We start from the raw sequence: 72089 nt of genomic DNA, 5'->3' as shown, positions 1-72089 counted from the left end.
TATGGTAAGTTTGGTCAGTGTAAAACAATTTCAGCAAACAATCTGCCTGTTTTCACATTTGACTAATATGTTTATTCATTGCTATACTCCTGAAAAGTCATGCCTGGTGTTTACGTCCCTTTAACTGTGATTGTGAACAGTTTTCATTGCACTGTATAGTAAATTAGTTTTATTACTACACTTATATACTTATTTGGTGTGTTATGATGTCTGGAGTGTTGAGTACACATAAACCATAATTAATTGTGAATACCCACAGAAATCAATAGAAGTTGCGCTAACATTGAATTTCTACATGATGCCAGCAAAAAAACCTGGCACTTGCTTCCTGTCAATTTTTATCTAATGTGTTGAAAAATCATTAGCAACCAGAAGGAAATTGTTAAGAACTCAGAAATGTTATTCCTTGTATGTGTGTATATGTATACAGTATATATATATATATATATATATATGACATTTTAGAAAGTTAAAATATGATACATTTGCATCTTCAACCAACTTATTTCTTCTATAATTCTGTACTTAAAGGGACAGTCTAGTATTAATTAAACTTTCATTATTCAGATAGGACTTTTAATTTTAATCAACTTTCCAATTTACTTTTATAATAAAATGTGCTTTTTACTCTTGGTATTCTTAGTTTAAACTAAATATAGGTAGGCTCATATGCTAATTTCTAAGCCTTTGAGGGCTGCTTCTTATCACATGCTTTTTAAATCTCTTTTCAAAACAAAGAGACAAAAAGTACACGTGGGTCATATAGATAACACTGTGTTCAGGCACAGGGGGTTATTTCAGATTTAGCACAAAACAATGCTAAATTTAAGACAATAGATAATAAACAGTCACAGTCATGTGATCAGGGGGCTTGAAGAAGGTTCTTAGATACAAGGTAATCACAGAGGTAAAAAGTGTATTAATATAACTGTTGGTTATGCAAAACTGGGGAATGGGTAATAAAGGGATTATCTATCTTTTAAAACAATAACAATTCTATGGTAGATTGTCCCTTTAATGTGAGTAAGAGAATATTTGTTTCTTTGTCAGTTGGATTGATTTTGTCAATTTTACTTATTACATTGTCTGTGGCACCCAGGGCTGTGCATTTTGCGTGGTCATAGGATGGGTACCAGGTCCATTCTGAGAATGCAGTCTACTTCCGTGTTTTTTACATTATCTGAGGCACCATATCTGAAGTGTATCTTTTGAAATTTAAAACTATTAATTGTTGATTTTTATATTCATGCCTTGATTCTTTATTTACAAGTATTACCTTTTTTTCTAACAGGAAATATGAATCATTACAGTTTCCAGTGCCATTAAATACTGATTATTAACGCTGATCAATAAGATTTAATAGTTTTAACATTATCATCTCTATTAACATATCCAATTAAAGTAACTCTGATATTATTAAAGAAAATGATGTCCCCCCAAAGTAGCCATCAGTCTTTATTGCCATCAAGTCTGAGGAAACTGCGTTGATTTCCGAGAAACGCTTCACTGTTTTTATATTGTTTTAAAGTATTAAACTTTGTATGCACCCGCTGTGAGCTGTTGGGCTTCAAACAAGAGGCTGTGTGGAGTGTATGAATCAGAACCCACGTCCATTGTCCTGTTAGGAGATCTGGATGTGGAGTCAACCAAGCGGCTCAGAAGTCTCGGTCCGCCTCATTTGCACTATTGTGTGCTTCAACAAATGTGTGTGTACATTTGACCATATCTCTTCCCATTTATCCTGATGATATTGCACTTAGAGGCGCCTCTGTATGTTTTCCTTTTATCTATCTACTTCTGATGAATCTCCCAGAGAGTAGCCAGAGATGTTGTTCATCTTCTTAAAGGGACATTCATTGGGACTTCGTATTACTTTTAATAACGTGGACTTATTTATTTTGTTGTGTATTCACATCGAGATAGATATATAGCGGTTGTTATTATTGTAGCGCCCCCTATTAGAGTGACAGGTTGTTAATCCTCTTACACTTTTTTATTTAATTGCCTTCAATGCTGTCCCCATGTGGGCTTTCACCTAAGAATAAATGGCTCCTCCCTGACCTTGCTTGATTCATGGGAGATGATTTAACATGCTGCAAATGCAGCTGTTTCCATGCAAGTTTTCATTTGCTCCTTAACTCATCTGCCACCTCTGAGGTGGCGGACAGCAATCATCCCGATCAGATAGGATCGAGATGATTGACACTCCCTGCTAGCGGCCGATTGGCCGCGAATGTGCAGGGGACGGCATTGCACAAGCATTTCAATAGAAATGCTTGTGCAATGTTAAATTCTGACATTTGCTGTCAGCATTCAGCGATGTCGGGCGGACATTTGTTAAATCGGCCCCATGGTCTTCATCTCAGTCTTAATAGACAATCAAGATAATCTGATTAAACAATTTAGTCCCAGGGACTTCTGGTGGGAGGGCGCTCTGAACAGTCGCAGCAAAATGGAGCTCCACTTGATTGCAGAGAAAAGAGACATCTCTCTACAAGCCTGAATACATCCAACCATTGGCAGGATACCTTTCTAATCCTGTTGGGACAGTATTAGAGGCAGGAGCAACCATCCAGCACCCCCACCGGACAGCAAACAAACGGATACCACCGGAGGGTGGATATTGAGGATAAAGTGACCCAGAAAATCGGCAAGGGTCAAGGGGCCCACATAGATCATACTGTGAGTACCGGTGGAACTTATATCCCCGCAATAAGCGGAGGGGAACAAAGCTGAAGTCACAAGCAACAACGGTAGTGAATTCGTGAGAAAAGCCACCATCTTAAACACTAACCCCCGCGCATTTACAGACACAACAGCCCTCTAAAATACAGAGAGGAGTCCGCTCCTTTATCATTACAGAAGCCAATATCACAGCCGTCAGCGAAAACTTTAGACTGGCTTATAGGAAACCGCTACCCTTATTTATAGTGAATTAGTGAATCAAACATAAGTCACTTGAGGGGAGAAGGGAACACATAGTATCACCAGAGCTCGAGAGGGGAGTTATAAGGAAACATCTTTACAGACACGAAACTAGGTACCAAAGTTAACCCTAATTCTCCAGGAGAGAGACAACTTTTTGCACATCATCTACCTTTTACAGGCAGGAGTATTTAAGATAAGAAAGATCACTTATACCTCATGCAGAGCAGCTTATTGATAAGGGTGACTCAGCTTTACCTCTTCAGTCTAACGTTTAAAAGACCTGCTAAATTCTCCTAAGATTGTGAAAGGCTCTGAATAAGTACCCATCTGCTGCACCTCAAGTCTCAATTCTTCAGACTAGATAAAAGCCTGAGTACCCCCCCTCTGCCCATCGAAGACCCTTCATAAATATACTGAGAGAGCATTCACACTGACCTACTCTCTACTTAAATCTAGTACCCTACTGAGACTACCCACCTTACTCAACTGATAAGAGTGTTCTTTGTGTCAGACCTGTCTGTATGCAAAAATATTTGGATGTAGCCTGAGCGCCTCAACTAGAAGTGGGCTAGGATGTGAATAGGTAGTACACGTGTATTTATTAATGACAATAAATGTTGACAGTTAAAACAATTAAAACAATAAATAATATGCAATATGCAAAGGTACCTATGTGGAATATTCAAATAGTACATTAACATGGATCCATGTTTATCAACATACAAAAAGAAAAGACTGGTAAGATGTGACAGTAGACAATCTTGATAATAATATGCGAATAAAAGCTATATATACACATATATATATATATGGAAAAAGTACCACTAAAGAAAGTACCACTAAAGCAGTGCTACACCACCTTGGTACACAAATGGGGCACTAAGCGCCCAGCGGAGTCTTGGCCGTGGTGTAGTGAGAAGTCACAAATTGTTCCTATCAGTTGAGTGTAATTTGTAATCCCAGGTTCAGTGAAAATATGATGTAGAATTTCCAAGTGTATACTTAAGTAGAGTCCAATATAGTTATGTTGTAGATGATCCCTAGTTAGTGATGGTGTAGGAGAAAAAAGGGGATGTGACTGAAAGTTCAAAAAATAGTGCAAAATAGTGAAACAAAAAAAAAAGGATAATCCTTCAACTAAGGATAAAAATACAAAAATGTGAAAAAAAAGTGATTTTTTTTTTTAGCAGAAATTGCCAAAAGATGCCATTGATGAAAAAAGATGAAAAAATGTGTTGAAGTTAGGATAACGAAATTTGTAGGTGCAATATAAGTCTAAGTGATGAAAGTTAGTGAATGAAAAATTATTCTCAAGGTTCAGTTGGGTGTTGCGAGATTAGTGCAGCTGGGTGCTGCAGGGTTAGTGCTGCGACCACAGGTGGAAATCCAGAGATTTTAGTGGATGTTCTGCTCCTAGCTGGATTTATCAGTGAAAGATAATCAATATAGTGTAGTATGCTCAAAGTAGATATAGATGTAGAAATAAGGCTTACCAAATGCTTGGTCAACGCGTTTCGGCCTCTCAAAGGCCTTTTTCAAGACTGTTTTTTTGTATGTGCTGGTGGCCTTTTATACCGGTTTCATAATTGTTTGCTTTGTGGTCACAAGTTGCTAAAAACACGTGACTTTTTTTTTTTGTGTGAATCTTTATTAACATATCAGTGTACACAGAGTAATAATGTTATATCAAAAAGTATATACTCAAATCGTTTTTATATCTTTATGATCTTTTGGTCTGTTTGTTTATTTATGATCACCATTTAAGTGCTGATGTCACATCCAGTATTTGTCTTCAAATCTTCTTTCTCAAATCGTTTTTTATATACACACACATATTCATTTTTATTTGTTCTTTTTTTCTATGTTTTATAGACTTTTATGTCTATCCAAATTCAGTGTAAAAGTTTACTTTGTTTACTGCTGCCGAAATTCGGCTCTCTTTTCATTGGCTGTGACATCATCACCATGTTATTCTAGTGGTGGGTAGTCCTAGCCAGTTTTCTATTGGGTATTGTGTTTCCATATTTGTGATTGGGGATGGATAGCTTTTCCTATCCTACCTTCCTGTACCTATCGATAATATTTTGAAAATATAAAAAATATACTTTTAAAGGCACATATAATGCAGGACAGCAGTGTTTTTTGCAGCAATAGATTTCGCCATTGCGATAATCCTATTTGGTCTTATTTAGTGATGCCGATATTCAATTTTTTTTCACATCTTAAATTTTTGTATTTTTATCCTTTGTTGAAGGATTATCCTTTTTTTTTTTTTTTCACTATTTTGCACTATTTTTTGAGCTTTCAGTCACATCCCCTTTTTTATCCTTGTCACAGTACTGTCTCTTTAAGGAGTGGATCCTGCTTTAGCCTCATTTTCGTTTTTACTACCTTTATAAGCAATGAAGCCTAAAGCTTCATTGCTTGGTATTAGCTGGTTACTCCTGTTATACTCAGCCTCTCTCTTACTTTTGACACTCCTGAACAAGTTTCAGATATCTTGCTACTTGCTGCTGCCTGTTACTGTATCCTGTGCCTCTCCGTATTTACCCTCTGCTCAGCAGCTGTTACGCTACTTCGTACCTCTGAATCCTGGCATGTCTCCAACAGCTGCTGCATCGGAACTTCCTCTGACGTCACGGGCGGCCGCTCCAACACTCTCTTTGCCTCCACGCTGACGCCGAGTTCGTTCAGCTTGCAGTACCGGATCGTTCAGCTCCAATACTTCTGTGAGCATACTTCCATCAAACCTTGCTTCTCTCACAGTATTTCAGCACACCGGAACCTGATCTATTACTGGCACTCGGTGAGCTTAAAGATCCTTATTAACTTTCATTTATTTGTTTGCTTGTTTAGACTCATGTTTCTGCCATACTCTCTTAGGCCTAGATTTGGAGTTTGGCGTTAGCCGTGAAAACCAGCGTTAGAGGCTCCTAACGCTGGTTTTAGGCTACCGCCGGTATTTGGAGTCACTCAAAATAGGGTCTAACGCTCACTTTTCAGCCGCGACTTTTCCATACCGCAGATCCCCTTACGTCAATTGCGTATCCTATCTTTTCAATGGGATCTTTCTAACTCCGGTATTTAGAGTCGTTTCTGAAGTGAGCGTTAGACATCTAACGACAAAACTCCAGCCGCAGGAAAAAAGTCAGTAGTTAAGAGCTTTCTGGGCTAACGCCGGTTTATAAAGCTCTTAACTACTGTACTCTAAAGTACACTAACACCCATAAACTACCTATGTACCCCTAAACCGAGGTCCCCCCACATCGCTGACACTCAAATAAAATTTTTTAACCCCTAATCTGCCGACCGCCACCTACGTTATACTTATGTACCCCTAATCTGCTGCCCCTAACACCGCCGACCCCTGTATTATATTTATTAACCCCTAACCTGCCCCCCACAACGTCGCCTCCACCTAACTACACTTATTAACCCCTAATCTGCCGACCGCAAAGCGCCGCCACCTACGTTATCCTTATGTACCCCTAATCTGCTGCCCCTAACACCGCCGACCCCTATAGTATATTTATTAACCCCTAATCTGCCCCCCACAACGTCGCAGCCAGCTACCTACAATAATTAACCCCTAATCTGCCGACCGCAATGCGCCGCCACCTACGTTATCCTTATGTACCCCTAATCTGCTGCCCCTAACACCGCCGACCCCTATATTATATTTATTAACCCTTAATCTGCCCCCCTCAACGTCGCTTCCACCTGCCTACACTTATTAACCCCTAATCTGCCGACTGGAGCTCACCGCTATTCTAATAAATGTATTAACCCCTAAAGCTAAGTCTAACACTAACACCCCCCTAAGTTAAATATAATTTACATCTAATTAACTCTTATTAAATAAATTATTCCTATTTAAAGATAAATACTTACCTGTAAAATAAATCCTAATATAGCTACAATATAAATTATAATTATATTATAGATATTTTAGGATTTATATTTATTTTACAGGTAACTTTGTATTTATTTTAACCAGGTACAATAGCTATTAAATAGGTAAGAACTATTTAATAGCTAAAATAGTTAAAATAATTACAAAATTACCTGTAAAATAAATCCTAACCTAAGTTACAATTAAACCTAACACTACACTATCAATAAATTTATTAAATACAATTCCTACAAATAAATACAATTAAATAAACTAGCTAAAGTACAAAAAATAAAAAAGAACTAAGTTACAAAGGCTAACACTAAGCATATGTTATCCTTTACTCTGTCTTATGAAATTAAACTCCTTATTATCATTGCCATTGTTTCTCAGATAAATAATGGTTGTGAATTAAAGGGACAAACACCATTTTTTCATATTAAGAATTATTCAAGCATATTATGTGAAAAAGATACTTGTACATATTGCAATTCCAGAATAATTATTTGGGTTATTACAGAAATACCAAGCCAAAAGAAAAAGACCATAGTGATGGATCCTATGGAACTCTCAAATTATGTTGCAACATTAGATCAAAAAGTAGATCAGTTAAATGTTGGTCTTAGGGAGTTGCAGGTTGAGAATCAGACACTTAGAAAAATCATACAAGATAGTTTAAAACCCATACAACCCCAAACAGAAACTATTAATGAACCACCTGTAAGTCCTCCAGAAAACTTTTCTGGAGACCGAAAACTTTTCAGGCAGTTCTTGAATTCATGTATACTTTTTATCACTATGAAGCCTAAAACTTTCTCCAACATAGGTGTGTCCGGTCCACGGCGTCATCCTTACTTGTGGGATATTCTCTTCCCCAACAGGAAATGGCAAAGAGCCCAGCAAAGCTGGTCACATGATCCCTCCTAGGCTCCGCCTACCCCAGTCATTCTCTTTGCCGTTGTACAGGCAACATCTCCACGGAGATGGCTTAGAGTTTTTTAGTGTTTAACTGTAGTTTTTCATTATTCAATCAAGAGTTTGTTATTTTCAAATAGTGCTGGTACGTACTATTTACTCAGAAACAGAAAAGAGATGAAGAATTCTGTTTGTATGAGGAAAATGATTTTAGCAACCGTAACTAAAATCCATGGCTGTTCCACACAGGACTGTTGAGAGCAATTAACTTCAGTTGGGGGAACAGTTTGCAGTCCCTTGCTGCTTGAGGTATGACACATTCTAACAAGACGATGTAATGCTGGAAGCTGTCATTTTCCCTATGGGATCCGGTAAGCCATGTTTATTACGATTGTAAATAAGGGCTTCACAAGGGCTTATTTAAACTGTAGACTTTTTCTGGGCTAAATCGATTGATTATTAACACATATTTAGCCTTGAGGAATCATTTTATCTGGGTATTTTGATATAATAATATCGGCAGGCACTGTTTTAGACACCTTATTCTTTAGGGGCTTTCCCAAAGCATAGGCAGAGTCTCATTTTCGCGCCGGTGTTGCGCACTTGTTTTTGAGAGGCATGGCATGCAGTCGCATGTGAGAGGAGCTCTGATACTTATAAAGGACTTCTGAAGGCGTCATTTGGTATCGTATTCCCCTTTGGGTTTGGTTGGGTCTCAGCAAAGCAGATACCAGGGACTGTAAAGGGGTTTAAAGCTTAAAACGGCTCCGGTTCCGTTATTTTAAGGGTTAAAGCTTCCAAAATTGGTGTGCAATATTTTCAAGGCTTTAAGACGCTGTGGTGAAAATTTGGTGAATTTTGTACAATTCCTTCATGTTTTTTCGCAATTGCAGTAATAAAGTGTGTTCAGTTTAAAATTTAAAGTGACAGTAACGGTTTTATTTTAAAACGTTTTTTGTACTTTCTGATCAAGTTTATGCCTGTTTAACATGTCTGAACTACCAGATAGACTGTGTTCTGAATGTGGGGAAGCCAGAATTCCTATTCATTTAAATAAATGTGATTTATGTGATAATGACAATGATGCCCAAGATGATTCCTCAAGTGAGGGGAGTAAGCATGGTACTGCATCATTCCCTCCTTCGTCTACACGAGTCTTGCCCACTCAGGAGGCCCCTAGTACATCTAGCGCGCCAATACTCCTTACTATGCAACAATTGACGGCTGTAATGGATAATTCTGTCAAAAACATTTTAGCCAAAATTAACCCTTGTCAGCGTAAGCGTGGCTGCTCTGTTTTAGTTACTGAAGAGCATGACGACGCTGATATTAATATCTCTGAAGGGCCCCTAACCCAATCTGAGGGGGCCAGGGAGGTTTTGTCTGAGGGAGAAATTACTGATTTAGGGAACATTTCTCAGCAGGCTGAATCTGATGTGATTACATTTAAATTTAAATTGGAACATCTCCGCATTTTGCTTAAGGAGGTATTATCCACTCTGGATGATTGTGAAAATTTAGTCATCCCAGAGAAACTATGTAAAATGGACAAGTTCCTAGAGGTGCCGGGGCTCCCAGAAGCTTTTCCTATACCCAAGCGGGTGGCGGACATTGTTAATAAAGAATGGGAAAGGCCCGGTATTCCTTTCGTCCCTCCCCCCATATTTAAAAAATTGTTTCCTATGGTCGACCCCAGAAAGGACTTATGGCAGTCAGTCCCCAAGGTCGAGGGAGCGGTTTCTACTTTAAACAAACGCACCACTATTCCCATAGAGGATAGTTGTGCTTTCAAAGATCCTATGGATAAAAAATTAGAAGGTTTGCTTAAAAAGATGTTTGTTCAGCAGGGTTACCTTCTACAACCCATTTCATGCATTGTCCCTGTCACTACTGCCGCATATTTCTGGTTTGATGAACTGCTTAAGGTGCTCGATAGTGACTCTCCTCCTTATGAGGAGATTATGGACAGAATCAATGCTCTCAAATTGGCTAATTCTTTCACTCTAGACGCCTCTTTGCAATTGGCTAAGTTAGCGGCTAAGAACTCTGGGTTTGCTATTGTGGCGCGCAGAGCGCTTTGGTTGAAATCTTGGTCGGCTGATGCGTCTTCCAAGAACAAGCTACTAAACATTCCTTTCAAGGGGAAAACGCTGTTTGGTCCTGACTTGAAAGAGATTATCTCTGATATCACTGGGGGTAAGGGCCACGCCCTTCCTCAGGATCGGCCCTTCAAGGCAAAAAATAGACCTAATTTTCGTCCCTTTCGTAAAAACGGACCAGCCCAAGGTGCTACGTCCTCTAAGCAAGAGGGTAATACTTCTCAGGCCAAGCCAGCTTGGAGACCAATGCAAGGCTGGAACAAGGGAAAGCAGGCCAAGAAACCTGCCACTGCTACCAAGACAGCATGAAATATTGGCCCCCGATCCGGGACCGGATCTGGTGGGGGGCAGACTCTCTCTCTTCGCTCAGGCTTGGGCAAGAGATGTTCTGGATCCTTGGGCGCTAGAAATAGTCTCCCAGGGTTATCTTCTGGAATTCAAGGGACTTCCCCCAAGGGGGAGGTTCCACAGGTCGCAGTTGTCTTCAGACCACATAAAAAGACAGGCGTTCTTACATTGTGTAGAAGACCTGTTAAAAATGGGAGTGATTCATCCTGTTCCATTAAGAGAACAAGGGATGGGGTTCTACTCCAATCTGTTCATAGTTCCCAAAAAAGAGGGAACGTTCAGACCAATCCTAGATCTCAAGATCTTAAACAAATTTCTCAAGGTCCCATCGTTCAAGATGGAAACCATTCGAACTATCCTTCCTTCCATCCAGGAAGGTCAATTCATGACCACGGTGGATTTAAAGGATGCGTATCTACATATTCCTATCCACAAGGAACATCATCGGTTCCTAAGGTTTGCATTCCTGGACAAACATTACCAGTTCGTGGCGCTTCCTTTCGGATTAGCCACTGCTCCAAGGATTTTCACAAAGGTACTAGGGTCCCTTCTAGCGGTGCTAAGACCAAGGGGCATTGCAGTAGTACCTTACCTGGACGACATTCTGATTCAAGCGTCGTCCCTTCCTCAAGCAAAGGCTCACACGGACATTGTCCTGGCCTTTCTCAGATCTCACGGCTGGAAAGTGAACGTGGAAAAGAGTTCTCTATCCCCGTCAACAAGGGTTCCCTTCTTGGGAACAATTATAGACTCCTTAGAAATGAGGATCTTTCTAACAGAGGCCAGAAAAACAAAGCTTCTGGACTCTTGTCGGATACTTCATTCCGTTCCTCTTCCTTCCATAGCTCACTGCATGGAAGTGATCGGGTTGATGGTGGCGGCGATGGACATAGTTCCTTTTGCGCGCATTCATCTAAGACCATTACAACTGTGCATGCTCAGTCAGTGGAATGGGGACTATACAGACTTGTCTCCGAAGATACAAGTAAATCAGAGAACCAGAGACTCACTCCGTTGGTGGCTGTCCCTGGACAATCTGTCTCAAGGGATGATGTTCCACAGACCAGAGTGGGTCATTGTCACGACCGACGCCAGTCTGATAGGCTGGGGCGCGGTCTGGGGATCCCTGAAAGCTCAGGGTCTTTGGTCTCGGGAAGAATCTCTTCTACCGATAAATATTCTGGAACTGAGAGCGATATTCAATGCTCTCCAGGCCTGGCCCCAGCTTGCGAGGACCAGGTTCATACGGTTTCAATCAGACAACATGACGACTGTTGCGTACATCAACCATCAGGGGGGAACAAGGAGTTCCCTAGCGATGGAAGAAGTAACCAAAATTATTCTTTGGGCGGAGTCTCACTCCTGCCACCTGTCTGCTATCCACATCCCAGGAGTGGAAAATTGGGAAGCGGATTTTCTGAGTCGGCAGACATTGCATCCGGGGGAGTGGGAACTCCATCCGGAAATCTTTGCCCAAGTCACTCACCTGTGGGGCATTCCAGACATGGATCTGATGGCCTCTCGTCAGAACTTCAAAGTTCCTTGCTACGGGGCCAGATCCAGGGATCCCAAGGCGGCTCTAGTGGATGCACTAGTAGCACCTTGGACCTTCAAACTAGCTTATGTGTTCCCGCCATTTCCTCTCATCCCCAGGCTGATAGCCAGGATCAAGCAGGAGAGGGCGTCGGTGATCTTGATAGCTCCTGCGTGGCCACGCAGGACTTGGTATGCAGATCTGGTGAATATGTCATCGGCTCCACCTTGGAAGCTACCTTTGAGACGAGACCTTCTTGTTCAGGGTCCGTTCGAACATCCGAATCTGGTTTCACTCCAGCTGACTGCTTGGAGATTGAACGCTTGATTTTATCGAAGCGAGGATTCTCAGATTCTGTTATCGATACTCTTGTTCAGGCCAGAAAGCCTGTGACTAGAAAGATTTACCATAAAATTTGGAAAAAATATATCTGTTGGTGTGAATCTAAAGGATTCCCTTGGGACAAGGTTAAGATTCCTAGGATTCTATCCTTCCTTCAAGAAGGATTGGAAAAAGGATTATCTGCAAGTTCCCTGAAGGGACAGATTTCTGCCTTGTCGGTATTACTTCACAAAAAGCTGGCAGCTGTGCCAGATGTTCAAGCCTTTGTTCAGGCTCTGGTTAGAATCAAGCCTGTTTACAAACCTTTGACTCCTCCTTGGAGTCTCAATTTAGTTCTTTCAGTTCTTCAGGGGGTTCCGTTTGAACCCTTACATTCCGTTGATATTAAGTTATTATCTTGGAAAGTTTTGTTTTTAGTTGCGATTTCTTCTGCTAGAAGAGTCTCAGAATTATCTGCTCTGCAGTGTTCTCCTCCTTATCTGGTGTTCCATGCAGATAAGGTGGTTTTACGTACTAAACCTGGTTTTCTTCCAAAAGTTGTTTCTAACAAAAACATTAACCAGGAGATTATCGTACCTTCTCTGTGTCCAAAACCAGTTTCAAAGAAGGAACGTTTGTTGCACAATTTGGATGTTGTTCGCGCTCTAAAATTCTATTTAGATGCTACAAAGGATTTTAGACAAACATCTTCCTTGTTTGTTGTTTATTCAGGTAAAAGGAGAGGTCAAAAAGCAACTTCTACCTCTCTCTCTTTTTGGATTAAAAGCATCATCAGATTGGCTTACGAGACTGCCGGACGGCAGCCTCCCGAAAGAATCACAGCTCATTCCACTAGGGCTGTGGCTTCCACATGGGCCTTCAAGAACGAGGCTTCTGTTGATCAGATATGTAGGGCAGCGACTTGGTCTTCACTGCACACTTTTACCAAATTTTACAAGTTTGATACTTTTGCTTCTTCTGAGGCTATTTTTGGGAGAAAGGTTTTGCAAGCCGTGGTGCCTTCCATTTAGGTGACCTGATTTGCTCCCTCCCTTCATCCGTGTCCTAAAGCTTTGGTATTGGTTCCCACAAGTAAGGATGACGCCGTGGACCGGACACACCTATGTTGGAGAAAACAGAATTTATGTTTACCTGAAAAATTTCTTTCTCCAACGGTGTGTCCGGTCCACGGCCCGCCCTGGTTTTTTTAATCAGGTCTGATATTTTATTTTCTTTAACTACAGTCACCACGGTACCATATGGTTTCTCCTATGCAAATATTCCTCCTTAACGTCGGTCGAATGACTGGGGTAGGCGGAGCCTAGGAGGGATCATGTGACCAGCTTTGCTGGGCTCTTTGCCATTTCCTGTTGGGGAAGAGAATATCCCACAAGTAAGGATGACGCCGTGGACCGGACACACCGTTGGAGAAAGAAATTTATCAGGTAAACATAAATTCTGTTTTTAGTACTGACAAAATAAAGGTATTAACTGTCATGTCCTACCTCAGAGGAGAGCCTAGGGCATGGGCGGATAGCTTATTTGAACGGAATGATCCTATACTGAACTCCATTGATGAATTTTTTAAAAACAGCTGATAACAAATTAAGGTCTCTCAGACAGCAAAAAAGGGCAGTGGAGGATTACATTTCGGAGTTTAAAATTTGTATTTAAGTTACAGGATGGAGCGAGTGCACCTTAAAAATATTTGGATAATAGTGAGCTAAATAATATTTGAGTGATAAGGAATATGCTCTACACCCTTCTGAGAGATAGCAATTCCTCCAAATTGTTATCGATGTGAAATAGAAAATGAACAAGTGAAGGGGAGCCGTATATCAATTAATAAAAAAATTTTTGGTTTTAAAAATTAGAGAATTGAAAAAAATATATATATATTAAAAAAGTGCTTTTAATCGTATTACAACGTGATAGCTAAACTGATATTGAAAATACAGAATTTGTATATGTTAACTGGTGAGTGTGGTGGTAAGATAATAGAATTGTGGAGGTTAATATATGTAATAAAAAGAGTTTAAAATTTGGCAGCAAGATTCAGGTTGGAATCAGATTTCCCTTAGAAATCAATTTAGGATTGGCCTCTCAGAGGCAATTAAAGATGAGTTTGCGAGAATAGATCTGCCAGAAGATCTTGAGCAATTAATGCAGCTCTCAATTAAGATTGACCACAGGCTCAGGGAAAGAAAGTTAGAAAAATCTACCTATGACTCACATACAAAATTGACAGAAAATAGATTAACATCACACACACCACGTTCAACTGATGAACCTATGGACATCGGAGTAATCCGAGGACCCCTGTCTCCAGAAGAAAAATTAAGACGTAGGACAAATCATCTATGTCTCTATTGTGGCTCTAAAGATCATGAGGTTACAGCTTGCCCATCCCTCAAGAAACAAAAAAAGGGTAAGCCTGAACTTCCAAATTCTGCAATTTTGTCTCTAACCACAGAAATGACTAACTGTTTACTTCCTGTCTCGTTACAGTGGGATCACCGACTCTTCCACTCTAAAGCAGTCATAGATTCTGGAGCTTTTTCCTGTTACATTGACACTAATTATGTAAAATTGAATAAAATTCCCCTTATCGCAAAAAACAAACCTGTAATGGTGCGTCTTATTGATGGTAAACAGTTAGAAACAGGACCAATAACACATCAAACCATTCCCATCCTGGTAACCACTCACACATCCCACAGGGAATACATTACATTTGATGTGATACAATCTCCAATTTTCCATATAGTGTTAGGGTTACAATGGTTACAAACACATCAACCCACAATTTACTGGTCCACTAGTACTATTGATTTCAGCTCAGAATATTGCAAGACAACATGCAATCCACAGATACCTATATTAGCACTAACTGAGTCAAATCTCCCTTTAGAGTATCATGATCTAAAACAGGTTTTCAGTAAAATAGAGGCAGAAAATCTACCCCCCCCCCCATCGTCCTTATGACTGTCCAATAGATTTAATCCCAGGATCTGACATACCATACGGACATATATTTCCACTTTCAGAACCAGAACTAAAGAATTTAAAAACTTATATTAATGAAAACTTAAGAAAAGGGTTCATAAGACCCTCAACATCTCCCGAATAAGACCAGGAGATGAGTGGCTAACCGCGTTCAGAACAAGGTATGGACTGTATGAATATACAGTCATGCCTTTTGGGCTGTGTAACGCCCCAGCCACATTTCAGCGATTTATAAATTATATTTTCAGGGATTTATTAGACACATCCATGGTAATATATCTAGATGACATTCTCATATATTCATCCAATTATCAGGACCACGTTAAACATGTCCGTGCAGTTTTACACAGATTGAAAGCACACAGTCTTTATGCTAAGCTTGAAAAATGTATATTTCATACACAAAACATTACATTCCTGGGATATAACACCAAGTGGCATATCAATGGAACCCAATACAATTCAAGTTATCCTTGATTGGCCCACACCAAGGAATAAACGTGACATCCAAAAGTTCCTTGGGTTTTCAAATTTCTACCGCAAATTCATTAAAAACTTTGCTGGTATAACAAAACCCCTAACAAATCTCACCAAATCAGACAGACCTTTCAACTGGACACCTGAGACTGAACAAGTCTTCCAGTTCCTAAAGACAAGTTTTACTACAGCACCAATTCTTAAATATCCAGATCCCAATCTCCAGTATATACTGGAAGTTGATGCTTCTCACTATGCAATTGGTGCTATCCTATCTCAACGAAATTCACCACAAGAACGTATGCATCCAATAGCTTTCTACTCATGGGTTTTAACTACTTCAGAACTAAATTATCATGTCGGTGAGAAGGAGTTACTCGCAATGAAAGCAGCATTAGAGCACTGGAGGCACCTCCTTGAGGGTACAAAAATTCCTATCCAGATCTATACTGATCATAGGAATTTACAATGCCTAAAAACCCACAAAACTCTCACCTCTAGACAAGTTAGATGGAGTCTGTTTTTCACTAGGTTTTCTTATATCATTACATACAGACCTGCATCTAAAAATTCTAAAGCAGATATCTTATCAAGATTACCTGAGAAACCCACCAACTCAAAGTATCATGGCACTGTAATTCCTGATAACTGTATACAGATATAACCTTGGACTCCTTTTTGAACAAGATGGGAACCTCCAACAGGAACAACTCCTGGATAGCACTTTTCCAAAGGAAAAGCTTGAAAAATGTAATGATGGATTATTTTATTACTCCAACAGACTATACGTACCACCATCTTGGAGAAATTCCCTACTAAAAAGCCTGCATGATAGCAAACTCAGTGGACACCCTGGAATTCATAGAACCATAGAATTGATTAAAAGATCATACTGGTGGCCAGAGTTGCAAGAGGATATAAGAACTTACATACAATGTTGTGAGACTTGCACTACCTCCAAAATAGACAAACAAAAACCAATCGGATATTTACTCTCTCTACCCGCTCCAGACAAACCATGGACTCACATAGCCACTGATTTTATTGTAGAATTACCAAACTCAGATGGTAATAAAACGATTATGGTGGTAGTAGACCTATTCACCAAGATGTCTCATTTTATTCCTTTCCATAAATTGCCAACATCTTTAGAATCTGCTAACTTACTAATTCAACATGTTGTAAAGTTACATGGAATACCCCAATCCATAACAACAGACAGGGGAACGCAATTTACATCTTGGTTATGGAAGGAATTGTGTAAGGCATTACAAATCGAAAGACGCTTAAGTACTGCCTATCACCCCCAGACTAATGGGCAATGTGAGAGAACCAATCAATGGATGGAAGAGTATTTAAGGTGTTATGTAACACAACATCAGGATAATTGGACCTCTCTACTCCCTCTGGCAGAATTCGCTCACAACAACTCCTACCACACCTCCATACAAACTACTCCTTTTTTTGCTAACTATGGTTTTCACCCCACATTCCATCTCAACACTCAAATAGACAGTGCCTGTCCGGTTGTGACAGATACTACCAACACAATTGCTGAAACATTCTCTATTCTATCGGACAACATTAGGTCTGCTCAGAAGAGACAACAGAATTATTATAATCTACGAAGAAGGCCATCACCTAACTACTCACCTGGAGACTTAGTATGGTTATCCACAAAACATTTACGTTTAACAACTCCTACTAGGAAATTGAACAAATTCTTCATTGGACCCTTTCCCATCAATAAAATTATTAATAGCAATGCCGTTACCCTTGATTTACCTTCTCACTATAAGATTTATCCAACTTTTCATGTAAGCTTATTAAAGCCTTATAACGCCCTGAGAGGGGCCACTTTGCCTTCTGCTCACCAACCACCACTTGTACCAGAAACAGAATTTGAAATTCAAACGATTCTTGATTCAAGAATGGTTTCGGGAAAATTGCAATATTTGATTCGTTGGAAGGGTTATACCTCGGAGGATGATTCTTGGGAACCTTCTGCCAACCTGTCAGCTCCCCGGTTGGTTTCCCTTTTTCATAGATGGCATCCGGATCGTCCAAGACCTTGACCCACGGAGTGGTTCGTCTTGGGGGGGCCCTCTGTCACAGTACTGTCTCTTTAAGGAATGGATCCTGCTTTAGCCTCATTTTCGTTTTTACTACCTTTATAAGCAATGAAGCCTAAAGCTTGGTATTAGCTGGTTACTCCTGTTATACTCAGCCTCTCTCTTACTTTTGACACTCCTGAACAAGTTTCAGATATCTTGCTACTTGCTGCTGCCTGTTACTGCCTGTTACTGTATCCTGTGCCTCTCCGTATTTACCCTCTGCTCAGCAGCTGTTACGCTACTTCGTACCTCTGAATCCTGGCAAGTCTCCAACAGCTGCTGCATCGGAACTTCCTCTGACGTCACGGGCGGCCGCTCCAACACTCTCTTTGCCTCCACGCTGACGCCGAGTTCGTTCAGCTTGCAGTACCGGATCGTTCAGCTCCAATACTTCTGTGAGCATACTTCCATCAAACCTTGCTTCTCTCACAGTATTTCAGCACACCGGAACCTGATCTATTACTGGCACTCGGTGAGCTTAAAGATCCTTATTAACTTTCATTTATTTGTTTGCTTGTTTAGACTCATGTTTCTGCCATACTCTCTTAGCTTGTTAAATGAGACCAGAGTTACAAAGGCTAACACTAAGCATATGTTATCCTTTACTCTGTCTTATGAAATTAAACTCCTTATTATCATTGCCATTGTTTCTCAGATAAATAATGGTTGTGAATTAAAGGGACAAACACCATTTTTTCATATTAAGAATTATTCAAGCATATTATGTGAAAAAGATACTTGTACATATTGCAATTCCAGAATAATTATTTGGGTTATTACAATCCTACACCATCACTAACGAGGGATCATCTATAACATAACTATATTGGACTCTACCTAAGTATACACTTGGAAATTCTACATCATATTTTCACTGAACCTGGGATTACAAATTACACTCAACTGATAGGAACAATTTGTGACTTCTCACTACACCACGGCCAAGACCGCACTGGGAACTTAGTGCCCCATTTGTGTACCAAGGTGGTGTAGTACTGCTTTAGTGTTACTTTCTTTAGTGGTACTTTTTCCATATATATATGTGTATATATAGCTTTTATTCGCATATTATTATCAAGATTGTCTACTGTCACATTTTACCAGTCTTTTTGTATGTTGATAAACATGGATCCATGTTAATGTACTATTTGAATATTCCACATAGGTACCTTTGCATATTGCATATTATTTATTGTTTTAAACTTTTGTTTTAATTATTGTTTTAATTGTTTTAACTGTCAACATTTATTGTCATTAATAAATACATGTGGAGAAAAAAAGAAACAGAGGCACCACCATGGCCTAGTACCACCAAAACAGAAAGTGGACAGATGCAGGTCAAAATGTATACTCACAAACAGAAAGCACCCAAACGGTGCTAGTGGGGCAGACTGGAACTTTGCAGTGGTCCAGCTCACTGATGATCCCCAGCAGAAATCCAAACGATGGTCCTCAGGAGAGCCTGTTTGTCTAGTGCCTAAGTGGACAAGAAAGGCAGACACACATAGCCCAGTACCGTAGGAGCAAGAGCAATAAATAGCTATAAAATTGCACTTACAAGATAGAAAGAACCTCCAAGTGCAATACCAGCGCACTGGGACCTCACAGCCGCCCAGCTGACTGATGACACCAGAGCATACAGCAGCAACTCTAAATCTTGTTCCCAAATTCTCAGCAATGTGTATACGGTGACATACACCACAACAGCAAGTGTATAATAAAAAGATACTTTATTTAAAATGCGACGCGTTTCTCAGCCTCCTGAGGGCTGTTTCATCAGGCTATAATATGCAATATTAAAAAACACACTTGCTATATAACAAAAAATGAACATGAACAAAAATCTGATAGGTCCGACAATTAAAAGCTCACACCTGTATGTATTCATAATTGATTGGTTGGTATGGTAACATCAGTATACATGAGCCTAACAGGTGATACACAAAGTGCAGAAGTGGCCAAAAAGAGAAGAGTTTTCCCCGTATTGCAGAAATCTGATAGCCCAAGGAGAATCAGTGGCCCTCCTGTACCCAGCTCGGCTGAGACTGCAGACACCAAATAGATTGCACTCTCTTCCTGGGATATTCAGCCATGAGTAAGACACACATATCACCATTGCGGGGGACTCCCCTCTGAGAACTCTAGACACATCTAACATAGTTACAAGGGTTCGCAACTCCTTATATGAAAATAATCTCCTGGAATGTGGGGGGGATAACATCTCCTATAAAAAGAAAGGCTATATTAAGGTATCTCAGAAACCAGCACTCAGACATAGCCATATTAGAAGAGACCCATCTAAATTGTATAGAGCCCCAAAAACTAAAACAGGGTTTGGTGGGAGAGGTAACACACACAAAATATGAAGGAAAGTGTGCCAGAGGAATAGCCATTCTATTCCGGAAAAATCTAGACTATGTCATTGAAAAACAAACCCTAGATCCGGAAGGTAGATTTGTCCTTATCAAATTGAAATGGGAAAACAGATACATTACTATCGGGGGAGTATACTGCCCTCACACACAAAAGAAGGAATTCTGGAGTTCCTTCAACACAACACTACTAAACTTTGCTGATTTAACTGTGATTCTGGGGGGGAACTACAATATAGCACCCCAAACACCAGCGGATAGGTTGTGGAATCCTAGTGCTGACACTTAATCCAACAGGCCACATACCAATGCAAAGAGAGACTCTCTTATCATATATAAATTCAAACATTCCTTGGTGTTGACTGACATCTGGAGAGATAGTCATCCGGAAGCAAAAGAATACACATGCATCACACCGGCAAAAGATTCCCTCTCAAGTTTTGACTATTTTCTAACTTCCTCTATCATTGGACCAGACATAACAGACAGAAAAATTTACACTGCCACTATCTCTGACCATGCACCCATCAGCCTGAAAATAAACTTCAAACCTAGAGGAGAGAGAACTTGCAGGTGGTTCTTCCCGACATACCTTTATGGGGACGTAAATTTTAAAAGATTCCTAATGGGTGAATGGAATACATACACAACTCTAAACTCATCCCACAGAAATAATATGTGAAGACAAAATATAGTGGTGTTTACCAGCTAGTGGCTGTGTAGCGGGCAGTGCATCTTCAGTGTAGGCACCAGTCACTGTGTCCTTCCTCTTCATCCTGAAAGCCCAGACAGAGCGCCTCTGTCAAAGCGCAAACAATTCTGTGCAACTACAAAGTGCTTCCGGGCATCACCTGATGCAGAGGTAAAACAGATATGTGGGGTGATGCTGACTCGAATAAAAAATAGTTTTTATTAGGAGTTACAGCAGATAAAAACAAATGAGCAACCACTCAAAATGGCAGATCCAGGGTCACAGCACGGCAAACAAATACATACATCAGGTGATGCCCAGAAGTACTTTGTTGTGAAGTCCTTAAGAGACATGGCACTGAAACAAGACACGGTTAGAGCAATGACTGCCCTACAGGCGAAATATTAAAGATACGGCAACAAAAACGTAATTTTTTTAGCCAGACTTAGGAAACTTTCCAAACCAAATTAATGTATAAATGCCATTAAAGCAAACGATATCATACACATGACCATGACTGAAATCCAAAAAGCCTTTGGGGAATATTATCAAACACTATATAAGGGACAAAAAATAGACGAATTGGACAAGAAACGTTCTGGCAATCTATACCACAACCCATAATCTCAGAGGAAAACTTACAAGTTCTAAACTAACCCATTACAGAAGTAGAGACATTGAAGACATTTCATATGTTATCACTCGAGAAGACCCCGGGTCCGGATGGACTACCGGGGAAATATTACAAACTCCTACAGAAAGAAATAGTCCCCACTCTTAACGTACTATACAATAAGATTATGACGGGAGACGTTGACCTTACAGCTAGATTCACAGAGGCACATATATGCGTTATCCTGAAAGCGGATAGAGACCCAATTCGTCCCCAATAATACCGACTAATATCCCTTATGAATTCCGACTATAAGCTGCTAACTAAAATTCTGGCGGATAGACTGGCGCTGACCTTACCAACGCTGAAACATAACAACCATACAGGTTTTGTAAAGGGGAGAACCTCGGTGATGAATATCCGCAAACTTCAATACATATTAACACACTTATGGAATAAACATGGAGGGAGGGGGAAAGAGGACAGTCCCGAAGCCTGCGCTTTACTAGTGGACGTGGAGAAGGCCATGAACAAGGTCCTTTGGGACCATCTGTTTTATACTCTAGACAAATTTGGAATCACTGGCCTCTTCGCTCACTCAATTAAACTATTATATGCTAACCCAAGTGCATCAATTCTGAAGCCCCTTCTTTGCCCTTCCCGCTGGAGAGAGTTACTAGACAGGGGTGTCCGCTGTCCCCTCTTCTCTTTGACCTGTCCATCAAACCCCTAGCCATAAAAATGTGTGCAGCAACAGAGGGTCTTTGGGTTGGAGGAGTTCAGTGTCACCTATCTCTTTTTGTTGATGATATGATACTATACATTCAGAATCCAAGACAAAATATTCCCAAAATCATGCAAATCATACATCAATTTGGAATAATCTCAGGGTACAAAATCAACACTGACAAATCAGAACTAATTTGGCTACAGACTCACTCCACTCAAAAATTTTAATACCATATCACACTCTTTTAAATACCTAGGAATCATACTGTCAAAAAATCCCAAAGAATGGTACCATCTAAACTTCCAGCCCTTAATTAAAGAACTACAAGATACTATGAATAGGTGGATGAAACTCCTAATAACATTGTCAGATAGGATAGGCCTTATAAAAATGGTTATGTTCCCTAAAATTCTATACCTGTTTCAAATGATACCTGAAAACATACACAAAACGGATCTTAAGATCTTTAACAAATCAATGTTCTCTTTCATCTGGTTGAATAGAAAACATAAAATACACTCCCAGAGAATGATGGCTGACATGAGCTCAGGCAGTTTGGCAATTCCAAATCTGGAAGTATGTCCAAGATTGTTTAACGAGCAAAAACCATTTTACAATACCCGAACTTGAAGAGCAAGAGATAACTCCTTGGTCTCTAAAAGCGCTCCCACACATGGCAGCTATACAAGCGAACAGATACCTTACAAACTTTCCATTATTACACCACATTGAAAGGTAACTTGACGTTCCCGGCAGGGATAGACTTAAAGGCGTTTGGGGTATAGAAGACCAAAGGTTAAAGTACAGTAACCCAAGTCATAAACAACCTAGACTCTAGAGTGAAAACATTCACAGACTTGCAAACACAATTTGAACTACTGCACACACATCATTTTGCCTACTTACAAATGAGACACTACGTCAATAGCGTGCTCCAACACAACAAAAATTCTGAACAAAATCTTGACATCAATAAACTACTACTACACAAAATGGAACATGGAACAACATTCATATCCCCAGCATATAAACTCATCACAAAACAGGCACGAACAAACCTTAAATCACATTAGTAACATCTGGGCGGATACTTTGAGCATAGAAGTCACACCAACCATGGTACAACAAAGAATACAGCAGTCAAGAAAGGTTACTCTATCAGCAGCTATTCAAGAAACCCACACCTGATTGTTACAAAATGCGTACATTCCACCTAAAATGTTTAAAAAATGGAGACCGGACTCAGAGGGCTCATGCCCAAAATGTAGGGTATTAGAGGCGGACCTGTCACACATGTTATGGAACTGCCCTAAACTGAGAAAGTTCTGTGGTATGATAACCCATTGGATGAACACTATATTTCATATCAATGTTGAATTTCTCCGCCAGACGATAGTGCTTCTCACCAACACCAAGTCATTACCCAAAAACATGAGACAGTTAATCAGCAATGTAGTCTTACAAGCCAGAAAGTTAATATTTAGCAACTGGATCCACAACTCAGCCCTTACACTTGCACAACTTAAATCCAAAATGCAGAAACAGGTGACATAGACCCTGCACCTTGTCTCATGTTTTCCAGCTGCTGGAATTTTACCTGTTACGAATAAAGAAGTTTACTTTTATCTACTAGAGGTTGCGCTTCTCTTTGTCTAACAGGTGACATACTAAGAGATTTATGGATAAAACATAGATCCTTTAATAAGGTTTTCACAGGGCTGTTCTTGCTGTGGAAACCTTATTAAAGGATCTATGTTTTACCATCCAACTACTGGCCATAAATATAATATTAATGGATACCTCACATGCCATTCTGCCTTTGTAATTTACGTAATTAAATGCCCGTGTGGGCGGAGTTACGTTGGTGAAACCACCCGCAGTATACGTGATTGGATAATTGAACATAAAAGTAATATACGTACGAAAAAAGTTACTGCAGCGGTTGCATACAACTTTCTTAAAATGGGTCATGCGATAAACCAACTTACGTTTCAAGTTATTGAATGTGTTCATAGACCATGTCGTGTATTTTTGAGGATTAATTTTATTATTGAACAACAACCATGTTCTCAATGAACCCAAAAAACTCATTAATATCAAAGCTGAATATTTTTGGAAGTAGTTTTTAGTTTGTTTTTAGTTTTAGCTATTTTAGGGGAATATCTGTGTGTGCAGGTGACTATTACTGTGCATAATTATTAGGCAACTTAACAAAAAACAAATATATACCCATTTCAATTATTTATTTTTACCAGTGAAACCAATATAACATCTCAACATTCACAAATATACATTTCTGACATTCAAAAACAAAACAAAAACAAATCAGTGACCAATATAGCCACCTTTCTTTGCAAGGACACTCAAAAGCCTGCCATCCATGGATTCTGTCAGTGTTTTGATCTGTTCACCATCAACATTGCGTGCAGCAGCAACCACAGCCTCCCAGACACTGTTCAGAGAGGTGTACTGTTTTCCCTCCTTGTAAATCTCACATTTGATGATGGACCACAGGTTCTCAATGGGGTTCAGATCAGGTGAACAAGGAGGCCATGTCATTAGATTTTCTTCTTTTATACCCTTTCTTGCCAGCCACGCTGTGGAGTACTTGGACGCGTGTGATGGAGCATTGTCCTGCATGAAAATCATGTTTTTTTGAAGGATGCAGACTTCTTCCTGTACCACTGCTTGAAGAAGGTGTCTTCCAGAAACTGGCAGTAGGACTGGGAGTTGAGCTTGACTCCATCCTCAACCCGAAAAGGCCCCACAAGCTCATCTTTGATGATACCAGCCCAAACCAGTACTCCACCTCCACCTTGCTGGCGTCTGAGTCGGACTGGAGCTCTCTGCCCTTTACCAATCCAGCCACGGGCCCATCCATCTGGCCCATCAAGACTCACTCTCATTTCATCAGTCCATAAAACCTTAGAAAAAGCAGTCTTGAGATATTTCTTGGCCCAGTCTTGACGTTTCAGCTTGTGTGTCTTGTTCAGTGGTGGTTGTCTTTCAGCCTTTCTTACCTTGGCCATGTCTCTGAGTATTGCACACCTTGTGCTTTTGGGCACTCCAGTGATGTTGCAGCTCTGAAATATGGCCAAACTGGTGGCAAGTGGCATCTTGGCAGCTGCACGCTTGACTTTTCTCAGTTCATGGGCAGTTATTTTGCGCCTTGGTTTTTCCACACGCTTCTTGCGACCCTGTTGACTATTTTGAATGAAACGCTTGATTGTTCGATGATCACGCTTCAGAAGCTTTGCAATTTTAAGAGTGCTGCATCCCTCTGCAAGATATCTCACTATTTTTGACTTTTCTGAGCCTGTCAAGTCCTTCTTTTGACCCATTTTGCCAAAGGAAAGGAAGTTGCCTAATAATTATGCACACTTGATATAGGGTGTTGATGTCATTAGACCACACCCCTTCTCATTACAGAGATGCACATCACCTAATATGCTTAATTGGTAGTAGGCTTTCGAGCCTATACAGCTTGGAGTAAGACAACATGCATAAAGAGGATGATGTGGTCAAAATACTCATTTGCCTAATAATTCTGCACTCCCTGTATATGAATTATTTTTTTTCTTTCTGATCATATGTAGGAAATATATTATTGTACTCTATTGTATCTTATGATATATAGGATTTTTGGTAAATAATGTAAACATGTATATTAAGTTATCTATCATAATGTGTAATGATTTCATATTGGTTAGGATAGAGTTCTTTTTTATATGCTCTTTAGTGCCCTCTAGTGGGGGCTATGTGCATACACAGTGTAAAACCAGCTTGACAAAGGGGTTACTCCCGAAACTTTGCTCTGCTGTTCCATGTGTGTGTTTATAATAAAACTCCTTTTTGCTGCCACATTTTGGACTCTTTGTATGCTGATTTAGGAGTTTTGTGGTACTCCTGTGGCGTGCATACAGTCCCCTCCGTGCTGGACATTTTTTTGTTATTTATCTGAAAAGTGTCAGGTTCTCAAAGAATCGTATCTAATTATGCTACAAAAGTTCTTTGTCTGGTTGCTGGAGAACTTCATTGTAAACAATGGATGAGCGAGAGAAAGTGAGAGAGGGAAAGAAGGAAAGAGAGAGGATCTTGAGAGAGAAATAAATTAAAGGGCTTAATAGAGCCAAAAACTGAAAGTATTTTTCACATTGAGAGCACTAGAACAAGGGGTCATGAGCTCATGTTGAAGGTTATTAGGTTCAGGAGTAATTTGTGGAAGCACTTCTTTACAGAATGGGTGGTTGATTCATGGAAAGAATGGAAAAGTCTATGATAACCATAATTACAATCTGTTGGCACTATGGGCAGAATGGTGTGCCTATGGCTGTCAAACTTTATGTTTCTATGTTTAAAAAGAAAGCAAAATACTGAAAAGTGAAAAAATGATTTTTAAGGTGTGAAAATGCAAAATGTTTTTAAAAAAACCCCATAAAATATTGATGGTGACATCATGGCTAAAGCTTCATAGTAACCACTTTTCTAAAGACGATGAAGATTTGTTGAAATGTGTTGAAGCTCTGAGGCTACTGCATCTATCAAGAAGGAAATTCATGTGTGACATGGAAAGTCTCTAGTACCAGAGAACACTGTATTATGCGCCCATGTGTTGCACTTATGATCATCAAGGACCAATTATCTAAAATCTGCTGTCATGGAGTGAACTATCACACTGATCCTCGCATGTGCAGACCTCACAGGGGATAGAGAATGTTGTGACATGGAACACTTGTCACTGATATCATTTTGTTAAACACTCAGGGGTATGTTTATCAAGCTCTGTATGGAACTTGATGCCCCTTGTTTCCAGCGCGCCTTCAGGCTCGCCGGAAACAGAAGTTATGAAGCAGCGGGTCTAAAGACCGTTGCTCCATAACTTGTCCGCCTGCTCTGAGGCCGCAGACAGAAAGCAACTCGATCGAATACGATCCGGTTGACTGATACCCCCTGCTAGCGGCCGATTGGCCATGAATCTGCAGGGGGTGGGATTGCACCAGCAGTTCACAAGAACTGCTGGTACAATGATAAATGCTGACAGAGTATGCTGTCAGCATTTATTGATGTGCAGCGGACATGATCGCTATTTCGTATCATGTCCGCTCGCACATTGTTAAATATGCCCCATACAAATCAAGTCTATTTATCGTTGCTTCTATTTCCGCATACATATATACAGTATCTATCTTAATGGGAGGAGAGTGCACGGCTTCATTCAATACTTGTAGGAATTAAGAACCTGGCCACCAGGAGGAGACAAAGACACCCCAGCCAAAGGCTTAAATACCTCCCCCACTCCCCTCATCCCCCAGTCATTCTTTGCCTTCCGTCGCAGGAGGTTGACCGAGAAGTGTTGGAGGATTCGGTGTAGTCTCTTATGGAGGTTAGTACTCTTCGGAATGGGACTGGGGTTTTAAGTAGTCCTGTCAGCCTCTCAGTGAGAGCTTGGATGAAAGTTAGAGTCCGGAGATGCAGGGAGAGTCTTTCTGCAAAACCATCCCGACTCGGATTAACAGCTCCATAAGCAATCAGCTTTGACGAGTTTTGCTGCCTGCTTTCTGCTCTCAAGTCCATGTCGGGAGCGATGCTACTACCCTGTCACACTTGAAAGGCCGTGTTCCTGTTCCATAGCGTAGATTCTGGTAAGATTGTTTCATTCATACACATATGATAACGCAAGAAGACAGGGTCACAGTGTGTCTCCTTTTTATCTGTATAGAATCAAGGGTTAATATTTTCAGAATGAGGGTTATTGAACAGGGGGGATTTATGCATTATATTCTTTATTGTGTTTAATGCTGCAATATGTGTGAGATGAGGCTCTGTCAATGTGTGAACAGTTTCCTTAGGGAGATATCAACGCAGCATTTTATTGGCATATTTTTCTCTTTAGTGCAGGGGTGGTCCTGCATGGCACTCCATGTGACTGGTTGTGGCCTTTTTAACTTCTTTTTCTTGACCGGCGATTGCAGGAGACAAAAGCATTTTTCTCTGTGGTCCGGGTCATAGGAGGTAGTGAGTGCCCCGGGGGATTGGTGTATAAAGGTGCCATTTAATCCATATAGTCATAGTCGCAATAAAGGCACAAGCTATGGAGGACTCTGATATGTTAGAGGGTACTCCCTGTTTATCAAAATCTAATATATGCATTTATTGTGAGGAGGTTCCGGTTACTATGTTCCACATGCTTTGATAAGATTGCTATATCTAAAAAGAATAAAATATTTAGTATAACTGAGCCGTCCACCTCTGAGGGTTCTCCGTCCTGCGAGGTGCGTTCCTTACATTCATCTCCGATTACACATGCAGCTTCCCAGGGCACTACTGATCCTCCCGAGGGAGGGGCCCTTTGACCGCCAGATTTCGCTGATCAGTTACAAATGGCGGTTTCTGCGGCCTTCAATGCCTTGTCACACCCTGCTAAGTGCAAGCGAAAGATGAAACATAGCTATCCGTCCCAGGGGTCATCTACTCCGTTGGATATCTCTGACATAATATCCGCTGATGAGGTTGACTCCAACTCTTCAAAGGACGCTCTTTCTGAGTCAGAATCGGCAAAATCTAGACCTCCGGCTGCGGAGTAGCCAGACTTTAAGTTTAAGATGGAGCATTTGCGCTTTCTGCAGAAAGAGGTGCTTGCTACGTTAGAGGTTCCGGAACCGAAACAGCCGGAGGAACCTTAGATCCCTAAGTTAGATGGGGTTACGAGGACAGGGTGGTGCCTTAGACCTTCCTGGTCCCCGTTAAGATGACTAATATTATTAAGAACGAATGGGAGAAACTTGTTCCGTCCTTTTCCCCCTCTACTTCTTTTAAAAAACTGTTCCCAATTCCGAACTCGCAGCTTGAGATGTGGGGGGCCATCCCTAAAGTGGATGGTGCTATATCCACACTCGCTAAGCGCACAACTATCACGCTCGAAGATAGTTCTTTGTTTAAGGAGCACATGGATAAAAAATTGGAGTCCATGTTGAGAAAGATGTTTCAGCTCACGGGGTTCATTTTTTAACCGGCATCGGCGGTCACTGCGGTGGGTGGAGCTGCTACCTACTGGTGTGACGCTCTGTTAGCTATGGTCAAGGTAGAGACTCCCCTCAAGGAGATACAGGAATTAATTAAGGCCTTAAGGGTAGCTAATTCATTAATCTGTGATGCAAATATTCAGATTATTTGCCTGATTGCCAAGACATCAGGTTTTTCTGTTCTGGCCCATAGGGCTCTGTGGTTAAAGTCATGGTCTGCTGACATGACTTCCAACTCTAGATTACTATCCCTTCCATATCAGGGGAAAGTACTTTTTGGTCCAGGCCTGGTCACGGGAGGCAAGGGTGCTTTCCTAACGCAGGATAAGAAGAATAAGCCTAAGGGGTCTACTTTTCATCCCTTTCGTTCGGACAGGTCCCAACGCCAGCAACCTGCTGCGAAAACCAAGTGATCTTGGAAACCATCTTGGAACAAAGACAAGCAGAGCAAGAAGCCTGCCGAAACCTGCTGCGAAAACCAAGGGATCTTGGAAACCATCTTGGAACAAAGACAAGCAGAGCAAGAAGCCTGCCGAGACAAAATCGTCATGAAGGGGCGGCCCCCGATCCGTCTCTGGATCGCATAGGGGGCAGACTGTCTCTGATCGCGGTGGTTTGGATGAGAGACGTTCAGGACCCTTCGGTTACGGGATAGGGTTCAAGACTCATCCGCCCAGGTTAGATTCCTCCTGTCAAACCTTTGATCGAAACCAGAGAATAGAGACGCCTTTCTAGAGTGCGTGAGGGATCTCTCCTCTCTCAGAGTAATTGTACTAGTACTTCTAGCAGAAAGAGGTCCTAAAGTGCCTAAACAAGTTTCTGTTGGTCCCATTGTTCAAGATGGAGACCATCAGGTCTATTCTGCCCCTAGTTTAAAAGGGACAGTTCATGACTACAATAGATTTGAAGGATGCTTACCTTCACGTGCCAATCCACAAGGATCACTGCAGGTTCCTAAGATTTGCATTTCTGGACCAACACTTCCAGTTTGTGGCCCTACCGTTCCGCCTGGCGACTGCCCCAAGAGTCTTTACGAAGGTTCTGGGAGCACTGCTCACGGTGGCAAGAGCCAGAGGTATTGCAGTGGCACCTTATCTAGACGACATCCTGGTCCAGGCTCCATCCTGCAGTCTAGCAGAGGACCATTTGAGGGCTCTTCTTCTTCGATCTCATGGATGGAAGATAAATGTAGGAAAGAGAGTGTGGACAACTGGGAAGTGGATTTTCTTAGCAGACAATCGTTTTATCCGGGGGAATAGTCTCTCCATCCCGAGGTGTTTGCGGAGATCTGCAACAGATGGGGGATGCCAGAGATAGATTTAATGGCGTCCAGACTCAACTTCAAGCTACCCAGATATGGGTCACGATCCAGGGATTCCTAGGCAGAGCTGATAGATGCCTTAACCTCTATGGAGGTTACCTTGTCGCATAGATCTGCTGGTTCAGGGTCCTTTTCTACATCAAAATCTCGATTCTCTGAGGCTGACTGCGTGGAGATTGAACGCTTAGTCCTAGCCAAGAGAGGATTTTCTGAGAGAGTGATTGATTCTCTCATTCAAGCCAGGAAACCGGTCACTTGTCACATCTATCATAAGGTGTGGAGGACTTACTTGTCCTGGTGTGAGGAACATCGATATCCCTGGCATAAGGTTAGGGTATCCAGGATCCTGTCCTTCCTCCAAGAAGGGCTGGAGAAGGGTCTTGCTTCCAGTTCCTTAAAAGGACAGATTTCAGCCTTGTCTGTACTGTTACACAAGAAGCTTGCGGAGCTTCCTCATATACAGTCCTTTCTTCAGGCTCTGTCTAGGATCAGGACTCTCTTTAGAAATGTGGCTCCCCCTTGGAGCTTAAACTTGGTACTTATGATTTTGCAGAGGGCCCCGTTTGAGCCTATGCATTCGCTTGACATTAAACTTCTTTCATGGAAGGTTCTATTCCTACTGGCTATTGCATCGGCGCACAAAGTCTCTGAGTTGGTGGCCTTGCAATGTGAGCCTCCTTACCGGGTTTTTCACACCGATACGGCTGTTCTTCGCACTGGGTTGGGCTTTCTTCCCAAGGTTGTGTCGAATTGTTACATCAATCAGAAAATAGTAGTTCCTTCCTTGTGTCCTAACCATTCTTCTTCAAAGGAAAGGTTGCTTCATAATTTGGATGTGGTTCGAGCCTTGAAGTTCTATCTTCAGGCCATGAAAGAATTCAGACAGACTTCATCTTTATTTGTTGTGCATTCGGGGAAGCACAAGGGGCAGAGGGCCTCTTCCACTTCCATATCTTTTTGGTTGAGGAGCATTATCCGTTTGGCCTATGAGACAGTGGGATATAAGCCTCCTTAGAGGATTACCGCTCACTCAACTTGGGCTGTGGCCTCCTCATGGGCCTTTAAGAGTGAGGCCTCTATGGAGCAGATTTGTAAGGAGGCTACTTGGTCCTCCTTACATACTTTTGCTAAATTTTACAAATTTAATGTCTTTGCTTCAGCGGAAGCAGCTTTTGGGAGAAAGGTTTTGCAGGCTGTGGTGACCTCAGTTTAGGGTCCGCCTCCTTTTTGCCCTCCCATTGTTTTCATTCAGTGTCCTCTAGAGCTTGGGTATTTGTTCCCACAAGTAATGAATGATGCCGTTGAACTCTCCTCCCATTAAGATGTAAAACATAAATTATGCTTACTTGATAATTTCATTTCCATCTGTGGGAGGAGAGTCCACAGCTCCCGCACGTTTCTGTGGTGGGCGGACCTAAATTTAATTTTGTTCTTCTGGCACCATTTATACCCTGATATTTCTCCTACTGTTCCTTGTTCCCTTAGCAGAATGACTGGGGGATGAGGGGAGTGCGGGAGGTATTTAAGCCTTTGGCTGGGGTGTCTTTGCCTCCTCCTGGTGGCCAGGTTCTTAATTCCTACAAGTAATGAATGAAGCAGTGGACTCTCCTCCCACAGATAGAAATGAACTTATCAGGTAAGCATAATTTATGTTTTTTCTATCAGTGCATTAATTTGAGACAAACTCGCCAGCTTCTTTTTTTTTAAGATAAAAGAGCAAGACTTAAACACCCAATACGCTTAGAGAATACAATAATTATAAGAAAACTTCAGAAACACCCAAAGACATTGTACATTAAATACCATTTTTACTGTGTACAAATAAAAATAATTTTACCTGGGTACTTAACTAAATATCGCCTAGATTTAGAGTTTTGTCGGTAACGACCCGCGTAGCTAACGCTGGCTTTTTTCTGGCCGCACCTTTAAAATAACTCTGGTATTGAGAGTCCACAGAATGGCTGCGTTAGGCTCCAAAAAGAGAGCGTACAGGCATATTTAACGCCACTCCAACTCTCAATACCAGAGTTGCTTATGGACGCGGCCAGCCTCAAAAACGTGCTCGTGCATGATTCCCCCATAGGAAACAATGGGGCTGTTTGAGCTGAAAAAAAACCTAACACCTGCAAAAAAGCCGCGTTCAGCTCCTAACGCAGCCCCATTGTTTCCTATGGGGAAACACTTCCTACGTCTGCACCTAACACCCTAACATGTACCCCGAGTCTAAACACCCCTAACCTTACACTTATTAACCTCTAATCTGCCGCCCCCGCTATCGCTGACCCCTGCATATTATTTTTAACCCCTAATCTGCCGCTCCGTAAACCGCCGCTACTTACATTATCCCTATGTACCCCTAATCTGCTGCCCCTAACACCGCCGACCCCTATGTTATATTTATTAACCCCTAATCTGCCCCCCACAACGTCGCCTCCACCTGCCTACACTTATTAACCCCTAATCTGCCGACCGGACCGCACCGCTATTATAATAAAGTTATTAACCCCTAATCCGCCTCACTAACCCTATAATAAATAGTATTAACCCCTAATCTGCCCTCCCTAACATCGCCGACACCTAACTTCAAACATTAACCCCTAATCTGCCGACTGGAGCTCACCGCTATTCTAATAAATGTATTAACCCCTAAAGCTAAGTCTAACCCTAACACTAACACCCCCCTAAATTAAATATAATTTAAATCTAACGAAATTAATTAACTCTTATTAAATAACTTATTCCTATTTAAAGCTAAATACTTACCTGTAAAATAAACCCTAATATAGCTAAAATATAAATAATAATTACATTGTAGCTATTTTAGGATTAATATTTATTTTACAGGCAACTTTGTAATTATTTTAACCAGGTACAATAGCTATTAAATAGTTAAGAACTATTTAATAGTTACCTAGTTAAAATAATAACAAAATTACCTGTAAAATAAATCCTAACCTAAGTTACAATTAAACCTAACACTACACTATCATTAAATTAATTAAATAAAATACCTACAATTATCTACAATTAAACCTAACACTACACAATCAATAAATTAATTAAATACAATTCCTACAAATACAATTAAATACAATTAAATAAACTAACTAAAGTACAAAAAATAAAAAAGAACTAAGCTACAAAAAATAAAAAAATATTTACAAACATTAGAAAAAATTACAACAATTTTAAACTAATTACACCTACTCTAAGCCCCCTAATAAAATAACAAAGCCCCCCAAAATAAAAAAATGCCCTACCCTATTCTAAATTACAAAAGTTCAAAGCTCTTTTACCTTACCAGCCTTGAACAGGGCCCTTTGCGGGGCATGCCCCAAGAAATTCAGCTCTTTTGCCTGTAAAAAAACACATACAATACCCCCCCCCAACATTACAACCCACCACCCACATACCCCTAATCTAACCCAAACCCCCCTTAAATAAACCTGACACTAAGCCCCTGAAGATCTTCCTACCTTGTCTTCACCTCGCCGGGTTCACGATCGGTCCAGAGTCTTGATCCAAGCCCAAGCGGGGGGCTGAAGAGTGATGTCCATCCTCGGGCTGAAGTCTGGATCCAAGCGGCGGCTGAAGAAATCCATCTTCGGGCTGAAGTCGGAAGTCCATCATCGGGATGAAGTCTTCTATCAAGCCGCATCTTCAATCTTCTTTCTTCTGGAGCGGAGCGGAGCCATCTTCTTCCAAGCCGACGTGGAACATCCTCTTCAACCGACGACTAGACGACGAATGACGGTTCCTTTAAAGGACGTCATCCAAGATGGCGTCCCTCGAATTCCGATTGGCTAATAGGATTCTATCAGCCAATCGGAATTAAGGTAGGAATATTCTGATTGGCTGATGGAATCAGCCAATCAGATTCAAGTTCAATCCGATTGGCTGATCCAATCAGCCAATCAGATTGAGCTCGCATTCTATTGGCTGTTCTGATCAGAATATTCCTACCTTAATTCCGATTGGCTGATAGAATCCTATCAGCCAATCGGAATTCGAGGGACGCCATCTTGGATGACGTCCCTTAAAGGAACCGTCATTCGTCGTCTAGTCGTCGGTTGAAGAGGATGTTCCACGTCGGCTTGGAAGAAGATGGCTCCGCTCCAGAAGAAAGAAGATTGAAGATGCGGCTTGATAGAAGACTTCATCCCGATGATGGACTTCCGACTTCAGCCCGATGATGGATTTCTTCAGCCGCCGCTTGGATCCAGACTTCAGCCCGAGGATGGACATCACTCTTCAGCCCCCCGTTTGGGCTTGGATCAAGACTCTGGACCGATCGGTGAACCCGGCGAGGTGAAGACAAGGTAGGAAGATCTTCAGGGGCTTAGTGTTAGGTTTATTTAAGGGGGGTTTGGGTTAGATTAGGGGTATGTGGGTGGTGGGTTGTAATGTTGGGGGGGGGGGGGTATTGTATGTGTTTTTTTACAGGCAAAAGAGCTGAATTTCTTGGGGCATGCCCCGCAAAGGGCCCTGTTCAGGGCTGGTAAGGTAAAAGAGCTTTGAACCTGGTTAAAATAATTACAAAGTTGCCTGTAAAATAAATATTAATCCTAAAATAGCTACAATGTAATTGTAATTTATATTGTAGCTATATTAGGATTTATTTTACAGGTAAGTATTTAGCTTTAAATAGGAATAAGTTATTTAATAAGAGTTAATTTATTTCGTTAGAATAAAATTATATTTAATTTAGGGGGGTGTTAGGGTTAGGGTTAGAATTAGCTTTAGGGGTTAAAAAATTTATTAGAATAGCGGTTAGCTCCGGTCGGCAGATTAGGGGTTAATTATTGTAGGTAGCTGGCGGCGACGTTGTGGGGGGCAGATTAGAGGTTAATAAATATAATATAGGGGTCGGCGGTGTTAGGGGCAGCAGATTAGGGGTACATAAGGATAACGTAGGTGGCGGTCGGCAGATTAGGGGTTAAAAAAATTTAATCGAGTGGTGGCGATGTGGGGGGACCTCAGTTTAGGGGTACATAGGTAGTTTATGGGTGTTAGTGTACTTTAGAGCACAGTAGTTAAGAGCTTTATGAACCGGCGTTAGCCCAGAAAGCTCTTAACTACTGACTTTTTTCTGCGGCTGGAGTTTTGTCGTTAGATTTCTAACGCTCACTTCAGCCACGACTCTAAATACCGAAGTTAGGAAGATCCCATTGAAAAGATAGGATACGCAATTGACGTAAGGGGATCTGCGGTATGGAAAAGTCGCGGCTGAAAAGTGAGCGTTAGACCCTTTAATCACTGACTCCAAATACCGGCGGTAGCCTAAAACCAGCGTTAGGAGCCTCTAACGCTGGTTTTCACGGCTACCGCCAAACTCTAAATCTAGGCCTATGATTGTTAAGGTTGAATGTAAATTTGTATTTCATGCATATTATTAAAATTAATTTTAATATATACTATAAATTATGTTCTTCATGTTTACATTGCACTGTCAGTACATTTATTAAAGTGTGTTTTTATTCACCAAGTACACTGTAATATAGCTGTCACTTCTTTGCAAGATACGCAGCCATTAAGGTAATATTAATTAGAAAGTAATGAGGCTTCTAGTAAGTAGCTTCTCATAGGTGTAAGATGGCAGTGCCCATCAGTACAAACTGCTTCCTATAGACAGTAATGAGGCTTCTAGTAAGTAGCTTCCTAGGTGTAACATGGCAGCGCCCATCAGTACAAACTGCTTCCTATAGAAAGTAATGAGGCTTCTAGTAAGTAGCTGCCTAGGTGTAACATGGCAGCACCCATCAGTAAAAACTGCTTCCTATAGAAAGTAATGAGGCTTCTAGTAAGTAACTTCTCATAGGTGTAACATTACAGCACCCATCAGTAAAAACTGCTTCCTATAGAAAGTAATGAGGCTTCTAGTAAGTAGCTTCTCATAGGTGTAACATGACAGTGCCCATCAGTACAAACTGCTTCCTATAGACAGTAATGAGGCTTCTTGTAAGTAGCTTCTCATAGGTGTAACATGACAGCGCCAATCAGTACAAACTGCTTCCTATAGAAAGTAATAAGGCTTCTAGTAAGTTGCTTCTCATAGGTGTAACATGACAGTGCCCATCAGTACAAGCTGCTTCCTATTGAAAGTAATGAGGCTTCTAGAAAGTAACTTCTCACAGGTGTAACATGACAGTGCCCATCAGTACAAACTGCTGCAAATAGAAAGTAATGAGGCTTCTAGTAATTAGCTTCTCAAAGGTGTAACATAGCAGCGCCTATCAGTACAAACTGCTTCCTATAGAAAGTATTGAGGCTTCTAGTAAGTAGCTTCTCATAAGTGTAACATGGCAGCATCCAGTAGTACAAACTGTTTCCTATAGAAAGTAATTAGGCGCCTAGAAAGTAGCTAATCATAGGTGTAAGATTGCAGTGACCATCAGTACAAACTGCTTCCTATAGAAAGTAATTAGGCTTATAGTAAGTAGCTTAGCTTCTCATAGGTGTAACATGACAGTGCCCATCAGTACAAACTGTTTCCTATAGAAAGTGATTGGGCTTCTAGAAAGTAGCTTTTCATAGGTGTAACGTGACAGGACCCATCAGTACAAACTGCTTCCTATAGTAAGAAATAAGGCTTCTAGAAAGATGCTTTTCATAGGTGTAACATGACAGCGCCCATCGGTACAAACTGCTTCCTATAGAAAGTAATTAGTCTTCTAGAAAGTAGCTTCTTATAGGTGAAAGATGGCAGTGCCCATCAGTAAAAACTGCTTCCTATAGACAGTAATGAGGCTTCTAGTAAGTAGCTTTTCATAGGTGTAACATGGCAGCGCCCATCAGTACAAACTGCTTCCTATAGAAAGTAATGAGGCTTCTAGAATATAGCTTCTCATAGGTGTAACAAGACAGCGCCCATCAGTACAAACTGCTTCCTATAAACAGTAATGAGGCTTTTAGTAAGTAGCTTCTCATAGGTGTAACATAGCAGCGCCCATCAGTACAAACTATTTCTTATTGAAATTAATGAGGCTTATAGAAAGTAGCTTCTTATAGGTGTAAGATGGCAGCTCCCATCAGTACAAACTGTTTCCTATAGAAAGTAATGAGGCTTATAGAAAGTAGCTTCTCATAGGTGTAACATGACAGCGCCCATCAGTACAAACTGCTTCCTATAGACATTAATGAGGCTTCTAGTAAGTAGCTTCTCATAGGTGTAAAATGACAATGCTCATCAGTACAAACTGCTTCCTATAGACAGTAATGAGGCTTCTAGAAAGTAACTTCTCATAGGTGTAACATGGCAGTGCCCATCAGTATAAACTGCTTCCTATAGAAAGTAATGAGGCTTCTAGTAGGAAGCTTCTCATAGGTGTAATATGGCAGTGCCCATCAGTACAAACTGCTTCCTATAGACAGTAATGATGCTTCTAGTAAGTAGCTTCCTATAGGTGTAAGATGGCAGCTCCCATCAGTACAAACTGTTTCCTATAGAAAGTAATGAGGCTTCTAGTAAGTAGCTTCTCATAGGTGTAACATGACAGTGCCCATCAGTGCAAACTGCTTCCTATAGACATTAATGAGGCTTCTAGTAAGTAGCTTCTCATAGGTGTAAAATGACAATGCTCATCAGTACAAACTGCTTCCTATAGACAGTAATGAGGCTTCTAGAAAGTAACTTCTCATAGGTGTAACATGGCAGTGCCCATCAGTATAAACTGCTTCCTATAGAAAGTAATGAGGCTTCTAGTAGGAAGCTTCTCATAGGTGTAATATGGCAGTGCCCATCAGTACAAACTGCTTCCTATAGACAGTAATGATGCTTCTAGTACGTAGCTTCTTATAGGTGTAACATGGCAGCGCCCATCAGTACAAACTGCTTCCTATAGACAGCAATGAGGCTTCTAGTAAGTAGCTTCTTATAGGTGTAACATGGCAGCGCCCATCAGTACAAACTGCTTCCTATAGACAGCAATGAGGCTTCTAGTAAGTAGCTTCTCATAGGTGTAACATGACAGCGCCCATCAGTACACACTACTTCCTCTAGAAAGTAATGAGGCTTCTAGAAAGTAACTTCTCATAGGTGTAACATGACAGCGCCCATCAGTACAAACTGCTTCCTATAGAAAGTAATGAGGCTTCTAGTAAGTAGCTTCTTATAGGTGTAACATGACAGCGCCCATCAGTACAAACTGCTTCCTATAGACAGCAATGAGGCTTCTAGTAAGTAGCTTCTCATAGGTGTAACATGACAGCGCCCATCAGTACAAACTACTTCCTCTAGAAAGTAATGAGGCTTATAGAAAGTAGCTTCTCATAGGTGTAACATGACAGCGCCCATCAGTACAAACTGCTTCCTATAGAAAGTAATGAGGCTTCTAGTAAGTAGCTTCCTATAGGTGTAAGATGGCAGCTCCCATCAGTACAAACTGTTTCCTATAGAAAGTAATGAGGCTTCTAGTAAGTAGCTTCTCATAGGTGTAACATGACAGTGCCCATCAGTACAAACTGCTTCCTATAGACATTAATGAGGCTTCTAGTAAGTAGCTTCTCATAGGTGTAAAATGACAATGCCCATCAGTACAAACTGCTTCCTATAGACAGTAATGAGGCTTCTAGAAAGTAACTTCTCATAGGTGTAACATGGCAGTGCCCATCAGTATAAACTGCTTCCTATAGAAAGTAATGAGGCTTCTAGTAGGAAGCTTCTCATAGGTGTAATATGGCAGTGCCCATCAGTACAAACTGCTTCCTATAGACAGTAATGATGCTTCTAGTACGTAGCTTCTTATAGGTGTAACATGGCAGCTCCCATCAGTACAAACTGCTTCCTATAGACAGCAATGAGGCTTCTAGTAAGTAGCTTCTTATAGGTGTAACATGGCAGCGCCCATCAGTACAAACTGCTTCCTATAGACAGCAATGAGGCTTCTAGTAAGTAGCTTCTCATAGGTGTAACATGACAGCGCCCATCAGTACAAACTATTTCCTCTAGAAAGTAATGAGGCTTCTAGAAAGTAACTTCTCATAGGTGTAACATGACAGCGCCCATCAGTACAAACTGCTTCCTATAGAAAGTAATGAGGCTTCTAGTAAGTAGCTTCTCATAGGTGTAATATAGCAGCGCCCATCAGTACAAACGGCTTCCTATAGACAGTAATGAGGCTTCTAGTAAGTAGCTTCTCATAGGTGTAACATGACAGCACCCATCAGTACAAAATGCTTCCTATAGAAAGTAATTACGCGTCTAGAAAGTAGCTAATCATAGGTGTAAGATGGCAGTGCCCATCAGTACAAACTGCTTCCTATAAAAAGTAATAAGGCTTCTAGTAAGTAGCTTCTCATAGGTGTAAGATGGCAGTGCCCATCAGTACAAACTGCTTCCTATAGAAAGTAATGAGGCTTCTAGTAAGTAGCTTCTCATAGGTGTAACATGACAGCGCCCATCAGTACAAACTGTTACCTATAGAAAGTAATTGGGCTTCTAGAAAGTAGCTTTTCATAGGTGTAACATGACAGTGCCCATCAGTACAAACTGCTTCCTATAGACAGTAATGAGGCTTTTAGAAAGTAAATTCTCATAGGTGTAACATTGTAGCGCCCATCAGTACAAACTGCTTCCTATAGAAAGTAATTAGTCTTCTAGAAAGTAGCTTCTCATAGGTGAAAGATGGCAGTGCCCATCAGTACAAACTGCTTCCTATAGACAGTAATGAGGCTTCTAGTAAGTAGCTTCTCATAGGTGTAACATAGCAGCGCCCATCAGTACAAACTGCTTCCTATAGAATGCAATGAGACTTCTAGTAAGTAGCTTCTCATAGGTGTAACATGGCAGCGCCCATCAGTACAAACTGCTTCCTATAGAAAGTAATGAGGCTTCTTGAATATAGCTTCTCATAGGTGTAACAAGACAGCGCTCATCAGTACAAACTGCTTCCAATAAACAGTAATGAGGCTTTTAGTAAGTAGCTTCTCATAGGTGTAAGATGGCAGCGCCCATCAGTACAAACTGTTTCTTATAGAAATTAATAAGGCTTATAGAAAGTAGCTTCTTATAGGTGTAAGATGGCAGCTCCCATCAGTACAAACTGTTTCCAATAAACAGTAATGAGGCTTATAATAAGTAGCTTCTCATAGGTGTAAGATGGCAGCGCCCATCAGTACAAACGGCTTCCTATAGAAAGTAATGAGGCTTCTAGAAAGTAACTTCTCATAGGTGTTACATGACAGCGTGGCAGTGCCCAGCAGTACAAACTGCTTCCTATATAAAGTAATAAGGCTTCTAGTAAGTAGCTTCTCATAGGTGTAAAATGACATTGCCCATCAGTACAAACTGCTTCCTATAGAAATTAATGAGGCTTCTAGAAAGTAACTTCTCATAGGTGTAACATGACAGCGCCCATCAGTACAAACTGCTTCCTCTAGAAAGTAATGAGGCTTCTAGAAAATAACTTTTCATAGATGTAACATGACAGCGCCCATCAGTACAAACTGCTTCCTATAGAATGTAATGAGGCTTCTAGTAAGTAGCTTCTCATAGGTGTAACATGGCAGCATCCAGTAGTACAAACTGCTTCCTATAGACAGTAATGAGGCTTCTAGTAAGTAGCTTCTCACAGGTGTAACATGACAGCACGCATCAGTACAAACTGCTTCCTATAGAAAGTAATTAGGCGTCTAGAATGTAGCTAATCATATGTGTAAGATGGCAGTCCCCTTCAGTACAAACTGCTTCCTATAGAAATTAATTAGGCTTCTAGTAAGTAGGTTCTCATAGGTGTAAGATGGCAGTGCCCATCAGTACAAACTGCTTCCTATAGAAAGTAATGAGGCTTCTGGTAAGTAGCTTCTCATAGTTGTAACATGACAGCACCCATCAGTACAAACTGATTCCTATAGAAAGTAATTGGGCTTCTAGAAAGTAGCTTTTCATAGGTGTAACATGGCAGCATCCAGTAGTACAAACTGCTTCCTATAGACAGTAATGAGGCTTCTAGTATGTAGCTTCCCATAGGTGTAACATAACAGCACCCATCAGTACAAACTGCTTCATATAGAAAGTAATTAGGCGTCTAGAAAGTAGCTAATCATAGGTGTAAGATGGCATTCCCCCTCAGTACAAACTGCTTCCTATAGAAAGTAATTAGGCTTCTAGTAAGTAGCTTCTCATAGGTGTAAGATGGCAGTGCCCATCAGTACAAACTGCTTCCTATAGAAAGTAATGAGGCTTCTGGTAAGTAGCTTCTCATAGGTGTAAAATGACAGCGCCCATCAGTACAAACTGTTTCCTATAGAAAGTAATTGGGCTTCTAGAAAGTAGCTTTTCATAGGTGTAATATGACAGTGCCCATCAGTACAAACTGCTTCCTATAGAAAGTGATAAGGCTTCTAGAAAGTAACTTCTCATAGGTGTAACATGACAGCGCCCATCAGTACAAACTGCTTCCTATAGAAAGTAATGAGGCTTCTAGAAAGTAACTTCTCATAGGTGTAACATGACAGCGCCAATCAGTACAAACTGCTTCCTATAGAAATTAATTAGGCTTCTAGTAAGTAGGTTCTCATAGGTGTAAGATGGCAGTGCCCATCAGTACAAACTGCTTCCTATAGAAAGTAATGAGGCTTCTGGTAAGTAGCTTCTCATAGTTGTAACATGACAGCACCCATCAGTACAAACTGATTCCTATAGAAAGTAATTGGGCTTCTAGAAAGTAGCTTTTCATAGGTGTAACATGGCAGCATCCAGTAGTACAAACTGCTTCCTATAGACAGTAATGAGGCTTCTAGTATGTAGCTTCCCATAGGTGTAACATAACAGCACCCATCAGTACAAACTGCTTCATATAGAAAGTAATTAGGCGTCTAGAAAGTAGCTAATCATTGGTGTAAGATGGCATTCCCCCTCAGTACAAACTGCTTCCTATAGAAAGTAATTAGGCTTCTAGTAAGTAGCTTCTCATAGGTGTAAGATGGCAGTGCCCATCAGTACAAACTGCTTCCTATAGAAAGTAATGAGGCTTCTGGTAAGTAGCTTCTCATAGGTGTAAAATGACAGCGCCCATCAGTACAAACTGTTTCCTATAGAAAGTAATTGGGCTTCTAGAAAGTAGCTTTTCATAGGTGTAATATGACAGTGCCCATCAGTACAAACTGCTTCCTATAGAAAGTGATAAGGCTTCTAGAAAGTAACTTCTCATAGGTGTAACATGACAGCGCCCATCAGTACAAACTGCTTCCTATAGAAAGTAATGAGGCTTCTAGAAAGTAACTTCTCATAGGTGTAACATGACAGCGCCAATCAGTACAAACTGCTTCCTATAGAAAGTAATGAGGCTTCTAGTAAGTAGCTTCTCACAGGTGTAACATGACAGCACGCATCAGTACAAACTGCTTCCTATAGAAAGTAATTAGGCGTCTAGAAAGTAGCTAATCATATGTGTACGATGGCAGTCCCCTTCAGTACAAACTGCTTCCTATAGAAAGTAGTTAGGCTTCTAGTAAGTAGGTTCATGTTAACATGGCAGCATCCAGTAGTACAAACTGCTTCCTATAGACAGTAATGAGGCTTCTAGTAAGTAGCTTCTCACAAGTGTAACATGACAGCACGCATCAGTACAAACTGCTTCCTATAGAAAGTAATTAGGCGTCTAGAAAGTAGCTAATCATATGTGTAAGATGGCAGTCCCCTTCAGTACAAACTGCTTCCTATAGAAAGTAATTAGGCTTCTGGTAAGAAGCTTCTCATAGGTGTAACATGACAGCGCCCATCAGTACAAACTGATTCCTATAGAAAGTAATTGGGCTTCTAGAAAGTAACTTCTCATAGGTGTAACATGGCAGCGCCCAGCAGTACAAACTGCTTCCTATAGAAATTAATGAGGCTTCTAGAAAGTAACTTCTCATAGGTGTAACATGACAGCGCCCATCAGTACAAACTGCTTCCTATAGAAGGTAATGAGGCTTCTAGTAAGTAGCTTCTCATAGGTGTAACATGGCAGCATCCAGTAGTACAAACTGCTTCCTATAGACAGTAATGAGGCTTCTAATAAGTAGCTTCTCATAGGTTTATTTACGAGAAGAAGAAAGCATACACACAGAAAGCACTCCCTGGATCGATTGCGAAACAATTATCACAAATAATAGCCACTTTGATAATCCAAGGATGGATTGGGGAAAAGGAAAAATTAATTTATAATTAAAAATTAACTTTTATTGGGGTCAAAACGTTAAAATAGGAAAAAACATTAAAAACACACTTAAGTATCGACTGTAGTATGATAATACTGACGTGGCAGCTGTATAATCTACAATGACATCTAAAGTTAGTGTCACTCTGCAAGGATATCCCCATTAACTGCAAGGTTGATCATGAAAGTGTTAACTCACTTTGCAATTATGGTACATATGTGAATGAGAGCGTGAGTGGGTAGCTATATGTCTGATGTAATTCCCTGATGTGCGAGATCAGAACTGTGGGTTATCTAGTGGGTCAGATTGTTGAAATATGTTTGCTAACAGAACATATAACTCTTTTGAATAGATTATTTTTCTGAATATAGTGAACTAACCTAATTACCAGCAGGCATATATAATTCTGACTGATGAACATTACTCACACATGTACTTAGTTCATGTTTGTTACCTTATTTATAAGTAACACTATTCAATAGTATAGTGACTCTTGTCATTTATTTGTATTAATCTGTAATCTACCCTTGTGCTAGCTATATCCACCTAGGTGTACCAGTAGCATTATTCACGGGAGTAATGATCTTCCATCTCCTTGATTTATAGTGAACAAACGTTACAAATACCTAGAGTTATATGTTCTGTTAGCAAACATATTTCAACAATCTGACCCACTAGATAACCCACAGTTCTGATCTCGCACATCAGGGAATTACATCAGACATATAGCTACCCACTCACGCTCTCATTCACATATGTACCATAATTGCAAAGTGAGTTAACACTTTCATGATCAACCTTGCAGTTAATGGGGATATCCTTGCAGAGTGACACTAACTTTAGAGGTCATTGTAGATTATACAGCTGCCACGTCAGTATTATCATACTACAGTCAATACTTAAGTGTATTTTTAATGTTTTTTCCCATTTTAACGTTTTGACCACAATAAAAGTTAATTTTTAATTATAAATTAATTTTTCCTTTTCCCCAATCCATCCTTGGATTATCAAAGTGACTATTATTTGCGATAATTGTTTCGCAATCAGACCAGGGAGTGCTTTCTGTGTGTATGCTTTCTTCTTCTCGTAAATAAGTTTCTGCTCATACACATAGCACCCATACCTAGCCTTATTAGTGGGCTTAATTTAGGTTTAAATTCCGGTCCTCTACATTTAGGTAGTGCCATTGGTATCTTTTCTCCTACATCAGCTTCTCATAGGTGTAACATGACAGCACCCATCAGTACAAACTGCTTCCTATAGAAAGTAATTAGGCGTCTAGAAAGTAGCTAATCATAGGTGTAAGATGACAGCACCCATCAGTACAAACTGCTTCCTATAGAAAGTAATTAGGCTTCTAGTAAGTAGCTTCTCATAGGTGTAAGATGGCAGTGCCCATCAGTACAAACTGCTTCCTATAGAAAGTAATGAGGCTTCTGGTAAGTAGCTTCTCATAGGTGTAACATGACAGCGCCCATCAGTACAAACTGCTTCCAATAAACAGTAATGAGGCTTTTAGTAAGTAGCTTCCCATAGGTTTAACAATGCAGCGCCCATCAGTACAAACTGCATCCTATAGAAAGTAATGTGGCTTCTAGAAAGTAACTTCTGATAGGTGTAACATAGCAGCGCCCATCAGTACAAACTGCTTCCTATAGACATTAATGAGGCTTCTAGAAAGAAACTTCTCATAGGTGTAACATGACAGCGACCATCATTACAAACTGCTTCCTATAGACAGTAATTTGGCTTTTAGAAAGTAGCTTCTCATAGTTGTAACATGACAGCCCCCATCAGTACAAACTGCTTCGTATTGAAAGTAATGAGACTTCTAGAAAGTAACTTCTCATAAGTGTAACCTGACAGCCCCCATCAGTACAAACTGCTTCCTATTCAAAGTATTAAGGCTTCTAGTAAGTAGCTTCTTATAGGTGTAACATTGCAGCGCCCATCAGTAAAAACTGCTTCCCATAGAAAGTAATGAGACTTCTAGTAAGTAGCTTCTCATAGGTGTAAGATGACAGTGCCCATCAGTACAAACTGCTTCCTATAGACAGTAACGAGGCTTCTAGAAAGTAACTTCTCATAGGTGTATCATAGCAGCGCCAATCAGTACAAACTGCTTCCTATAGAAAGTAATTAGGCTTCTAGTAAGTAGCTTCTCATAGGTGTAACATGGCAGCGCCAATCAGTACAAACTGCTTCCTATAGAAAGTAATGAGGCTTCTAGTAAGTAGCTCCTCATAGGTGTAACATGACAGCGCCCATCAGTACAAACTGCATCCTATAGAAAGTAATGAGGCTTCTAGTAAGTAGCTTCTCATAGGTGTAAGATGGCAGTGCCCATCTGTACAAACTGCATCCTATAGAAAGTAATGTGGCTTCTAGAAAGTAACTTCTCATAGGTGTAACATGACAGCGCCCATCATTACAAACTTCTTCCTATAGACATTAATTTGGCTTCTAGAAAGTAACTTCTCATAGGTGTAACATGACAGCGCCCATCAGTACAAACTGGTCCTTATAGAAAGTAATTAGGCTTCTAGTAAGTAGCTTCTCATAGGTGTAACATAGCAGCGCCCATCAGTACAAACTGCTTCCTATAGAAAGTAATGAGGTTTCTAGTAAGTAGCTTCTCATAGGTGTAACATGACAGCGCCCATCAGTACAAACTGCTTCCTATAGACAGTAATGAGACTTCTAGTAAGTAGCTTCTCATAGGTGTAAGATGACAGCGCCCATCACTATAAACTGCTTCCTATAGACATTAATGAGGCTTCTGGAAAGTAGCTTCTTATAGGTGTAAGATGGCAGTGCCCATCAGTACAAATTGCTTCCTATAGAAAGTAATAAGGCTTCTAGTAAGTAGCTTCTCATAGGTGTAACATGACAGTGCCCATCAGTACAAACTTCTTCCTATAGAAAGTAATGAGGCTTCTAGTAAGTAGCTTCTCATAGGTGTAACATAGCAGCGCCCATCAGTATAAACTGCTTCCTATAGAAAGTAATGAGGCTTCTAGTAGGAAGCTTCTCATAGGTGTAATATGGCAGTGCCCATCAGTACAAACTGCTTCCTATAGAAAGTAATGAGGCTTCTAGTAAGTAGCTCCTCATAGGTGTAACATGACAGCGCCCATCAGTACAAACTGCATCCTATAGAAAGTAATGAGGCTTCTAGTAAGTAGCTTCTCATAGGTGTAAGATGGCAGTGCCCATCTGTACAAACTGCATCCTATAGAAAGTAATGTGGCTTCTAGAAAGTAACTTCTCATAGGTGTAACATGACAGCGCCCATCATTACAAACTTCTTCCTATAGACATTAATTTGGCTTCTAGAAAGTAACTTCTCATAGGTGTAACATGACAGCGCCCATCAGTACAAACTGGTCCTTATAGAAAGTAATTAGGCTTCTAGTAAGTAGCTTCTCATAGGTGTAACATAGCAGCGCCCATCAGTACAAACTGCTTCCTATAGAAAGTAATGAGGTTTCTAGTAAGTAGCTTCTCATAGGTGTAACATGACAGCGCCCATCAGTACAAACTGCTTCCTATAGACAGTAATGAGACTTCTAGTAAGTAGCTTCTCATAGGTGTAAGATGACAGCGCCCATCACTATAAACTGCTTCCTATAGACATTAATGAGGCTTCTGGAAAGTAGCTTCTTATAGGTGTAAGATGGCAGTGCCCATCAGTACAAATTGCTTCCTATAGAAAGTAATAAGGCTTCTAGTAAGTAGCTTCTCATAGGTGTAACATGACAGTGCCCATCAGTACAAACTTCTTCCTATAGAAAGTAATGAGGCTTCTAGTAAGTAGCTTCTCATAGGTGTAACATAGCAGCGCCCATCAGTATAAACTGCTTCCTATAGAAAGTAATGAGGCTTCTAGTAGGAAGCTTCTCATAGGTGTAATATGGCAGTGCCCATCAGTACAAACTGCTTCCTATAGAAAGTAATGAGGCTTCTAGTAAGTAGCTTCTCATAGGTGTAACATAGCAGCGCCCGTCAGTACAAACTGCTTCCTATAGAAAGTAATGAGGCTTCTAGTAAGTAGCTTCTTATAGGTATAACATATCTGCGCCCATCAGTATAAACTGCTTCCTATAAAAAATAATGAGGCTTCTAGTAAGTAGCTTCTCATAGGTGTAACATGACAGTGCCCATCAGTACAAACTGCTTCCTATAGAAAGTAATGAGGCTTCTAGAAAGTAACTTCTCATAGGTGTAAGATGGCAGTACTAATCAGTACAAACTGCTTCCTTTAGAAAGTAATTAGTCTTCTAGAAAGTAGCTTTCCATATTTGTAAGATGGCAGTACCCATCAGTACAATAGACAGTAATGAGGCTTCTAGTAAGTAGCTTCTCATAGGTGTAACATGACAGCGCCCACAAGTACAAACTGCTTCCTATAGAAAGTAATGGGACTTCTAGTAAGTAACTTCTCATAGGTGTAACATGACAGCGCCCATCATTACAAACTGCTTCCTATAGACAGTTATTTGGCTTCTAGAAAGTAACTTCTCATAGGTGTAACACTACAGCGCCCATCATTACAAACTACTTCCTATAGAGAGTAATTTGCCTTTTAGAAAGAAGCTTCTTATATGTGTAACATGACAGCCCCCATCAGTACAAACTGCTTCCTATAGAAAGTAATGAGGCTTCTAGAAAGTAACTTCTCATAGGTGTAACCTGACAGCCCCCATCAGTACAAACTGCTTCCTATTGAATGTATTAAGGCTTCTAGAAAGTAAGTTCTCATAGGTATAACATTGCAGCGCCCATCAGTAAAAACTGCTTCCTATACAAAGTAATGAGGCTTCTAGTAAGTAGCTTCTCATAGGTGTAACATGACAGCGCCCATCAGTACAAACTGCTTCCTATAGAAAGTAATGAGGCTTCTAGTAAGTAGCTTCTCATAGGTGTAACATGACAGCGCCCATCAGTACAAACTGTTTCCTATAGACAGTAATTTGGCTTCTAGAAAGAAACTCCTCATAGGTGTAACATGACAGCGCCCATCATTACAAACTGCTTCCTATAGATAGTAATTTGGCTCTTAGAAACAACCTTCTTATAGGAGTAACATGACAGCCCCCATCAGTACAAACTGCTTCCTATAGAAAGTAATTAGGCTTCTAGTAAGTAGCTTCTCATAGGTGTAAGATGACAGTGTCCATCAGTACAAACTGCTTCCTATAGAAAGTAATTAGGCTTCTAGTAAGTAGCTTCTCATAGGTGTAACATAGCAGCGACCATCAGTACAAACTACTTAATATATACCATAATGAGGCTCCTAGTAAGTAGCTTCTCATAGGTGTAAGATGGCAGCGCTCATCAGTACAAACTGCTTCCTAAAGAAAGTAATAAAGCTTCTAGAAAGTAACTTCTTATAGGTGTAACATGACAGCGCTCATCAGTACAAATTGCTTCCTATAGACAGTAATGAGGCTTCTAGAAAGTAACTTCTCATAGGTATAACATGACAGCCCCCGTGTCAGGGCTTTTTCCCTGCTTTTTTTGCCATGTGCTGCTGGCAGCCATTTTACTCACCTCTCTTGCTGACTCTGGTGCATAGTGTGTGATGCTGCTTGTTTCCTGCATGCCCTTTTATGGCCAGTCTAGTGTACATTATCCATGTGAGACAGGTTGCAGTCTCAGAATTGTGATGTCATCACTTATTATTTAAAGGGCCTCTGTTCAGTATGCTTTGCCCTTGCGTTGTCTCAGACCTGTTTGTGAGAGTTCCAGTGTATTACCTGGCTGTCTGAGGTCCCTCCTGATTCCTGATCCCTGGCTTGTTCCTGACTGTGCTGTTCTCCTTGTTCCTGATTCCGGCTTGTCTGACTACTCGCTTTGGCTCCTGACTCGGCTCGTCTGACTATTTGCTTTGGCTCCTGACTCGGCTCGTCTGACTACCAGCTCTGGTTTTGACTCCTGGCTTGTTATTTGACTTGTGGACTTTTTATTATTTTTTTCTATTAATAAACTTTTGATTATTTTTGCACTTCTCGTCTCAGTCTGATTCCTGGCACCCTGACATTACGCAAGGGCCATGAATCCTGATGGTGCTAATAATCCACCTTTACCTACCATCATTTCCAGGATGGATTAACAGGATCACTACTTGGATCAATTTGCACTAGCCCTGCAAAACTTGCTGACTCGCACTGCACATTTGGGCCAAAGTGTTCCGCAAATTATGGCTGCTCCTGTTTCCGCTGCTGCACCTAGTCCTACCAGGAGCATGTCCGGTTCTGCACCTCTACCTCAGCGATATGGAGGCGATCCTAATCAGTGCAGAGGGTTTTTGAACCTGGTGGACATTTACTTTGAGATGTTACCTCAGGCGTTTCCCTCTGACAGAGCTAAGGTGGGATTTCTCATCTCGTTACTCTCTGACACAGCTCTTGCCTGGGCTAATCCCTTGTGGGAGACTAATAAACCTGTGATTTCAAATTACCCTGAATTGGTGGCCTCCTTTCGAAGGGTATTTGATGTTCCGGCTCACTCCTCCTCTGCTGCTAAACGACTCATGTCCATTCAGCAAGGTATGAGATCTGTTGCTCAGTATGTCATTGAGTTCCATACGCTTGCCGCAGAGGTAGGTTGAACAATGAAGCCCTTGTTGCCGCCTTCTTTCATGGACTCTCAGATGCGATTAAAGACGAAGTTGCTGCCAGAGATTTACCAGAGGATCTCAAAGCTGTGGTGTCTTTTTTTATCCTAATTGACATCAGACTCAGAGACAGCCCCTCTTTCAAGGAGCGCTTGTGGAGGCCTCCTGTTCCATTGTCTCCTACGTGTTTGTTCCCACCCATGCCTCCTTCTCCCATGCCTCCTGGTCCAGAGTCACCAGGTACTGCTGAGTCAATGCAGATGGGATTCACGTGTCTCTCCGCGGCGGAGAGGGCCTTTAGGAGGTTGGAGGGGCTCTGCCTCTATTGTGGGTTACAGGGCCACGATTTGAAGTTTTGTCCTACATGGCCGGAAAAACGCTCACACCTAAGATCCTGTCGGGGGCAGACCTCGGGTGGTTTATCCTCATCCCCTGAACCGCTAAAGGAGAAACCTTTGGTCACGGTTGTCCTTTCCTGGGTGGACTCCTCCATAGTCACCCAGGCTCTTGTTGACTCCAGTGCTGCGGGCTATTTCATTGACAGTGCTTTTGTATCAAAGCACTCCATTCCTGTTTTGCCTCAGTCCGTTCCGCTTGCTATTGAGGCCATTGATGGCAGGCCCCATCAGCCCGCACTCGTTACTCACGAGACCGCTCTCCATTTTTAAATCCTCCAGTTCCAGGTGATAAATTCTCCACATTTTCCAGTTGTTCTGGGTTATCCCTGGCTAAAGCACAATCCCAGTCTTGACTGGCGCAGGTCCTAAATGTTGTCGTGGTCTCCGCAATGTATTTCCACTTGTCTTTGGAAACCAGTTAAAGTCTTGTGCACTTCTTTGGTATCTCAATTGCCAGAGGAGTACCGAGAAATCCTAGACGTTTTTTAAAAGGTGCGTGCTGGTACGTTGCCTCCTCACTAGTCTTACGATTGTGCCATAGACCTGCAACCCGGAGCCATTCCTCCTCAGGGCCGGGTTTACTCTCAGAGAATTGTGCTATGGAGTAGTATGTTGCCGATGCTCTGTCGCGGAGGATAATCCGCAAATCCTGCTCTATTGCAGGGGCTGGCTTCTTCTTTGTGAAAAAAAAGGGTGGCGAGTTAAGACCATGCATTGATTATAGGGGTCTTAATCGTCTTATCATTAAGAATGCTTACCCTATTCTGCTCATTACGGAACTCTTTGACCGCCTCAAGGGATCTACGGTCTTTTCTAAACTTGATTTGAGAGGAGCGTACAATCTCGCTAAGATCAAGGAGGGCCACGAATGGAAAACAGCATTTAACACCAGGAGCGGGCATTATGAGTATCTTGTAATGCCCTTTGGCCTATGTAATGCTTCTGCTGTTTTCCAGGAATTTATTAATGATGTCCTACGAGATATGTTGAACAGTGTGTTGTGGTGTATTTAGAGGACATCCTCATACACTCACCCACGCTTGAGGCTCATCGTTCTGATGTTACACAGGTTCTTCAGAGACTACGTGAGAACGGCCTGTTTTGTAAACTCGAGAAAGAGTTCCATCAGACTCAAGTAACCTTCCTAGGTTATGTTATCTCCGTTGCAGGGTTCTCCATGGATACTGACAAGTTGTCTGCAGTTCTGCAGTGGCCTCGCCCAGTTGGTCTTTGGTCTATTCAATGTTTTTTGCGGTTTGCCAATTACTATAGAAAGTTTATTACAAACTTTTCTTCCTTGGTCAAACCTATAACAGACATGACCCGTAAAGAGAATGATCCACTCCATTGGTCACCTACTGCCACTAAGGCCTTTGATAGTCTTAAGACTGCCTTTGCTGCCGCTCCAGTTCTGGCTCATTCTAACCCTGCCTTTCGTTCTTGAGGTCGATGCATCTGAGACTGGAGTAGGTGCCCTCTTGTCTCAACGTCCTATGCCTGATGGTTCCTTGCATCCCTGCGGTTTCTTCTCTAAGAAATTGTCTCCAGCAGAGTGCAATTATCAAATTGGCGACAGGGAATTACTGGCCATAATTTTGGCACTCAAGGAATGGAGGCATATTCTCGAAGGTACTAGCGTACCAGTGCTCATTCTTACTGACCACAAGAATTTAACTTATCTATCTGAAGCAAAACGTTTGTCGCCCCGACAGGCCAGATGGGCCCTATTTTTGTCTCGGTTTAATTATGTGGTCTCCTACCTGCCTGGTAGTAAGAATGTTAGGGCTGATGCCCTCTCTCGACAATTTTCGCCTCTGTCCAAGGAGGAGTCTGTACCTTCTCCAGTTATACCTCCTGACCATATTTTGGCTACCATACGTACTAATTTGACTTCTCGCTTGGGGGAGAAGATCCTGGCTGCACAAACCAATGCACCTCCTGAGAAACCTAGTGGTAAGTGTTTTGTTCTTAAGAATCTTCTAACTAAACTTTTGCAAACTTACCACTATCCTAAAGCTGCAGGTCACCCAGGCAAGAACCAAATGATTTGGTCTGTCACTCGACAATTCTGGTGACCAGGTGTTCGTTCTGATGTTGCTGCGTATGTTGCCTCCTGCTCAGTTTGTGCACAGAATAAGACTCCTCAACGTCTTCTTGTGGGTCTTCCTCAACCTATTGCTAATGGTGAGCATCCTTGGACACATATTTCCATGGACTTCATTGTCGAGCTCCCTGTTTCCACTGGCAATACTGTTATCCTTATGGTGGTTGACCGTTTTTCTAAAATGTCACATTGCATTCCCTTGAAGAGGCTGCCTACCGCTCAGGAGCTTGCTTCAATTTTTTCCCAGGAGGTCTTCCGTTTACATGGGTTACCCAAGGAGATAGTGTCGGACCGGAGTAGCCAATTTGTCTCCAGATTTTGGCGTTCCTTTTGTGCTCAAATGGGGATCCAGCTTTCTTTCTCCTCTGCATATCACCCTCAATCCAATGGGGCGGGGAACGGTCTAATCAAGCTCTGGAACAGTTCCTCCGTTGCTATGTCTCAGATCACCACAATAATTGGTCTGAACTTTTACCTTGGGCAGAGTTTGCTTGCATCAGCCAATAGGATTTTTTCACCTTTAATTCCGATTGGCTGATAGAATTATATCAGCCAATCGGAATTCAAGGGACGCCATCTTGGATGATGTCACTTAAAGAAACATTCATTCGGGAAGAAGACTTCATTTGGAGGATGCTCCGCGCCGGATGTCTTGAAAATGGACCCGCTCCGTGCCGGATGGATGAAGATAGAAGATGCCGTCTGGATGAAGACTTCTGCCCGTCTGGAGGACCACTTCTGCCGGGTTGGATGAAGTCTTCTCCCGGCTTCATTGAGGACTTCTTGCCGCTTCGCTGAGGACACCTCCCGGCTTCATTGAGGATGGATGTCCGGTCTTAAAAACTGCAAGTGGATCTTCAGGGATTCGTGTTAGGTTTTTTTTAAGGGTTTATTGGGTGGGTTTTAGTTTTAGATTAGGGTTTGGGCGATAGAAAAAGAGAGGGCAATGTCCATCCAAATGCCCTTTTCAGGGCAATGGGGAGCTTAGGTTTTTTTAGTTAGGATTTTAATTGGGGGGTTGGTTGTGTGGGTGGTGGGTTTTACTGTTGGGGAGGGTGTTTGTATTTTTTTTACAGGTAAAAGAGCTGATTTCTTTGCGGCAATGCCCGCAAAAGGCCCTTTTAAGGGCTATTGGTAGTTTATTTTAGGCTAGGGTTTTTTTATTTTGGGGGGGCTTTTTTATTTTGATAGGACTATTAGATTAGGTGTAATTAGTTTAAATATCTGATCATTTCTTTTTTTATTTTGTGTAATTTAGTGGGGGGGGGGGGTTGTAAATGAGGTTTCCCCATAGGAATCAATGGGGCTGCGTTAAGGAGCTTTACGCTGCTTTATTGCAGGTGTTAGACTTTTTTCAGCCGGCTCTCCCCATTGGTGTCTATGGGGAAATCGTGCGCAAGCACGTAAAACCAGCTCACCGCTGACTTAAGCAGCGCTGGTATTGGAGTGCGGTATAAAGCACAATTTTGCTCTACTCTCACTTCTTGCCTGTTAACGCCGGGTTTATAAAAACCTGTAATACCAGCGCTGTAGGTAAGTGAGTGGTGACAATAACGTGCAAGTTAATACCGCACCCCTCATACCGCAAAACTTGTAATCTAGCCGATAGATACTTATAAATACATATGAACAAACATATATATATTATATATACTATATATATATATAAATATATATACAGGGAGTGCAGAATTATTAGGCAAATGAGTATTTTGACCACATCATCCTCTTTATGCATGTTGTCTTACTCCAAGCTGTATAGGCTCGAAAGCCTACTACCAATTAAGCATATTAGGTGATGTGCATCTCTGTAATGAGAAGGGGTGTGGTCTAATGACATCAACACCCTATATCAGGTGTGCATAATTATTAGGCAACTTCCTTTCCTTTGGCAAAATGGGTCAAAAGAAGGACTTGACAGGCTCAGAAAAGTCAAAAATAGTGAGATATCTTGCAGAGGGATGCAGCACTCTTAAAATTGCAAAGCTTCTGAAGCGTGATCATCGAACAATCAAGCGTTTCATTCAAAATAGTCAACAGGGTCGCAAGAAGCGTGTGGAAAAACCAAGGCGCAAAATAACTGCCCATGAACTGAGAAAAGTCAAGCGTGCAGCTGCCAAGATGCCACTTGCCACCAGTTTGGCCATATTTCAGAGCTGCAACATCACTGGAGTGCCCAAAAGCACAAGGTGTGCAATACTCAGAGACATGGCCAAGGTAAGAAAGGCTGAAAGACGACCACCACTGAACAAGACACACAAGCTGAAACGTCAAGACTGGGCCAAGAAATATCTCAAGACTGATTTTTCTAAGGTTTTATGGACTGATGAAATGAGAGTGAGTCTTGATGGGCCAGATGGATGGGCCCGTGGCTGGATTGGTAAAGGGCAGAGAGCTCCAGTACGACTCAGACGCCAGCAAGGTGGAGGTGGAGTACTGGTTTGGGCTGGTATCATCAAAGATGATCTTGTGGGGCCTTTTCGGGTTGAGGATGGTGTCAAGCTCAACTCCCAGTCCTACTGCCAGTTTCTGGAAGACACCTTCTTCAAGCAGTGGTACAGGAAGAAGTCTGCATCCTTCAAGAAAAACATGATTTTCATGCAGGACAATGCTCCATCACACGCGTCCAAGTACTTCACAGCGTGGCTGGCAAGAAAGGGTATAAAAGAAGAAAATCTAATGACATGGCCTCCTTGTTCACCTGATCTGAACCCCATTGAGAACCTGTGGTCCATCATCAAATGTGAGATTTACAAGGAGGGAAAACAGTACACCTCTCTGAACAGTGTCTGGGAGGCTGTGGTTGCTGCTGCACGCAATGTTGATGGTGAACAGATCAAAACACTGACAGAATCCATGGATGGCAGGCTTTTGAGTGTCCTTGCAAAGAAAGGTGGCTATATTGGTCACTGATTTGTTTTTGTTTTGTTTTTGAATGTCAGAAATGTATATTTGTGAATGTTGAGATGTTATATTGGTTTCACTGGTAAAAATAAATAATTGAAATGGGTATATATTTGTTTTTTGTTAAGTTGCCTAATAATTATGCACAGTAATAGTCACCTGCACACACAGATATCCCCCTAAAATAGCTAAAACTAAAAACAAACTAAAAACTACTTCCAAAAATATTCAGCTTTGATATTAATGAGTTTTTTGGGTTCATTGAGAACATGGTTGTTGTTCAATAATAAAATTAATCCTCAAAAATACAACTTGCCTAATAATTCTGCACTCCCTGTACATACATATACATATTTAGACATTTACATGAATGTATCTCAATGTTAAAGCCATTTGCAGACCATGTACACGTGACCTCATATCTTTGAGCCCTTATTACTTTTTTGTGCAATTTTTTTAAATAATTTTTATTAGATGTGGTTATAATGAGTGTAACTGTACTTTTAGCATAAATTGTAATTACGCTCACGCTTTTGCATTTTCTTTCAACTTGTAATACAAGCAGAATTTAACTTGCAGGCAAACGGTCGCAAAAAACAGATATCGCTTGCACACAAACGATAGTGCTCCACTATTAATCTAGCCCAGAATCTGGGCAACCAGGTGGATCAAGATAGCTATCTTTCACTTTATAAATGCAAATTGCCAAGGTATAATCTGTAGTGCTTTTGCACAATTTAATTTTTTTTATTCCATAGCGTGAACGCTTAGGGGCCGAATTATCATTGTGCGAGCGGACATGATCCGATATTGCAGATCATATCCGCTGCACATCTATAAATGCAGATAGCATACGCTGTCTGCATTTATCATTGCACCAGCAGTTATTGCGAACTGCTGGTACAATACCGCCCCCAGCTGATTCGTGGCCAATCGACCGCTAGCAGGGGGTGTAAATTAACCCGATCTTATTTGATCGGGTTAATTTCCGGCGATGTCTGTCGCTTCCTCAGAGCCTCTTTATACCGCTGCTTCATAACTTGTGTTTCTGATGAGCCTGAAACATGGGGCATCAAGCTATCAAGCTTTTAATACTCTTTTTAAACTGTTAATTTTATTGAGCACTGTACTTTAATGTATGCGTCTCTCTTTCACATAGAGAAATGTAGGTTACACAGCAAGAATAGGGCCCCTAGAAATACATTAACTTTTATGGGTATGTTTTTTCTAACTGTACTACTATAACACAAAGGTGTGTTGGTTTATTAAAAATATATTAAATAGTTAACGGCGCTCCTTCTTGGTTTATTGCACCTTTTAGTATATGTAATTAAAATATACAATATAAGGCCAAAAGTAGATGAACACCCACTAATTATTGCTTTCAGTTGTTTCAGCCACACCCATTGCTAGCAGGTGTATAAAATCCAGCAGATAGCCATGAAATCTCAAACAGACAAACATTTGAAGTACCCGGTGTCTTACTGAAGAGCTCAGTGACTTTAAACTTGGAACTGTCATTGGATGTCACCTTTGCCTCAAGCCAGTTTTTTAAATTTCTGCCCTACTAGATTTGTCAGCTGTAAGTGCTATTATTGTGAAGTGGAAGCATCTAGCAGTAACAACATCAAAGCCACAAAGTGGTAGACCTCACAAACTCACAGAGCATTGGTGCCGGGTGCTGAAGCAGGTAGCGTGTAAAAATCGCCAATCATCTGTAGCATTACTTACTGCAAACTGCCTCTGGAAGCAACATCAGCACATGAACTGTGTGTCGGGAGATTTATCTAAAGGGTTTCCATGGCCAAGCAGCTGCTCACAAGCCTCTCATCAATTTGTGCAATTCTTAGTGTCGGCTGGTGTGGTGTAAAACACCCCACCACTGGACTCTGAGTAGAAATGTGTTCTCCAGAGTGATCAATCATGCTTTAGTCACAAGCAGTCTGATAGAATAATCTGGGTGTGGCAGATTCCAGGAGATTGCTACCAAGCTGTAACATTTGCTATAGAAGGGATAATGATCGGGCTGTTTTTCTGGGTTTGGTCTAGGACCCTTCTTCTAGCGAAGGGTCATCTAAATGCTACAGGATACAAAGACATTTTAGACAGTTGGGTGCCTCCAACTTTGTGGCAAGGCCCTTTCTTGTTCCAGCATGACATGCACAAAGTGAGGTCCATAAAGACATGGTTTGATAAGTTTGGTGTGATGGAACTTGAGTGGCCTTCACAAAGCCCCAACCTCAAACCCACTTAAAATCTTTGGGGTGAATTGGAACACCAATTGTGAGCCTGACCTTCTAGCCCAACATCAGTGCCTGACATTACTTTTGCTGTTTTGGCTGAATGGGCCTTAAGTCCAACAGACACACTCGACCATCTTGTGAAAATCCTTCCCAGAAGAGTTGCAGCTCTCATAGCTACCAGGGGTTGGGGCAACTCCATATTAATGCCCATGGTTTGGGAATGGAATGACCAACAAGCTCATATAGGTGTTATGGTCAGGTGCCCATATACTTTAGGCTACATAGTGTAAGTTCTTTGGGGAGCATAGACCTTGGAAGTTTAAGTTTCATATATATAGTAATTTAAAATGACAAAATATCTGTTATGTCAATTAATTTTTTATTGATTAAGCTATTTGACTGATACTTACCTGTGAAGAGTGTAACACTATTGCAGTCTATTAGAAGACTGCTGAGTACATACCTCTCAACATTTGCTGGATGTTTTCCATGATGTGGTAGGTAAAGATCTCGGGGCAGTAGCCCCGCACTGGATGAAGATGGAGCCGCCTGGAAGAAGACTTTCACCACCGGACTTTAGGAATGGTGAGTACCTATTTCGGGCTTAGAGTTAGGTTTTTTTTTTTTTTTTTTTTTACATTAGGGCTTTTTTATTTTATTGGGCAGCAAAAGAGCTGATTGCCCTTTTAAAGGCAATGCCCATACAAATGCCCCTTTAGGGGCAATGGGTAGCTTAGGTTTTTTCTATTTTGGGGGGTTGGGTGGGTGAGGGGTTTTACTTTTAAGGGATAAATTGTAATGTTTAAAAGTAAAAGATTTGATCGCTTTAGGGCAATGCCGTACAAAAGGCCCTTTTAAGTAATCTTAGGTTTCATTTTTATATTTTTACTGTAATGTTAGTTTTTTTATTTTAATAGGAAGTTAGTATATTTTTGTTTTGCTAATTATTCTTTTTAGGGAGATAGTCTTTTTTTATTTTTGGTAATGGTAGTTTATTTGGGGTTAAGTTAGGGTATGTTAGGTTAGGCTGCTTAGTGATTAGATTGATACTTTGCATTGTGGGGAGTTGGCGGTTTAGGGGTTAATACTCTACCTAGGTGTGATTTTCAAAAAAGGATATCAAATTAGATAACATTATATTTGCAAGGTTACATGCTCTGTCTGAATCATGAAAGTTTATTTTTGACACCAGCATATTCATTTCCTATTGTAATAAACTGCAGTGACATTTACAAAATAAACACACAATTCTATGAAACTATTGATGAATTAATAACAATTTGTGGGAAGCAATATATATGTGTGTGTGTGTTTATGTATATATTGTGCCTGGTGATTTTACTGTTGTTTTATGTATTGCTTTAATAGATTGGGATGCAAAAATGATTGTTTTGTTAATTTCACTTTGGAGTATTTATTCCTTTATTTTTTCTTCCATTTTCTGTCCTTTTATAATTCCAACAAAGTATTTCTTAGGAACCAAGTGTAGCCTTGGAAAAGCTTCATAGACAGAATGATTTATTCATACTGAGTTAAATAAAAAATAGTTCAGCAACAGACTAAAGCAACTATTTGCAATAAGCAATGTACTACAAATAACATTTTACAGCAAGTGAAATTATACAGCGGTTCTCACTTGCCAAGAAATTCTCTTTTCCTATGTACAGTTTTTGTAGGTGTTATAGGTAAGCTCTAAATATATCATGTAATATGGAAGGGAAGAGCATCATTTTTACACAAAAGCAAAAGACGTTTAATGTCTATTATTTAAATATATATATATATATATATATATATATACAGACATCCCAACCTGCAAAAACTCATTTCAGGGAGGTGGGTTCACCCGCTACTGCACCGCCGTCCGCCACCCCCTCTCCCAGTTATATATTGGATACCTTGAAACCCTAAATAAAATAGAGATTTATCATTAAAGTAGCATCCCACATTTAAAAAAGTAGCTTTATTGCACAACCACATACAACAAACTTATTTTACAGTGATCGTACGCTTGTTGAATGCTTAAATATTTTAGAATACAAAGTTTAATTACGTGCAGTAAATAAGGTAGTATTTGTGTTTTTATTTTATTAGAATCAGTGGGGGCTTTTTGGTTACTGATGCATGCTTTGAGGGTTCTATAACATACCAGCAACTAAAGGCATTCCTTAAAGAAACACTTTTCCGGATTTGGGCCACATTGGATCATGGTACTTGAAGTTTCAGGGAGATTGCATTCCATTTGCTGGCATCAGGGAGCCACTATTACAATCAGGGAGACTCCCTGAACTTCAGGGAGAGTTGGGATGTCTGTATATACTGTATATGTTCCGGGTAAAGTGACAAATCCGGGTAAAGTGAACCTTGGGGAGTGAGGTTTATAAGGGGGGCTTTGCTCCCCTTGAACGCCCCAGGCGGAGGCAAAAAGATAGTGAAGTTTTACAGTGTATGGTATATATGTTTGATGCAGGGACTTGATCATTCTGAGGGGATTTATGATCTTACATCGGGCTTTACCCAGGTAATGCTAGGATTACCCAATCTGACTTTACCAGCAACACATATATATATATATATATTATTATTTTTTTCCCTTTAGCTAGTCTTTTTATTAAAACCTATTGACAGATTTTTTTTCTTCTAATTAAAGGGACATGATACCCAAATGTTGAAGCACTCGAAAGTGATGCAGCATAGCTACAAAAAGCTGATTAGAATATATCACCTAAACATCTCTATTTAAAAAAGGAAGATATTTTACCTCAAAATGTCCTTAGTATTCTCACCCCACTGAAAAGAGACTTTAAGAAGCCAATCAGAATGCTAGTCTCATGACTTGCAAGGTAGTGTGCATCTATGCAGGCACAGTCATGTTATTCTGTTTAAGGAAGGTTACTATGAAATCTCATGAGATCACAGTGGAATCTTATTAAGATCACATGAAAACCAAAGCATGACCTCAGCACTGCTTACACTGATTGTCTATTGCTATTTTTTTTTCCTTCTTAATATAAGGAGAGTCCACGGCTTCATTCCTTACTGTTGGGAAATACTGAACCTGGCCACCAGGAGGAGGCAAAGACACTCCAGCAAAAGGCTTAAATACCTCTCCCACTTCCCCTATCCTCCAGTCATTCTTTGCCTTTTGTTACAGGAGGATGGCAGAGAAGTGTCAGAAGATTTCAGAGTTAATCCTCAGGAAGGGTATCTGCCCTTCGATATGGGACTGGGGTTTTAAGTAGTCTTGTCAGCCTCTCAGTAAGAGCATTGACGAAAGTAAGAGTCTGGAAATGCCGGGAGAGTTTTCCTGCAAACCCATCCAGACTGCCTGCTAACAGCTCCTTAAGCAATCAGTGTTGGCGAGTTTCACTGCCTGCTTTTTTCTTTACTCAAGTCCATGTCAGGAGCGATGCTACAAGACTGTCACACTTGAGAGGCTGTGTTTCTGTTCCACAGCACGGATTCTGGTAAGATTGTTTAAATTTTTGCTTATGTTGAAAACAATAGAAGACAGGGTCACAGTGTGGCTCCTTTTATCTTAATAGAATCATGGGTTAATATCTCCTAAGGCAGGTTATTGAACAGTGTGGATTAATCAAATGTGATACTTTGATTTTATGCTGTTTATGTGTGAATTTTTTTGGCTCATAGACTGTTGTTATGCGGTAATGGAACATGCAGGTTTTTACTTTCATTTTGAATGCTGCGCAGCTTGTAACTTGGCGTGCTTTTTCTCATAGCAGGGGCAGTCCTGCCTTGCGCACCAGGTGACCGGGTGTGGTCACACTTTCATTTTCTCTTTCCTGACCGAACTAGCTGTCGCTTGTTTCTCTGTTTGCCTGGGTCTAGGAGGTGGTGAGTGCCCCAGTCATTGGGATTATAAAGTTTTGTGAGAAATAAAAAGATCATTTATTCTGTGTCCTACTGTTGCTAGTGCAAGCTATGGAGGATTCTGATATGCTTGCGGGTACTCCCTCTATTCCTAATAGTAATACCTGTCTATATTGTGAGGAAGCCTTGGTGTGCCCACCTTCTCAACTATGTTCCATATGCAAAGGGAAAAGAAAAAGCAACGATGGCACTGCATGTGTTGTATCCTAAATTATATCTAATTTACCTGTGGAATAATAGAATATATCTCACTATATAAGGTCTAATAAAAGAGAGGTGCTGTACATAAAGGGGAATTTGAAGCAAAAAAAACCCAAATGAAACACTGCTAAAGTATGTACCTGGTTAGCACTCAACAACACTATAAATAAGTGGACAAATTGAGGACAGTGGAGGAGAAGTGATTCTCCGGGAAAAGGGGTTAAAACTTAACTTTTATTGTCAAAATAAAAATAAAGACAGTATCAAAAATAAACACACTGTGTAACAATTTCATGTGCAAAAAAAAATGAAGGCTTGCTGTATCCTATAATATTGTGACATATCCGTTTCTATCCCTGGTAGATAACCTCTCCAGACTCAAACATTATTTTATTTGTGATTCAACCTTTTACCGGTTCTCCACCCTACTACTGGTTACTATATTACAAATTGATATATTCCCACACCTAGGGATACAGTAATCCTTCATTTTTTTGCACATGATCTTGTTGCACAGTTTTTCTATTTTTGGATCTGTTTTTGGATCTGTTTATTTTGACAATAAAAGTTAAGTTTTAACCCCTTCTCCCGGAGAATCACTTCTCCTCCACTGTCCTTAATTTGTCCACTTATTTATAGTGTTGTTGAGTGCTAACCAGGTACATACTTTACCAGTGTTTGATTGTTTTTTTTTTTGCTTATGTTCCATATGCATCAACAAGGTTATTATGTATAAGAAGGTTAACCCTTTTAGTACTACTGAACCATCCACCTCCGAGGACTCACTGTCCCGTGAGGTGCATACCCATCAGTCATCTCCATTGTCACATGCAGCTTGCCGTAGCTGCGGCCTACTGGTGCGACTCCTTAGCGGATTTGATCGAGGTGGAGGGTCCCCTTTATGTTATCCAAGAAAGAATTAAAGCTTTGAGAATTGCTAATTCTTTCATCTGTGATGCAAACATGCAGATTATTCGCCTGAATGCTAAAATCTCTGGTTTCTCAGTACAGACCTGCTCTGGCTGAAGTCCTGGTCTGCGGACATGACTTTTAAGTCTAGACTACTTTCCCTCCCCTTTAAGGGAAATATTTTATTTGGTCCAGGACAAGGGTGCCTTCCTACCGCAGGATAAAAAGAACAAATCTAAGGGACAAGGATCTAATTTTCGTTCCTTTCGTTCTGAAAAATCCCAACTTCAGCAGTCTTCCTCTAAGCCGAGCAAACCAAAAGCACTTGGAAGCCGTCTCAATCCTGGTATAAATCCAAGCAGAACAAGGAGCCCGCCGAGAAAAAGTTGGCATGAAGGGGCGGCCCCCGAGCTGGCTCTGGATTGTGTAGGGGGCAGACTGTCGTGGGTCCTGGAGGTCATAGCTCAGGGATACAAGATAGAATTCAAATATCATCCTCTCAAGGGCAGATTTCTGGGAGTAAGGAGGGACTAAGCAAGGAAATATTTCCAGATTCAGTTCTAAGCCTACAGTAGTTGAGTGCATCTCTATGTTTTTTTTCTGTGTTTATGCAAATGCTCTTAGGTCACCCTAAGAGAAAAAGGGGTAACCAGACATGGCCTCCTTGCACACATGCTTTAGAGGGATGCAACTGCATCTCACTGATGAGGCCCATAGAGGCCGAAACGTACTTCTTGGGTTTGTTTGTTTTCCCTTGTTAAAAGGAGATTTGCCTGGTATTTTGGTGTTGGACTGTCATTTGGCAGGGTCAGACTGATATGCTACAGGAGATTTTACCTTTGTGAAAGGCATAGTGTGCAGAAAGAGTTTGTACCCTGGGAGTAAGGAGGGACTAATCAAGGAAATATTTCCAGCTTCAGTTCTAAGCCTAGTTGAGTGCATCTCCATTTTTTTTCCAGATTTCTCCTCTCAAGCCTTTATTTAAAACCAGTAAAGGGAAGCCTTTCTGGGGTGCGTGTGGGATCTGTCCTCCTTAGAGGTCATTGTCCTGGTTCCTATCTCAGAAAGAGAGTTGGGATACTATTCAAACCTGTTCATGGTACCAAAGAAAGAGGGAAATTTCCACCCGATTCTGTACCTAAAGTGCTTAAACAAGATTCTAAATGTCCCCTCGTTCAAGATGGAGACAATAAGGTCCATCCTTCCTCTAGTTCAGGTAGGACAGTTCATGACCACTATAGATCTGAAGGATGCCTACCTTCACGTTCCAATCAACTTACAGTTCATAAGGTTTGCGTTCCTGGATCAGCTCTTACAGTTAATTGCACTTCCGTTTGGTCTAGCTACTGCTCCAAGAATCTTTACAAAGGTTCTAGGGGCTCTCCTGGCCTTCGACAGAACCCAAGGCATAGCAGTAGCTTCCTATTTTGACAACATTCTGGTTCAAGCACCATCCTTTCGTCTGGCAGAGGACCATTCGGTATCTCTTCTCTCCCTTCTTCACATGGATGGAAGATAAACTTAGAGAAGAGTTCTCTTATTTCAAGCACCGAGGTAGAATTCCTGGGTACTATAATAGACTTGATATCCATGAGGATATTTCTAACCGACCAGAAACATTGAAAGCTAGCTTTGGCATGTCTTGCCCTCCGGATCTCCTTAAGGCCATCTGTGGCTCAGTGTATGGAGGTAATTGGTCTTATGGTGTCCAGCATGGACATAATTCCCTTTGCCAGGTTCCATCTCGACCATTACAGCTGTGCATGCTGAGACAGTAGAATGGCAAAATCAACAGATTTCCCTGGACAGCCGGTCAAGAGAATCGCTCTCTTGGTGGCTCTGTCAAGATCATCTGTCCCAAGGGACATCCTTTCTAAGACCATCTTTGGAGATTGTGACTACGGACGCAAGTCTATCAGGATGTGGAGCTGTTTGGGATGCCAAGAAGGCTGTCTGGGTTTTTCCCTGTTTTGTTTGCCATGTGCTGCTGGCAGCCATTTTACTCACCTCTCTTCCTGACCATGGTGCATTATGGGGGATGCTGCTCATTTCCTGCACTTCCTTTTATGGCCAGACTGGTGTGCATCATCCGTGTGAGACAGGATGCAGTCTCAGAATTATGATGTCATCACTTATTATTTAAAGGGCCTCTGTTCAGTATGCTTTGCCTTTGCGTTGTCTCAGACCTGTTTGTGAGAGTTCCTGTGTATTACCTGGCTGCCTGACGTCCTTCCTGGTTCCTGATCCCTGGCTTGTTCCTGACTCTGCTGTTTTCCTTGTTGCTGATTTCGGCTCGTCTGACTATTCGCTTTGGCTCCTGACTCGGCTCGTCTGACTACCAGCTCTGGTTTTGGCTCCTGGCTTGTTATTTGACTTGTGGACTTTTTATTAATTTTGCTATTAATAAAGGTGTGATTATTTTTGCACTTCTCGTCTCAGTCTGATTCCTGGCACCCTGACAAAGGCACAGGGCCTCTGGTCTCAGGAGGAATGCTCCCTCCCGATCAACATTCTCCTTCACTCCTTCCTTAGGTAGGACATGGTTTGCGGATCTAGTGAGGATGGCATCTTCTCCTCTTTGGAAGTTACCTTGTTGCAGTGATCTACTGGAACAGGGTCCTTTTGTTCATCAAAATCTAGATTCTCTGAGGCTGACTGCGTGGAGATTGCTTAGTCCTTGCCAAGAGAGGGTTTTCTGAGAGAGTTATTGATACTCTTATTCAAGCTTGTAAGCCGGTTACTTATTGCATCTATCATAAGGTGTGGAGAACCTACTTATTCTGGTGTGAAGAGCGTGGATTTCCTTGGCAAAAGGTTAAAGTTGCCAGGATTCTATTGTTTCTCTAGGATTGACTGGAGAAGGGTCTTTCCACCAGTTCCCTGAGGGGACAGATTTCGGCCTTGTCTGTTTTACTGCACAAGAGGCTCTCTGAGCTTACAGATGTTCAGTCTTGGGTTAAGGTTCTGATTAGGATCAGACCTGTGTTCAGATCTTCGGCTCCCCCTTTGTCAGGGTGCCAGGAATCAGACTGAGACAAGAAGTGCAAAAATAATCACACCTTTATTAATAGCAAAAAATAATAAAAAGTCCACAAGTCAAATAACACGCCAGGAATCAAAACCAGAGCTGGTAGTCAGACGAGCCAGGAGCCAAAGTGAATAGTCAGACGAGCCGGAATCAGGAACAAGGAAAACAGCAGAGTCAGGAACAAGCCAGGGAATAGGAACCAGGAAGGACGTCAGGCAGCCAGGTAATACACAGGAACTCTCACAAACAGGTCTGAGAAAATGCAAAGGCAAAGCATACTAAACAGAGGCCCTTTAAATAATAAGTGATGACATCACAATTCTGAGACTGCATCCTGTCTCACATGGATGATGCACACCAGTCTGGCCTTAAAAGGAAGTGCAGGAATTGAGCAGCATCCCCCACAATGCACCATAGTCAGGAAGAGAGGTGAGTAAAATGGCTGCCAGCAGCACATGGCAAACACAACAGGGAAAAAACCCTGACAGTACCCTCCCCTCAAAGACCCCTCCCCCGCGGGAGGACAAAAGGCTTATTGGGGAAACGGGCATGGAAGGCACGGAGGAGGGCGGGAGCATAAACATCAGAGGAGGGAACCCAAGAACGCTCCTCCGGACCGTAACCTCTCCAGTGAACCAAATACTGTACACGGCCCATAGAAATACGAGAGTCAATAATGCTGCTGACCTCATACTCCTCATGGTTGTCAACAAAGATAGGACGGGGACGAGGCAACACAGTGGTAAACCAATTACAAACCAATGGTTTCAAGAGGGAGACATGAAAAACATTGGAGATGCGCATAGCAGGAGGAAGGTCAAGAGCGTAGGCCACAGGATTAAGCCGTCAGAGTATTCGAAAAGGACCAACATAACGGGGAAGCCATTTATTGGAAGGCACACGAAAGTTCAAGTTGCAGGAGGACAGCCAAACTCTCTCACCAACCTGGTAGGAAGATGCGGGCAGACGCCTACGATCAGCCTGGAACTTTTGGCGCTGCATAGAACGATGAAGGCAATCCTGAATCTGCACCCACGTGGAACGGAGTTGCCGGAGATGCTCCTCCAAAGCCGGAATACCCTGAGACATGAATGAATCGGGTAACAAGGATGGTTGAAACCCATAATTCGCCATGAACGGGGATATCTTGGACGAAGCATTAATAGCACTATTACGAGCAAGCTCTGCCCAAGGTAACAGTTCAGACCAATTATTGTGGTGATCTGAGACATAGCAACGGAGGAACTGTTCCAGAGCTTGATTAGATGGTTCCGCAGCCCCATTGGATTGAGGGTAATATGCCGAGGAGAAGGAAAGCTGGATCCCCATTTGAGGACAAAAGGAACGCAAAAATCTGGAGACAAACTGGCTACCCCGGTCCGACACTATCTCCTTGGGTAACCCATGTAAAAGGAAGACCTCCCGGGCAAAAATTGAAGCAAGCTCCTGAGCGGTAGGCAGCTTCATCAAGGGAATGCAATGTGACATTTTAGAAAAACAGTCAACCACCATAAGGATGACAGTATTGCCATTGGAAACAGGGAGCTCGACAATGAAGTCCATGGAAAGATGTGTCCAAGGACGGTCACCATTAGCAATAGGTTGAAGAAGACCCACAGGAAGACGTCGAGGAGTCTTATTCTGTGCACAAACTGAGCAGGAGGCAACATACGCAGCAACATCAGAACGAAGACCTGGCCACCAGAATTGTCGAGTGACAGACCAAATCATTTGGTTCTAGCCTGGCTGACCTGCGGCTTTAGGATAGTGGTAAGTGTACAAAAGTTTAGTTCGAAGATTCTCAGGAACAAAACACTTACCACTAGGTTTCTCAGGAGGTGCATTTGTTTGTGCAGCTAGGATCTCCTCCCCCAACAAGGGGGAAGTCAAATTAGTACGTATGGTAGCCAAAATATGGTCAGGAGGTATAACAGGAGTAGGTACAGATTCCTCCTTGGACAGAGGCGAAAATTGTCGAGAGAGGGCATCAGCCCTAACATTCTTACTACCAGGCAGGTAGGAGACCACATAATTAAACCGAGACAAAAATAGTGCCCATCTAGCCTGTCGGGGTGACAAACGTTTTGCTTCAGATAGATAAGTTAAATTCTTGTGGTCAGTAAGAATGAGCACTGGCATGCTAGTACCCTCGAGAAGATGCCTCCATTCCTTAAGTGCCAAAATTATGGCCAGTAATTCCCTGTCGCCAATTTCATAATTGCACTCCGCTGGAGACAATTTCTTAGAGAAGAAACCACACGGATGCAAGGAACCATCAGGCGTAGGACGTTGAGACAAGATGGCACCTACTCCAGTCTCAGACGCATCGACCTCAAGAACAAAAGGCAGGACAGGGTTAGGATGAGCCAGAACTGGAGCGGCAGCAAAGGCAGTCTTAAGACTATCAAAGGCCTTAATGGCAGTAGGTGACCAATGGAGTGGATCATTCTCTTTACGGGTCATGTCTGTGATAGGTTTGACCAAGGAAGAAAAGTTTTTAATAAACTTTCTATAGTAATTGGCGAACCCCAAAAAACGTTGAATAGACCGAAGACCAACTGGGCGAGGCCACTGCAGAACTGCAGATAACTTGTCAGGATCCATGGAGAACCCTGCAACGGAGATAACATAACCTAGGAAGGTTACTTGAGTCTGATGGAACTCACATTTCTCGAGTTTACAAAACAGGCCGTTCTCATGTAGTCTCTGAAGAACCCGTGTAACATCAAAACGATGAGCCTCAAGTGTGGGTGAGTGTATGAGGATGTCGTCTAAGTACACCACAACACACTGTTGCAACATATCTCGTAGGACATCATTGATAAATTTCTGAAAAACAGCAGGAGCATTACATAGGCCAAAGGGCATTACAAGATACTCATAATGCCCACTCCTGGTGTTAAATGCTGTTTTCCATTCGTGGCCCTCCTTAATCCTAACGAGATTGTACGCTCCTCTCAAATCAAGTTTAGTAAAGACCGTAGCTCCTTTGAGGCGGTCAAAGAGTTCCGTAATAAGCGGAATAGGGTAAGCATTCTTAATGGTAAGACGATTAAGACCTCTATAATCGATACATGGTCTTAACTCGCCACCCTTTTTCTTCACAAAGAAGAAGCCAGCCCCTGCAGGAGAGCAGGATTTGCGGATGGTCCCCCGCGACAGTTGCAGGTCTATGGCACAATCGTAAGACCAGTGAGGAGGCAACGTACCAGCACGCACCTTGTCAAACACGTCTAGGAACTCTCGGTACTCCTCTGGCAATTGAGAAACCGAAGAAGTGCACAAGACTTTAACTGGTTTCCGAAGACAAGTGGAAATACATTGCGGGACCACGACAAAATTTCAGACCTGCGCCAGTCGAGACTGGGATTGTGCTTTTTGAGCCAGGGATAACCCAGAACAACCGGAAAATGCGGAGAGTTTATCACCTGGAACTGGAGGTTTCAAAATGGAGATCCCCAACAGCCATGGACAACAGAGCAGTTTCGTGAGTAATGAGTGCGGGCTGAAGGGGCCTAGCAAGCGGAACAGACCGAGGCAAAACAGGAATGAGTGTTTTGATACAAAAGCACTGTCAATGAAATAGCCTGCAGCACCGGAGTCAACAAGAGCCTGGGTGACTATAGAGGAGTCCACCCAGGAAAGGACAACTGTGACCAAAGGTTTCTCCTTAAGCGGTTCCGGGGACGAGGATAAACCACCCAAGGTCTGCCCCTGACAGGACCTTAGGTGTGAGCGTTTCCCGGCCGTGTAGGACAAGACTTCAAAAGGTGGCCCTGTAACCCACAATAGAGGCAGAGCCCCTCCCTCCTCCTAAAGACCCTCTCCGCCGCGTGACTCGGGACCAGGAGGCATGGGAGGAGAGGGAGGCATGGGTGGGAACGAACACGTAGGAGACAACGGAACAGGAGGCTTCTGCAAGCGCTCCTTGAAAGAGGGCCTCTCTCTGAGTCTGATGTCAATTAGGATAAAAAAAGACACCAATGCCTTGAGATCCTCTGGTAAATCTCTGGCAGCAACTTCGTCTTTAATCGCATCAGAGAGCCCATGAAAGAAGGCGGCAACAAGGGCTTCATTGTTCCAACCTACCTCTGCAGCAAGCGTACGGAACTCAATAGCATACTGAGCAACAGATCTTGTACCTTGCTTAATGGACATTAGTCATTTAGCAGCAGAGGAGGAGCGAGCCGGAACATCAAATACCCTTCGAAAGGAGGCCACAAATTCAGGGTAATTTGAAATCACAGGTTTATTAGTCTCCCACAAGGGATTAGCCCAGGCAAGAGCTGTGTCAGAGAGTAACGAGATGAGAAATCCCACCTTAGCTCTGTCAGAGGGAAACGCCTGAGGTAACATCTCAAAGTAAATGCCCACCTGGTTCAAAAACCCTCTGCACTGAATAGGATCGCCTCCATTTTGCTGAGGTAGAGGTGCAGAACCGGACATGCTCCTGGAAGGCATAGGTGCAGCAGCGGAAACAGGAGCAGCCATAACTTGCGGGACACTTTTGTCCAAATGTGCAGTGCGAGTCAGCAGGGTTTGCAGGGCTAGTGCAAATTGATCCAAGCGATGATCCTGTACATCCATCCTGGAAATGATGGCAGGTAAAGGTGGATTATTAGCTCCATCAGGATTCATGGCGTTTGCGTAATGTCAGGGTGCCAGGAATCAGACTGAGACAAGAAGTTCAAAAATAATCACACCTTTATTAATAGCAAAAAATAATAAAAAAGTCCACAAGTCAAATAACAAGCCAAGTATCAAAACCAGAGCTGGTAGTCAGACGAGCCGAGTCAGGAGCCAAAGCGAATAGTCAGACGAGCCGGAATCAGGAACAAGGAAAACAGCAGAGTCAGGAACAAGCCAGGGATCAGGAACCAGGAAGGACGTCAGGCAGCCAGGTAAAACACAGGAACTCTCACAAACAGGTCTGAAACAACGCAAAGGCAAAGCATACTGAACAGAGGCCCTTTAAATAATAAGTGATGACATCACAATTCTGAGACTGCATCCTGTCTCACATGGATGATGCACACCAGTCTGGCCATAAAAGGAAGTGCAGGAATTGTGCAGAATCCCCCACAATGCACCATAATAAGGAAGAGAGGTGAGTAAAATGGCTGCCAGCAGCACATGGCAAACACAACAGGGAAAAAACACTGTCACCCTTGGAGTCTGAATCTGGTTCTTAAAGTTTTGCAATGGGCTCTGTTTGAGCCTATGCATGAAATTGACATTAAGCCTTCGGGAGAAAGGTTTTGTAGGCTGCGGTGCCCTCAGATTAGGGTCCGCCTCTATTTTTGTCACTCCCGTTATCATTCAGTGTCCTCTAGAGCTTGGGTATAAGTTTCCCAACAGTAAGGAATGAAGCCGTGGACTGTCCTTATATTAAGAAGAAAAACATAAATTATGCTTACCAGATAATTTCATTTCCTTCTGTATAAGGAGAGTCCACTGCACCTGCCGTGTTTTCCAATGCATGGACCCCCAAATTTATATTTCTCTTCTGGCACCTTTTATACCCTGATATTTCTCCTACTGTTCCTTGTTCCCTCGGCAGAATAACTGGGGGATAGAGGAAGTGGGAAAGGTATTTAAGCCTTTGGCTGGGGTGTCTTTGCTTCCTCCTGGTGGCCAGGTTCAGTATTTCCCAACAGTAAGGAATAAAGCTGTGCACTCTCCTTATACAGAAGGAAATGAAATTATTTGGCATAATTTATGTTTTTGTTTGTTTGTTTGTTTTTTTCGACTTGCAGTTGGACAGCAGCTGAAGTATAACTGTTCACAGTGCACTTCTATTGTGAGTAAATTATTTCCCTTTTTACATAGAGATGTTCAGGTGATATTTTCATGTCAGCTTTTTACAGTTATGCTGCAGTACTTTCAATTTAGCATATGAGTATTATGTCCCTTTAAGACCAGTTTATGTTATATTTTCATTTTATTGTTTTGTCTATTACCAAGAGGACATGCGTGTGTGTGCACAACCAGTTCCCAAGCATCAGTTGATCTCTTGCTGATGTAGCTACAGCAGTATTAAAAAACAATTGTTTTAATCTGCACAGGAAGATTTGTTTTTCAGAAATCTAAAAAAAAGTTTAAAGGCTGTAATCGTAGAGAAATGACGTACTCTAATTTGTTAGTGCATGTAATATACTATCAACCATGTACTACTGTATGTTTACTCCCTTCAAAGGGGTAAACACACAGTGGAAATACTGCTTGGGACTCTCAGAGCACTGCTGATCCTGAGTGGGAACTGCCACCGA

The sequence above is a fragment of the Bombina bombina genome, chromosome 7 (genome assembly GCF_027579735.1).
Source record: "Bombina bombina isolate aBomBom1 chromosome 7, aBomBom1.pri, whole genome shotgun sequence".
Taxonomy (NCBI): domain Eukaryota; kingdom Metazoa; phylum Chordata; class Amphibia; order Anura; family Bombinatoridae; genus Bombina; species Bombina bombina.
This window is presented reverse-complemented; position numbering follows the sequence as displayed.